Below are 60,948 nucleotides of genomic sequence, written 5' to 3' on the forward strand. Positions count from 1 at the left end.
AATGTAGGAGTTCTAAAGAAACACGTCAGGTAGTTATGGTGGTTATCTTGAAAGTAATCCTTTATTTCCAATAGCCTACTCTGGTATTCTAGATATTGGTAGCCTACTACACTTAGCTTCCGTGATCACTGCAACCGAGCCTGCAGTGATTGTGCATCCAGAATCAACATCATTAAAAGCATATCGAATAGAAGATCCAGAAACGACCGCCCAGCGCGACTCCGAGTTGCAAAGGCAATCAACAGCAGCTGACTCCTTTATAGTATCGAGCTGTGAAGCCTCAACGTCGACAACCTCATCGGCCTACTAGGAGCAACCCAAGGAGCTAGACTTTACTAAGGTGGCGCAGATCAGCGCTGCGTGCCACTAGTTTTCTCTTTTACACTCCCACTGATCTCATGCAACGCAAATAGTGACGTCACTCTCTGCGTTGCATAAGAACAGCGGTAGAGTGAAAGAGATAACTAGTGGCACGCAACGCTGATCTGCGCCACCTTTGTAAAGTCTAGCTCATTGGGAGCAACCTACAATAGAACCATCCGGATAGTCTCCGGTATACTCTCGTCGACCCCGGCGGAAATAGCCTGTGCCGAGACCGGTGTGCTACCTTTCCGGTTCCTAGCCACCGCCGCCCTCTACATTAGAGCTATTGGTTACTCCGAACGCACAAAAGCCAGCCAAAACCCCGGACACCTCAACGACAACGGCCTTCCACAACCTTTGTGAAAACCACATCCCCAAGATTGCCGGTCTCCTACGTCTTGGTCCGAGAAACTGGCAAACCACACCTCCCTGTCATAAGACGAGTTTAGCACAATTCCATTTAATTTCACCACCTCGTAATACTTTTACATATACGTATTTCGACCTCAACTGTAAGGTCGTCTTCAGTGTCTCGTACTTGACTCGACTTTACGAGACACTGAAGTCGACCTAACATTCCACTAAAAAAGAGCTAAATAATTTTTCACCTCCCACCTCCCAAAGTAGACCTCAAGCTAAAAAGACACCTGAAAATAAACCCGAACTCAACCGAAGCCCAGAAAAGCTTCAAGAGCAACACCTGGGAAGAGTACCCGAATCATGACATCCGGTCCACGGATGGTTCCAAGGCCGCCAGCAAAGTCGGCATCGGAATCTATTCCTCTACCATCGACGAATGGTTTGCATGGTTGCATGGTTTTTCAGCCGAAGCAGCTGCCATCTTCAGGGCCATGGCCATACCCAGCACCCTACCAATCCTGATCGTATCGGACTCGGCTAGTGTCTTAGCGGCCCACAGTGCTTCGAACGTATGGAGCTACGGGACAAAAATCATAACTTACATTCTACACGTTCTAACTCAATAGTGTCTTTGGGAAAATTTTTGTAAACTAGTTTTTCTACTAGTTGCATTACTGACCTATGTTCAATTGATAATTGCATAAGTGGCGCAAACGCCAAATTTCATAACAAATAATACGCTTCGTATAATCGATATCCATTTGGGAAAATTGTCACTTATAATAAAAACTAATATGTATTTGCCAGATTTTACGATATGCAAAGAATCAGGATCTTTTTACGAAAAATATGAGGTATGATAACAGTTTCTATTACAATAATTGACCAATTTCCAATTGATCATCTCATAAGTGACGTAAACGCCAGCTCTAATGTTTTATACTATAGAATCAGGATATCGTTAGAAATGATTTGAGGAATTGTATCGGTATCAGAAATCATTGGAATTTGTTAAAAAAAATTTCCAAGTTCGTTTATTTTGTAGGCTCAGGCGTGTATAACACTTTACGGAGCCATGGTTATTGATACGTACAATCAGTATCATCTTATAAAGTTAGTAACAGAGGGGTAGAAGCCAGCGTATTCGTGGTGACTCGAGGTTAAGATTACAATGTTTAAGAATGGATGGGGATTAGGATTCGGGAATCATGGAATCATCATAATCAAGGAATTTCTGCTGCTCATCCGGTCATTTGGCATCAGGGACGATGTGGCGTGTCGTCCTTCTCGAGGAATGGTTCGACTGGGAACATCTTCCGGATGACCAGAAAATGAAGGATGTCGGACATGGTCGCGGATTTGACCAGAGGATAGTGTTGTTTTTAATGTAGATAATTTTTGATGGAACTAGAGCCACGACAAGTAAGCTCCCATTTGAGCTCCCAGCCTTTGGCAATTTTTGTATGTAGGTGCTATGTCCTGAGCTTCCATAAAAAGCCCATTTGCATACAAGTTTTACCGTCCTACCGAAAGTTGCTGCATAATGCTTAGCGAGGTACAAATCATACCCGAGTAGCACACATGTTGTATAGATCAGTTTCTGTAAATCCTATGCGACCGAATTGGGTTGCATATGGGTTGCTGCAACTACATCAGCTCGAACTGTGCTACTAGGGTAAGGTCTTGCAAGTCAACCTCAGCGTACGTTTCAACGCGTAAAGACTAGGAAGCAGATTTGCATGTACCTCGTTTAAAGTACTTCGAAGCAGATTGTCTTTTCTCTCGGATAAATCCAAGTTAATGTACAACGCCAGTGCTTGTGCCGCTGTCATAACCTTATCCTGATTTGCGCTTGAACTACTTGATATATTGGCCGCAAATGCTAGCTCCTCAGGTTCATTATTATTGATGAGGTCTTCAACACGTTGTTTCTTTGTTATATTTGGACATTCCTGAAACGGTTTTTGAGGTCTTCCCTACGCGATGTTGAATGAAGACTCGGCAATTCCTTCAATAATTATATTCGGATAGCGAGGAAGATTTACCAACGAAGACAACCAGCGAGAGTTTTGCTTCTCAAATTTCTCGGATGATCGAAAACTCTGTGATCATTTTTGATCAATTCTCAAACATAAGAATTTACAAAACTGCTTTAATTCTTTTTCAAGTTCCTCGGAGAAATTATCTGGGTTATAAAAATCCGACAGAAACTTCAACACATGACCTTATTGTTGGGATGGATCAATGGAAGCTATTGTTTGTATATATTAGAGTGCGGCGCAGTTGTATGGAAAAACGCAAACTTCGTCCGATCAAGTGAGATCAAGGTTTTTCTGAATCGTTTTGGGACCCCAATCAACTGTGCAAAATATGGGTTCGATTCGTTGCAACCTCGCATGCCGCATCGCGTTTTAAATTTACATGAAGATTAGTATGGGAAAACACACTTTTTTACATTTGTGCTTTTAGCGGCTTCAATTTATCAATTATCACGTGACTCAATACGTTAGCATATAGTCTGAAAGATGCCGAAAGACTTTGCCGAAGAAAGTACGTAGCTGGAAGGTCTACAAAAAATGTTATTACGTTTCGAAAATTGATTGTTCAAACCATTTGCAAGAAATCAATGTTTCTGCCAGCACTAGCGGACAACCTATGGTTATCGAAGGGCAAAACCCATCTTCCTTCTTGTCGGATTTTTTTCTTTGTGAAATAATTCCGAATAGCTGCCATTAGCTCTACAGCACTATAAGATCAATTATTTTGAACTAACACTCAGTTAAATTATTGGTCTATGTAGTACGGCAGTGCTGGCAGAATAAATGATTTTTTGCATATGGTTTGAACACTCAATGTTCGAAGCGTAATAACTTTTTTCGTGGGCGTTCCAGCAACGTGCCTTCTTCAGCAAAGTTTTTCGGAATCCTTTGGGTTATACTTTAACGCAATGTGCCACTTGGTTTACGATGAACTGAAACATCTAGTAGTAGAAATGCAAAAATATACGTTCTCCCATACTAATTTCCATACAAACTTCAAACGCGATGCGGAAAGCGAGGAAGCAACCAACTGGTCCCAAATTCTGCACAGTTGTTCAGGACCCAGAATGGCTTCGAAAAACCATTGATTTGGAAAAATGACCATGACGCCCCGCTCTAGTATATATCTATGTTATTGAGCGCAAGAGTATCACCTAGAACATCGTTAACATGATCGAAATATGTCCAACTGAAACACATTAAATTGGATCTTACTTACTTGATTTTACGCTTTCCATATCGATTTTCACAGTAAAAGGTACCGTTCGAAAACTTAGGCAATGCAAAATATGCTTTTCACTAACAGGTGATGAATCATTCACTTCCAGCGATGGAAATTATTACAAATATGAATTGTTTTGATCGTCCCAGTGACCTCAAAAAGATACTAATGCTCATACAGCATAATTGAAACATATGTTAATATCATGGCCTACTTGATTCGACTAAATACGAGAGTCGATTTTTCCATTTTTGTCCAAGGGACAAAGCACTGTGGGTCCTGGCGTCTCCAGCTATCAGGCATCCATGGATTCAAGCGATGGAGTCCGTAGGCAACTGCAACATAACGCTCCTCTGGGTACATGGCCATGCAGGAATATCAGGCAACGAATACGCATACGCACTAGCTAAATTCGGAAAGAACGACGGTTTTCTGAGCAGAGAAGTCCCGGCAGCGGACGACAAACTATGGGTAAAGGCAGAGATCGCCACGGCATGGGCAAACGACTGGCGACGGCAGAGAAATGCCTGTTTGTAAGGTAGAACGAATTTCAAGTTGTAGGCTGTCTTCTTTTGTCTGTTATTGTGTCTTGTCCGATTGCTCACCTGTTCAATGTCATACCTGTCTATATCAACCGTCCCGTTTGAGCTAAATCGTTATAAATTTGATACTTTCTCAACTAGATTTTATTGCTTGTTTTAAATTAGAAGTATGACATGTATACCACATTCAAATAATGAAAATTACTCTGTTTATTGATGATTTCTCGCTCTACTTTTCAAAAAGACCTAAGTAACATTTTTTCATAGATTAATTTGAGTATGGAAGTACCGTAGACCCCCGATAATTTGAACGATACCTCATTCAATTTAACGGGGTTCATTTTTAATTTGAACTTCTGGATTTGCATCAGAAAAACTGGTTTCTGGCTGCTCTCTTTGCTAGTTTGTTTTGATTCTGCGTCCCCCTTTTCACGATGTTCCATTTTTCTTTTCTCGATTCCACGTGCTAAATGGCGTTTGAACCATTTTTAAGTTGAACGATGTTCAAACGAACGGGGCTCAATTTAAAATGTGTTCAGATTAAAAGCAGTCATATTACCGGGGGTCCACGGTATTGGCGGCCGTTGATTTAGAGTATATGAACCTTATCTTACCTATAACCTATTCTTTGTGTGCCCCACGTCTATAGCATTTGCCCTTAAAAATGTGCTCTTCTTTTCGTTGTCTCCCGTGTTTTTTGTATGCCAAAATTCACCATCAAACCAAGTCATCGCAATCAATAATTTGAAACCCCTCCTTTTCCTATTGTATATTCATGATCCCTATCCTCGGGTCAGGAGGAGGAGGCGAATGAACCACGAATTGCATCAGCTGTTGGGAGAACCATCCATCGTACACACCGCGAAAATCGGACGACTGCGATGGGCCGGGCACGTAGCCAGAATGTCGGACAGTAACCCGGTGAAAATGGTTCTCGACAACGATCCGACGGGCACAAGAAGGCGAGGTGCGCAGCGGGCAAGGTGGATCGATCAGGTGGAAGATGACTTGCGGACCCTCCGTAGACTGCGTGGTTGGCGACGTGTAGCCATGGACCGAGCCGAATGGAGAAGACTCTTATATACCGCACAGGCCACTTCGGCCTTAGTCTGAATAAATAAATAATCCTCGGGTCAGTCGCGTGTACGTCGGCAACCCAAACTAGCTCTAGTTGTAGGAATAATCACAAAAATTGTGAAATGAATAATTGTACAAAAAATACATATATCCGGTTCCATAACGCCAAATGGCAAATGACCCTTCTAATAAAAGCAAGATTTAAAAAAAAAATTTGAGTACTGCTCTTAAAAACATTCATGTTGGTCTGATGCATTACCGCCATCGGGGGTGACAATGGGTCTGAGGGTGAGAATGGGTTATCGCTCTCACCGGCAGTTTGGAGGTCGTAGAGCACAATCGTTCAAAAAGGTCTCTTATATTTTAGCCTTCTTGCCCTCAGATACATCCAATCTGTTCTACAGGCATTCTAAGTAGTTGAAACAGTGACCCATTCTCACTCCCATCCGACCCATTGTCACCCCCAGTGACGGTATTCAAATTCATTAAAAAAAAATGTTACTTAGGAAAAATTACGCGAGATTCATTGCAATACATGGCCGAAATGCCATGATGATCTAATTTTTGATGTTTGATTTTTAATGAAGCTTTTATAACAGAAATCCCCATGATCCTCAGAGATCTTCTAAGTGTATTCAAAGATTATGCATGGGTGGAATTGGTGATTTATATCAAAATTCTATTTTTTAGAATTTTCCAAGAAATATGATCATGGTGGGGTAAAACGGACATGTTCTGGTGGGAATAATATGGACTGTCTAAAGAACATACTTTTTTCATCAATATTATTTTTTTTATAGATTTGTAAACAGTCGAAAGCTCCCAGCCATACGCTTTAAAACAGCAAATATGCTTCATGGGGCAAGTGAGAGTTCAAAAGTAAGAAGTGAGAAGTGAGATGCTCGATTTTTATATTGAAAATTCTGAATTGAATAATAAGATTGAAGTAGTGAGATGTGAGAAATGAAATGTTCGAAAAAGAAATGGGTCGAAACATCATTTAGAACAGTAATATTTTTCACTTATCTTATTAGATTCTTCAGTTCAATTTCTTACATCCCATTTAAAATTCCTCTATTCTCAATGACATCTTCAATTTTGGTTCCTGCTTATTTCTGTGGCTTTCATCAGTGGCAAAAAACAATTGAATTGAATTAAGTTTAACAAAAGAGGTGCACAAAATGGCTATTTGATCAAATGAAAAAACTCATTGTCCGGACCCGGGGGACAGCTACCGGATACGGAAATTGATTTTTCACTTTAGATACATTACACATATATTTATTTATTTATTATTTGATTATTATAGAGTTTTGGCACTTCCAAGCTTCACGAAACTATTTTCCAGAACCGGGACAGGCACATATTTGTAGTAGGCGACAAACTGGTTAACCAAGTTGTGCTTTAAAGCAAGCTGTTGGTGCACAATCTTGGCTACTTCGTTATGACGACCGAGATAAGCTGAATCAGCTCAGGCTGAACACCCGGACACGATATGTTCGATCGTCTCTCCTACTGAATTGTACCTCCTGCAGCGGTCCTCCACGTTTTCGTGCAATATATAGTACCGATAGTTCTTCGTCGCAATTACCCGGTCCTGGATGGCTACCATGAATCCTTCTGTTTCCGAGAAGAGTTCACCCCGCACCAGCCACGTATTCGCCGCCGCTTTGTCGATATATTCCAGCTCCAGTTGATGGGGGTGCGTCCCATGCAACTCCTTCTGCTTCCACGATACGATCATCTCGTCGACAGATTTGATGTCGCAATTCAGCTGATAGTCCTCCTGCGCCAGGTGCAAGGCACTGAATCCGTGGTCAGCTTCACACACAGCGCGATAGATTTCGTGGCGGTTCTGGCTTTCCATTAAGTATCTTCGCAACTGCTGGATCTGGGAAACACATAGTGTTTGTATATCGGTGACACCTCTTCCTCCTACTGTACGTGGCAGGGTGACTCTCTCAATGGACGATTTTGGATGGCGCATGCGATGCTTAGTGAACGCCACTCGTACTGCTCGTTCTAACGCCTCCAAGTCAGTCTTGGTCCACTTCACCACCCCGAAACTGTATGTCAGCAAGGGCACAGCAAACGTGTTTTCACCTTGTTGCCGGCCGACAAGAGGCTCTTCAAAATACCGTTGACACGATGCAAGAACTTTTCCTGCAGCTCTTTCTTGATCGTCGTATGGCGAATTCCTTTCAGTTGCAGGAAACCTAGGAACTTGTACGTTTCGCCTTCAGCCATGTTTCGAATCTCCTCCTGTTCGTTGACGCGGAAACTGTCGGCATCCACCAGGTGACCCCGATGTAGATGTATGGATCGACATTTATCGATACCAAACTCCATCCGGATGTCGTTGCTGAATACCGTTACAAGCCGCAGAAATCGGTGCAGCTTCTCCACAGATTCCGTAAACAGCTTCAAGTCGTCCATAAAGAAGGTGTGGGTAATGTTTGTACTCCTTTCCCCACTCTTCAAATGATAGCCATAGTTGTGTTGGTTGAGTGCTCTGCTAAGACGGTTCATGGCAAGACAAAACCATAGCGGACTAAAGGTATCGCCTTGGAATATGCCCCTCCTGATGCTTAGAGTCCTGGACCGAAACACCTTTTCTCCATCGGTAATGTGTAGGGATGTGCTCCACATCCCCATAGCGTGCTGCATTAGCCTGATGACGTTACCGTCTATCTTATACAACTGCAGTACCTTAAGAAGGTACGAGTGAGGTACTGAGTCGTATGCCTTTTTATAGTCGATATACGCCATGCTCAGGTTTCTTTGCTTGTGTGTAAGTGTTCGTAGTTCAGTGTTGAGTGTTTTTGATACTTTGTGAACTTTAAGTCGTGAAATGTTTAACAGAACAAGTAGTGCCCGCATATGTAGTCCAGTTTTCTCCGTATTATGGTGTTTTGTCCCCCCACTGTGCAGTACGCAGCCAACGCCACCTGAAGGGTTTAAAACCCCACCACCAGAGTTCGCTCCCGACTTCAGCTTGGTAGCAAAGAGGACGCCATGATTATCGTTTCTTGAAAGAGAAAAAAAAGAGAGGAAAAAACGAAGAGTAACACGGTGATGGCGAAAGGTAGAGGATCGTCCTCCTGAATCTACCGAACGAAATAGTAAATTCCGGAACTGTAGAGTGCGCCGCCCCCTTCGGTGGTACAAAACCAAGTTGATGACCCGCCACCACTCTTTCCATTGGGGACAGTTCCGGAGATACAGGCCCGCGACCGAGTCCGTCAACATACTCGGAGAGGCTTCAGGATGGTGTATGAGTCTGCAGAGGACGCCATTGCATCCCATCACCAAGTCATTACGGGAAGAAGTGTCAACCGCTAAGTGGCGGGAAGAAATCCCCTTTCTTATTGCACCGTAGTCACACCAAGCCGTAGCGTGGAGGAAAGCCAGCCGCTGATTGGCGGGAAAGAAGCGATTACCGGAAAATAAGGTTAGCGTAGGCTAAGAAGGTGGGACGGTGTGGAAGTGAGTCGGAAAAGTCCGAATAAATGTTGTCAGCAATACCATAAATGTGAGTTTTTCTGTGCTTCCGTGCGGTCATTCCTTGCGTCTCGAAATAGTCCTTTAAGCATGCCGACCCTGTGGTGTATTGTAGTCAGGGAGTTTCAGGAAGGCTCCCCGCTGAGCAACCGGCAGTTACATGTGGGTGGCCTGCCCAACAACGACTGCATCAATGATGACCTGATCCTTGCAGCCTCGTGTGTTGCGTCGACAACCTTTTTGTTCCTCGGTCATCAGGTTGTTGACGTCGCAATGGTTCTGCACCCTCCTCGCTACTATCCGATGACAGCACTTTGTACAGACTCGAAAGGCACGTTATTGGTCTATACTTGGCTGGGTTCAAAGTGTTCCGATTCTTCGTCAGAAGATAAGTGACACCCCTAGCGATGAATTCCGGTAGCTGCCCGGGGTTATCTAGTACCGTGTTGAAGCATTCCGCCATCCGCCCGTGGACCGTTGAGAGTTTTTTATACCAGAAATTATGCACAAAATCGGGTCCTGGTGCAGCCCAATTCCTGGTATACCGGGAAGCCTCACGTATGTCTTGGGCGGTCACGTTGATAGCGGTCATGTCTCCAATTCCACCACAATATTGCTCTTCTTCTGCCATCCACACCCCATCGCCGTTGTGTATGACGGGGTTCTCCCATAGATTGGACCAAAACTGCGTGACTTCTCCAATCTCCGGAAGGCCCTCGCCAAAATCGGCTTTGTCGTTTCGGATGTGGTTGTAGAACTCCCGTTCGTTGATGTTGAACATTCGATTTTGCTCCTTTCTCTTCGAACATTCTCCATAACGTCGCAATCGTTTAGCAAGAGCACTCAATCGCTGTACATGGGTGTCAAGGATCTCAGTTATGTTCGCCTCGGTGAGATCACGGAGTTCTGTGGGTTTCACAATTTCAGCAACATTCCGCACTAGCCTGGTTGATCGATTCCCCTGCTTGTACTGTGTTAATCGACCAACCTTTGACCGCAGTGAGGCGATGCGGATCTCCAGACGTCGCATCCACGCGGGTTTTCGTGCTTTGGGGCGTGCGCGTCCATCACTCTCACCTTGTGGACTCGTTCGCAATCCCAACGTTCTTACAACAGCCACTGCAGCCGAATACACGATAAATTGCAGCTCCTCAAGGTTCTCCACGGTTTCCAAGTACTGTGGCAAAATATCCTGGTTAAGGATGCTTACTATACTCGTCAACCGATAGGAGTACTGCAACTTGGGTATCCGGTGTCGGGACATGGGGTCTGTCCCACGGAACTGTGTAACTGCTGTGCCCATATGATTAGCTAGTTCGTCCTTCAATTGCTGTCGTTGCAATTCCACTGTTGGTCCTGGAGCGGCGAGTGCAATCGAATCGCGACGGTTACTTGCGATTGATGCATCCAACCCAACAGAGCTCCTTCTCGACGTATCGCTCGATCTTGCCTCCTCCTCCTCTCCTAGTTCCCTCTGCATTTCCCGCTTGATGTACTCTACGTCTTCTGGAGTCAGCATATTATGTGACATAATAGCTCTCTGGCGTGTGTACAACTTGTTCTGGTCAAGCTGGGGTGCAAACCGAGGGAACCTCTCATTGAACATCTCCAGCATCGCCGGTCTGCTGGACATATCCGTCTCCATCCTGGTGCAAACGTAGTAGCAACGGATCACGTACTGATTCATCTCCCTTGTCCACATGATCCGTTGCCGTCGGCGGCCCGCTAACGTGAGTGATTGACGTCGATCAACCACAGCGACATCAGCAGGTGCAGCATTGCCTTGGTGATTTCTTCTGCTGCCGTTTCTGTTTTGCCTTGTCGGCACGGGCTAAGCCCGATGACTAGAGGGTCGCTGTTGCACCTCTCCTTCCTCTAGCCGCTGGCCGCTCGCTCTGTCCCCCGTTCCAGGACCAGCTCCAGTAGGGGCTCCCTCCTCGGGCAATCGCATGGGTGGTATTCTTCTTGAGCGTAACTCCATATCTGGGTGTGCTTTCATTCCCGGAAGCTACGGGTTCTGTAAAGTTATTTAATTCTTTACAGTGCTAATTAGCTAGGGTCAAGCGCCAGTGCGCGCCCGAGGGTGGTTTTTCATTGGTGCTTAGGAATTGGGCCTTCAGCTCCCACCTACTCGAAATGGTGGTTTTTCATGGACGCCCAGGGTATTTCACCTGAGCTCCCACCTACTTATTTGATTTATTATTATTATTATTATTTATTATTTGATTTATGACTAATATTGACCATCTCGACATAATCAGAATTCATTCGTTTGATTTTAATATTTAATATTCAAAACTTCTAAAATAAGGCGAAACATTTTTGTTCAATTTCAAATTCTGTACAAAGTTTACAACATGAGGATCTGATATTCCATGCAGGCAAAGAACTTTTCAATAGCTTTCTTTTGTACTACATAAGACGATGGAGGGATCTTTTTTTTCCTTGTTGGGTATTTTAATCACTGCGACCATTTGATAGATCTATTGTGATATATGTCCCATTTGATCTAGCTTAGTCAAGTTGACGCATCATTACTATTTAGAGCAATTGCATTACCTTGACTACCAGCATTATCCCAATGCGGTATTATGGTTCTGATGAATCGTACTACCATATTGGGACTTGTTCTCCAAACTTCTGAGGGTTCTATCAGCCCCTTGTTGAAGAACTGTAATCTCTTTCTAAAAATTGCCGGACAATTGCATAACAGATGTTCCGAGTCTTCTACATGTATGTCGCAGAAACGACATACATCATCTTGAAGTTTTCCTAACAGCTTCAAGTGATATCGGCTCGGGCAATGGCCTGTTATAAGGCTTGTGTATGTGTTAAGATCTTTTTTTGAAAGATCAAAAATTTTGCGAGTGATAGATACGTTTGGTGTGATGAAACGTTTAGACTGCCTCGCAATCAATGTGTTTTGCCAAATGTCCTCTATTTTAGTTCCCAAGATTTGAGTTCCATTCGAAGAGAACACGCAGATACACCACAAAATGGTTCGGGACCTATGAATTGTCGAGATGAACCAAGTCTGGCCAGCATATCAGCTTGTTCATTGCCTTCAATGCCACAATGACCAGGAACCAATACAGGTTCACTTTGTTACGACTACCCAAGGTTTGGGGTGACTGAACACATTCCCAAACGAGTTTAGATCTACATATTGCTGATTTCAAAGCATTCAATGCTGCTTGACTGTCAGACATTATGCAAATATTTGAATGCCTATAATTTCTGCGCAAGCATAATTTAGAGCATTCAAGAGTGCGTGCTGGCTCTTGTTTCGGACGGCAGAACGATCGCGCGATTTGCCGAAATTTTGTGTTCTGCATTGCGCGGCCGGTAATAAAGTTAATTAGTTCAGTGCGTGCTGGCTCTTGTTTCGGACGGCCGAACGATCGCGCGATTTGCCGAAATTTTGTGTTCTGCATTGCGCGGCCGGTAATAAAGTTAATTAGTTCAGTGCGTGCTGGCTCTTGATTCGGATGGCAGAACGATCGCGCGATTTGCCGAAATTTTGTGTTTTGCATTGTGCGGCCGGTAATAAAGTTAATTAGTTCAGTGCGTGCTGGCTCTTGTTTCGGATGGCAGAACGATCGCGCGATTTGCCGAAATTTTGTGTTTTGCATTGCGCGGCCGGTAATAAAGTTAATTAGTTCAGTGCGTGCTGGCTCTTGTTTCGGATGGCAGAACGATCGCGCGATTTGCCGAAATTTTGTGTATTGCATTGCGCGGCAGGGAATGGAGTTAATTAGTTCAGTGCGTGCTGGCTCTTGTTTCGGACGGCAGAACGATCGCGCGATTTGCCGAAATTTTGTGTTTTGTTATGTTTTTCCCTTAGGACGGTTCGTAAGTAAATTGATGAATATATTTTATTATTTTTACAGCATATACTGTTATTGACAAACGCTCTATATTGTCGAATAGAGCTCTCTATTATTCACCTTTCCCACTAACACAAATTTTCCTTCCCGAGACATCTATGAAGGTAGTATGGGTTCCCTGCATCTTCACTAGTAGATGTTGAACTAACATTCCTTCCCTTCCTTCCGTGATTGTAAGGACGTGGCCAGGTGTACAACTGCTACTGTATAGGAAAAGGTACTAATCCCAAGTACCAATTTGCGACAATATACAGTAGATTGCTCAATTCAAGCTCTGTCTGGTAAGGGGGCGGGTGTCGCGGGAGGGGGTTCTCTTCGTCGACTTCCCCTCATTTGAATGGAGGTGACAGGCGAGGGGTTTCTTTGCGGTTTATCGCCTCAGAATGCAAGTTCGCATTGTTTTCTTTCGTTCTGAAGTGATGAACCGCAGAGAGATCAGCTGCTTGTCACTTTTGTTTAGGGGAGGGGGGGTCGACGGCGAGAGTCCTCTCTTGCGACATTCGCCCTTATTCCAGATGAAGCTTGAATTGAGCATTGTATAGCCACCCACGATTTGTACAATCACATATGCTATGCTATGCTATGCTATAAGCATAATTTAGAGCATTCAAGAATAGCCTGAACTTCAGCTTGGAAAACAGTTGGCCATTTGCCCATGGGAATCGAAATATTTATCCCTGGGCCAGTCATGCCTGCCCCAACCTGATTGTTCAGCTTTGAACCATCGGTGTAAAATACAATTGATCCTGAGCGAAGATTTGGTTCACCGTTTGCCCATGTATTTCGCTCAAGATTAATTACATCAAAACAACGACAAAAGTTGTATCTTCTCCTCATCCAGTCATCATTGTTTGTGATAAGTGAGTTGATATTTATTTTGTTTAGAATACTAAGATGTCCTTTTTGGTCAGGTTTGAATCTCTTTTGATCTCCAAAGTACTCTTCTCTGCTTCTAACTGAATAAATTGATCCAATGGTAGCACGTGGAGCAAAGCGTCTAGCGCTTTATTGGGCGTGCTTCTCATTGCACCCGTTATTGAAAGAGTAGCCAATCTTTGAAGTTTTTTCAACTTTTTCTGAACCATCCTTTCTTTTGTTTTTGGCCACCATATTAATGCGGCATATGAGATTCTGGGTTTCACAATCGCCGTATAAATCCATTGAATCATTTTTGGCTTCAGTCCCCACTTTTTACCGAATGTCGCCTTACTTATCCATAAAGCATTTGTAGTCTTACTCGAACAAAAAAGAAGAAGGATGAAGGATAAAGAAGAAGAAAGAAGAAAGGAAGAAGAAGAACCAAACAAGAAGGAAGAAGGAAGACAGAATACAAAAAGAAAAAGGAAAGAAAGAAAAAAATGAAGTATGAATAAGAAAGAAACAAAATAGAAAGAAGAAGGTATAAGAATGAAGAAGTGAGAAAAGATAAGTAAGAAAAAAAGAAAAACAGAAGGAATAAAAAAGAAAGTAGAAGGAAGAATACAGAAGGAAGAAAAATAAAGAAGAAGAAAATAGAAGAAAGAAGAAATAAGTAGGAAGAACGTAGAAGGTGAAAGGAAGAAATAAGAAGAAAGAAGGAAGAAACAAAACGCAAAGGGAAGAGGGAAGAGAGAAAAGCAAAAGGAAAGGAAGAAAAAGAAGAGATAATGTAGAAAAAGAAAAAAATGTGGAATAAATAAAAATGTAAGAAGAAAAAAAGGAAAGATTAAAGGTCAATTTTATACTTTTAATTCTCTTCTCACATTTGTCACTACTCATTCCTTACCACTACTAACTACTCACACCTCATTCTTAATTCAGCATTTCGCACTTCACACTTCTAAGTTTCCTTTTCTTTTAAGCTCTCGATTCTAACTTCTCATTAATCATTTCTCTCATCTCGCTTCTTGCTTCTTACATCTCACTACCCACTTCTCATGTCTCACTTCACACTTCTCCATTCACACTTCTACGCTACCAAATTTGGTCACCTGTCAGTCGCGCTACTGTCATAGCAGCGCGTTTAGTAGCGACCGGTAAAGTGTCAAGTAATGATACTGCGCTGCCAAACGGCTTAAACTCACCACCGGTAATCTTGCTCTAACTCATGCTTTCGTGCGCCTTTTGACGAATTGCTTTGAATATTTTTATTGTTCAGAATTGAAAAAAGGTTTCTTTTTGATGAATAATATAATTTCAATGCATTTCAATGAAGTTTTGAGTGCATTTTCAAAATTTTACAAATTTATAAAATAATATTGAAGATTGGGTATTTTTGTTCCTTGCACTTTTGTTTTGGATACATTTGAAGTGTGAAATATATGCTTGGTATGTTTCCACAGCAGCCTAATATTTGAAATATTTGCAAACATGTAGCACTGGAAGCACTTGAAAATAAAAAAGATGATGAATTGAAGAAATTATTGAGCGAAAACAAAAGTTTAGGTCTTAGAGAATTAAAATATTTCGAATCTGTGTATGTCAAAATTTAATACGGAATTGGCAAGGTTTTTATACAGAACTGTATTAAAATCGGACATCCACTGGTTTCGGTTTATGGTTTCCGAATGGGGATAGCTTTCGCAGATTCCCAGGTCGATGGCAAGTAGCTAAATCGGAGGCACTGATTAAAAATCAGCGATAGGTGCTCAAAAATTCAACATTTATGTGAAGAGTTACAAATTCTAAATGTTATTGGAGACTGGGTCGATCATATAGAAGTATATGTTTTGTTAAAATAAAAAAAATGATGATTTAATTCCAAATCATTTTGCTTTTAGTTATTTTTTTGCAGTGTGCATAGAAGATAAAAGTTCCGCGAAAATATGAATGTATGTACTATGAACATGGTGCAACAACAGTGTTTATTGATCAGCAGATACAATATCTAGGCAGTTCCAGCAAAAGAATTTGCTGTAATACAAAATTGAACATCTACAGACCGGTAGAGTGCGGAGGACTTTCTCGGGAAAAAATGTTACATACTTGGTTTCTAGGCCAAGGTATTGCAATGAACAGTATTGTAGTCAAAGCAAATCTTTGAAAATATGTCCACAAACTCTCTACGACCATAGTCTTGTATTCTAAATTGACTCAGTATTCAATGCATGTGAAATGGCATTCACATCCATCACTTTCCGGTGCAGCATCTTCACGCTCTAGAAATGCCAACTTGCTTGAAGAAGCTTATACAAGCGGTAGCCAAAACGCTCGGAATAAATCATAAATATAGCTCTCTAAATTAATTACATTAAATTTTTGCAATCCATATTTCTGACTCTCATCCTCATCGGTGCCGAAGGCACCGTATGACGGATGCTGTCCGGGTCTGGTACTATGCCAGCAGATTCGCCAAACCACTCATAAAGTGCATGAAGAAGTACAAGCCATGAATGCAGTGTACTTCTTCTCGCACATATGCGACTAATCTAATTTTATAAATTATTTTGCACAATTCTGTGCTGATTCTCGGTCTCGGAGAGCACATTCTTGGCCACTGGATTCGAGCACATTGATGCCCCACCAAACATCCGACGAGGGGGATCGAAGGACGAACACTGAAGGGGTATATCGTATTTATATTTATACGAGAAAAAAAATGGAACATATTTTCCGACACAATTTTAAGCGCTGCTAATAGTGATTGTCTCGCTTGGAGTGGAAAATCGTACCCAAGAGCCGGGACATCGTTGTCGTCGTCGTCGTCGTCGTCATCGCAGTGGAGAAAAGCCGAAATGCGCAATCAAATAACAATAACAACAAATAAGAGCGGAGACAAACATGCCATGAAATACGATAAGTAGCTGCGCTCGAAGTTTTTTGGAGCGTTACCAACCTGGCAAAAGATGCCCTTTTGTTAGATTGCACGTGATTGGATGAGAACATAGTCCTGCTGGGTACTATTATTGATATTATGTTTTCAATTAGATTCATCCGGAAATCTAGCATGTTTCAGAACTTGTATTGCGTTTACTTTGAATTTGCTTTGAATTCTATTTTTACTTGCTTGGAATATGCATTGTATTTGCATTGCATTTGTATTGCTTTGCATTGTATTTTCCCTTTTTCCTTCCGTTTTTCTTCTTTCTTCTTCCTTTTTCCTTTCCTTTCCATCCTTTTCTTCCTTCTCCCTTCTTCCTCGTACCTTCATCCTTCTTCCTTCTTCCTTCTTCCTTCTTCCTTCTTCCTTCTTCCTTCTTCCTTCTTCCTTCTTCCTTCTTCCTTCTTCCTTCTTCCTTCTTCCTTCTTCCTTCTTCCTTCTTCCTTCTTCCTTCTTCCTTCTTCCTTCTTCCTTCTTCCTTCTTCCTTCTTCCTTCTTCCTTCTTCCTTCTTCCTTCTTCCTTTTCCCTTCTTCCTTCTTCCTTCTTCCTCCTTCCTCCTTCCTTCTTCCTTCTTCCTTCTTCTTTCTTCTTTCTTCCTTCTTCATTTTTCCTTCTTCCTTATTCCTCTTTCCTTCCCTTCTCCCTACATCTCTCTATCTACATATCCTTTTACTCATCCAAATCGAAGGAGTTACTGTCGACTATAAAAGATTGGAAGAATTTATTCATATGTACATATTTATATTCACATCTGTGATTCAGAATGGTCATAAGGAAACCATTATTAATCTGCAGAATGTGTGAAAGATAAAAGGAACAGAATAACTAATTAGAAATTTATTGGCGCATGTTCACCTACATTTCTTTCAATAAGCGTTTACTAATGCCTTATCAACAAGCTTCGCCGTTAGAAGTCGAGTGGAAGCATTCTGATGCTTCTAACGTTTCGATTATCATCGTCACTATCATTCTCTATTGTAGCCAGTCCAGCTTTCCATTGTGCGTGGATGTTCCGAACAAGTGGTTCGCTTTATTTCCTTCAGTTGCGATATCTATCTTCATCTTCACACATAAAGCGGCAATTCATTATGAGGTCCTGGAGCTAGCGACAAAGACGACGACGATGATGGAGAATCATCTCCTTGATTCTGCTGACCTCTCCTCATTCACTAGTTAGTTCGAAGAAATGCTATGCTCCCTATCAGCGCTGTTTGGGAAGATGGGTCGAAATACACCCGTAATAGGTCTAGATAGAGTTCATAAATATTTTTTACTGAATAATATACTTTTAACCTTCTTGTTACTGAGTTTTATTCGCATATTAGTTAAATGTGATGCATATTTTGAAATTATGAAAAATATCGACAGAATTTACTTAACAGATCACAGCAACTCGAAATTAATTAAAATTCCATTGTTTGTCTGCTTATTGAAATAGTAACTCAGTTTTGGGAGTCTCCTTTCATAACTTCCAAATTTGACACAATTTCGAATATATTATACTTAGAGAGAGCACGATTTATACATTTGTGGCGGTATGATTTGTACCGTCTTCCCCAATAAGAATTCCGGCGAAAGTGTACAAATATTACGTCGAAAGAGTCACCCAAATTTATGGCTTCCCGTGCAAAAGGTCGCTTCCTATACTTCCTCCATCAGCCTTTACCGAAAATTCGGAGGAAGTCGTGTGTACGAAAATTAGATCCGAAATTTGTCACTTCATTTGGGAAGGCTCATTCCAACATTCGGCGCGACGATGTTGAATAAAGAGTATGTAGGCACCACAAAGAATGGCTGCTGGTGGAAGTCAGAAATCACCAGCTCAGGCTCAGGAAAAATAGAAACACGCGACGGCAGTGTGTATTTTGTGCGTGTGATCGGAATTGATTAACGTCGGGAATGTGATGAAGCGTTTTCATTTGCGGAATAGTAGAAGGCAATTTCCGCCGCACTTTCATTAGTGGCTTCTGTTGGGCGAATATCAGAAGCGAGAGCTACGATCAAACGTGTGCTAATTGTATAGATATGACCGAATAATGTGTGAACGACTTTTTTATTCCTTCTTTGGCCTTCCATCTTCCACGTTTTCATTTTTTCTTTCTTCTCTTTTCATCCTTATTTTTTATTTCTTCGTTCTTCTTCCTCATGCTTTTACATTTTTTTTCCTATTTCTTTATTTCTTCACTGCATATATGTTGATCCTATTTCTAAGAATCACCCAACAAATCGCCCCACCACAGTTTTCGCCCACCTATTTTAAAATATTTATTTCTCGAAAACTAGTTGTTGGAAAAAGTTAAAGCTCAAGCTTTTCCATACAATTATCAACCAATTTATTATAGAAAACTTGAACTTCAACTGTATCCAACAACTATTTTTTGAGAAACTTAATTTAAAATAGGTGGGCGAAAACTGTGGTGGGGACAACGAAAAATTGAGGTGTTTGTAATCAAAATTATCCTATAAGTTTTTCATTATCAGCATTGAGTGAGCATCAAAATACTTCTAATTCCAATTAGAATGGATAATTCCATTGTGCTCCGCCTACTGAGACGCACCAAAAGATTCGTTCCGTGTATCACTTGAAGCATACCCACCAGGCGCAACTAATCTTCTTTTAATAGGGTATTTGCATGCATTTAATTTCTGTCGAGCAGCATCCAGTCTAGCCCTTCCGTTCGCAAGAAACATCTATGAAATCAAAAGTACAATACCGAAACGTGCTTCCCCATGCGTAATTTAGCACTCGAAGATTAAAATATACAACATCCTGCTGCATATTGTACATGAAATAAAAGCTGAAACTCACTCCGAATCTTGGTTGATGTTGTGCTGACAATGGAGCATTCTGAGAAGCAGTGTGGTATGTGAACTCACCACTCTCCTCGCCCAACGAATGCATAGAATCGTCTTCACCCGTCGAAGCGAGCAGTGGAAATCAAAATTTTGTATTCAACCTACAACATGAGTACGCATATCGCCGATGATTTCTTGCAATTAGAAAATTCAAATATCCCTCTATTGCACTTACTTAGTTAAGACTATAAAATCGTTCAGATGGAGTAAAATCAAATAACAGAATTTTTGCACTGAGTATGTAGTTTGACGAATTGACTGTTGTTCTGAAGGTCGAGTTTGTTCTTGATCGTGTACGTTCCATAATGGAACGTACACACGGTCAAGCAGTTTGACCAACATTGACTCCACATCTCGTTTATTCAAACATCCATCATGTTTTACCAACAGCGGTACGAACAATCAATTTATTCGACCAACAATATCACACACGAACGACCAATGTGACAACTTGAGCACCAACCATCAAAAAATATATTGGGGGTTTGTGCAACTTCACTACAAATGCTCAAACATGTTCGGCGAACCTTGGCTCCGCCCCCGACAACTCAAACCAAAATCAAACTGTTTTATTTTTTTCCAACCGATCCGCCAACTGTCAAATGGTTGTTCGAACAACTTCACACACGTTCAAACAAAGCAGCAACCGAAGCGTTTTCGTGGGGGCGGAGTCAATGTTCGTCAAACTGCTTGACTGGTGTGTACGTAGCATAAGACAACACTACACACACTTAACTCATTTCACCGTATTCGGTAAATTTTACCGAAATCTCAACAGCAGAACTGTCCGGTAATTTATTTTACAGATTTTTTGTAATTTTTTCCATTGCTCAACTGTCAAAATCACCGAAAATCAGTTAAATTATTTACCGAACAGTTCTGCTGTTGAGATTTCGGTAAAATTTTACCGAATTCGGTGATTTATTTTAAGTGTGCATATTTCAAACGCTCAAAATCCGCAATCATTTGCCGGTCGAGCAATTCATACCCACCACAAACAACGAACAAATTTTGCTCCTACCTCTCATCGAGTAACGAGCAAGCATCGCTGCAGGCAGGTAAAATTACATTTCTGAAAATTTACCGAAGGTTTTCATACCAATTCTCCAACGGGAAATAGCGTTCGTTCTGACGACTCATGTATCATGTCTGCTTCCGACTTTGATTTTCTAAATGAACAATTGCATCACATGATCGATGCAATGTTCAAAGCAAATACCAAAACTGAAGCTGTTCAGGTTTGTATCGAATTTACTCAAAAAATTGTTATTGGACTTCGTTTTAATGAATCCATATATTTTTTTGAAAATTTTAAATTGGAATGCCCGCTCTTTAATGGAACGTACACACGGTCAAGCAGTTTGACCAACATTGACTCCACCTCTCGTTTATTCAAACATCCATCAAGTTTTACCAACAGCGGCACGAACAATCAATTTATTCGACCAACAATATCACACACGAACGATCGAAGCGCCAACTTGAGCACCAACCATCAAAAAATATATGGGGGTTTGTGCAACTTCACTACAAATGCTCAAACATGTTCGGCGAACCTTGACTCCACCCCCGACAACTTAAACCAAAATCAAACCGTTTTAATTTTTTCCAACCGAGCTGCCAACTTTCAAATGGTTGTTCGAACAACTTCACACACGTTCAAACAAAACAGCAACCGAAGCGTTTTCTTGGGGCGGAGTCAATGTTCGTCAAACTGCTTGACTGGTGTGTACGTTGCATAAAGGGTAATGGAACGTACACACGGTCAAGCAGTTCGACCAACATTGACTCCACCTCTCGTTTATTCAAACATCCATCAAGTTTTACCAACAGCGACACGAACAATCAATTTATTCGACCAACAATATCACACACGAACGACCGAAGCACCAACTCGAGCACCAACCATCAAAAAATATATGGGGGTTTGTGCAACTTCACTACAAATGCTCAAACATGTTCGGCGAACCTTGACTCCACCCCCGCCAACTCAAACCAAAATCAAACCGTTTTAATTTTTTCCAACCGAGCCGCCAACTGTCAAATGGTTGTTCGAACAACTTCACACACGTTCAAACAAAGCAGCAACCGAAGCGATTTCTTGGGGGCGGAGTCAATGTTCGTCAAACTGCTTGACTGGTGTGTACGTTGCATAAGGAAGATGAATTATTCAACTTCCTTTCAGTTCATAATGTGCACATTGCCATTATAACTGAAACATATTTAAAACCTGGTCTTTTCATCAAACGAGATCCAAATTATTTTATTTACCGAAATGATCGTCTTGACAGCGCCTGTGGTGGAGTCGCCATTGTCATTAATAGACGTATCAAACCGTTTGAAACCAAAGTTTTCGAACCCTTGGGAGTTTCTGTTTAAACACATTTTGGACAATTCTTTTTTATTGCTGCTTACTTGCCTTTCCGTTTACTTGGCAGCAAACGAATTTGTTGAGAGCTGATCTTCAAATTCTAACTAGCAACAAATCAAAAATTTTCATAATTGGTGACTTCAATACCAAAGGGGTCGTACACATATTACGTAAGCAATTTTTCCGGATTTTTCGATTCCCCCACCCTCCATGTAAGATTTTTTTCATACAGTCATCCTACAGATATGAATAGGCTAAGGTATACTGCACAACCAATCAACTCATGAAATAAGTGATAGTCACGTCATCACAGGTTTTGTGGCCGAAACAATAATAAAACAATATTGATTTTCAAGAAAATGTATTGTTTTTCCCAAATAATGAAGGTGAATTTTTTTTTTTCAAGTGTTCTCTCTTTGACCAATCCACAATTATGGATCAGCTCGATATATCGTCACAGTTATGAATCAAGTAGGCACAAATTATGAATCAACGTAAATGATCTTTGAAATTATCAATAAAATTGTTTGAAATGAAAAAAAAAGTTATTAACAAACAATCAATTCCGAAGCGTAACTTGAGAATCAGTTTTGCGATTGCTCTTTTTCTTATTTTTTTTCCTTTGGCATGAGTAGTTTTTGCTCTTTCAGTAGACGACATTTTTCCATTCGGGCAAGTTTTGCATTTTCTTTCTCTTTCTTATCATTTTCCTTTTTGTTGTGCCACTCTAGCCATTTGCTACTTGTAGCCACAGAGGGAATGTGCTCCACCTTCTTCCTCGGGCCTTTTCCTGCAGCATCGTTGATTTTTGGCCAAATTAGCACATCAACAAATGGATCGTCCTCGTTTGCTGTATTTGTAACTTGGCCATTCAAAGGAAGTTGCACTGAATCACAGTCAGGAGGCACATTTTCTGTATAAGCTTCGTCTGTAGAACAAAAATTAAAAGTTAAGTACCGTCCTTATGTGATAATGGGCCCATTGTCACCACCGTGACAATGTGATAATGGACCCATTGTCACCAACGATGACGGTAGTGAAAATCATTATAGTACTTACCGTTAATTACAATTGCATCTCCGGAAAACGACAGTACAGGTTCTGACGGCTCAGATGAAGTGAAGTTACAGGTAATTAAAGTGTATTGCTCCAAACGTCTTGTGAACATAAGTCCTTCGGATTTATCTTTAATGCTTTTCCAGAAGTTGAATAAAGCCAGTTCCTCATATGGACCGTAGCAGAAATCCTTGTCACGATTTTCGGCAAATACCTGGAGCTGAGTTTGATTTAGGCCCATTCCAACGTATTCAAGTTGTCGTACATAATCAATTACAGGTTCCTCAGTAACAGATGTATCAGTGCTGCGTTGTGAGTCATCGGCGTTTGCTGGCAGGGTACTAAAGTCGATGGCATCAACATTCCACGGAAAGAGACCACAAAGTTGGAAAGCTTTTTTGAGGCACTCCTTAGAATTTGTAAAATTTTGTAGTGCCGTATGCAGTAGACTACCAAAATTAGCCTTGTTCACACGTGCACTGCTGTTTCCCAACAAACGTTGCCGGAGCACCGGCTCCAAACGGGCCGAAAAAGTTTCTGTCCAGTGGCTGCAAAATTCGTGTCGCGTTCGGGTACAAAGAGATCAGAATCAATCCTTGATGTGCGCAGAACTCAACCCACTCAACGCTTACATGGCTCTTGTGCCCATCGACGAAAATCAGAACCGGAAATACAGTTCCTTTATCCTTCAACCATGCATACAAGTCATTGACAATGTATTCGTAAAAGGGTTTCGAAGTTTGTTATCCCTCGTCGGAGACTCCAACTTACCAACCTTTGGGTATGTTCTCAACCATTTCCTTGCTTATCCGTTTTCCCGGATAAAGGATCATTGGAGGTGTCAAATCACCAGCTGCTGTACTTCCAAACAAAGCAGTATAACTCTCCTTTTCCGAATTATTGGTCACAAGATACGAGTTCTCTACATCCGAACACAACGCCTTGTAGCGCTTTGGTACAAGTTGAAATCCAGATTCATCGAAATTCAAAACACGATCTGGATTATCAAAAATAGCCATATCGATGCCGTCCTCCAACAGTAATGTCTCTATCTCTGCGAACCAATTACGCAACTGAGGCTCAGTAACCTTTGCTGCCGCTTTCGACAGATTGTTGACCAGCTTTTTTTAATATCCGGATGTCGTGCCAAAAAACGACTGCTCCAGTTCTTGCCTGAAATTTAGTACAAAAATAAAAGAATCATTCATAATTTTTACTTGGGAAAGTATCTGGAATGGAACGGTGTTTCCTTATTTTGTCTGCGTAATCTTTAACCGTATGCTTCAGATCAACTTCACAAACAGGAAATCCAGCCTTCGCCATGTAAATCACCCAGTTTTTGATACGGTTTTCTTCCTCCGGCAGCAAGGTGGGGTCGAGACCAGGTAGCAGCTTTCTTTTCCCGTTTTTTACTCGTCGGAAAAGCGTCGTAAAGGGGATGTTGTATTTCTTCGATGTAGCTCTGATGTTGCTGATCCTCCTGGCTTCGCAAATTGCATCGAAAAGAGTCTGCGCGTCGTATTGCTTTCGGATCTTGACGATACGTCCCATTGTTCTGGTATGAAACGAAAGAGTTAGTCCACTTTTTACTTCGGATTCCCAGTACGACCACAGGTACGACCAAGCTAGTTTGCTTGATTCATAATTGTGGATCTTGGCTATTTTTCCCACAAATATGGATCAAATCAAATTCACTTTAAAAATATCTTTTTGTTCAAACAATTCGTGTTAGTACATCTGTTTTTGGTTTATATTACCTGTAGTTGATGATATGTGCAGATATTTTGAATAAGTTTCACAAATTGAAGCAGAAAATAACTTCTAATAGAAGAGCAGCACCTTTATCCAAGCTCAGCAAAATCAACAAAACAGTAAGCGCATCACTTCGCTTAACAAGTTTGACGTTTCGTGCAGCATTAACTGCAGTAATCATGAATAAAATTGATTTTTACTGATGTGTAGATAGTACATCTACACGGGGAAAATAATTCGGTTTATATTTTAACTAATTTCTCTTTAAAAAATGTTTTTTTATCAATGTTGATTCATAACTGTGGGCTATCCATAACTGTGGAGTGACTGTACAAATGATTTTTTATTTATATGGTGAGTAAGAAAATGACAGACTCTCCCTCCCTCCATAAGTGCTTACGTAATATGTGTACGGCCCCAAACGCCATTCATGAAATAATGCTCAAAGCAATTCCAATGGTAAAATTTTATTTGAAGATTGTTCTACGGGATATTATTCTATTCAATATCCTAATGGATCAACTTGTTTTTCTTCCAGTCGAAATCCTTCTACTATTGATTTAGTTTTAACGGATTCAAGTCAGCTGTGTGGCCAATTGGTAACTCATGATGACTTTGACTCTGATCACCTTCCTGTGACGTTTGAAATCTCACAAGAAGCCATTTATAATCCAATCAGCTCTACTTTTAATTATCATAGAGCTGACTGGGATTTATATAAAACGTATATCGATAGGAATTTTGATGTTAGTATTCCTCTCGATACCAAAAGTGATATTGATAATGCTCTCGTATCTTTGACAAATTTAATTGTCGAAGCCAGAGGCATTGCAATTCCTAAATGTGAAATTAAATTCAACTCCGTCAACAACATTATCATTGACGACGATCTTCAGCTACTGATCCATCTTAAAAATGTGAGGCGAAGGCAATACCAAAGAACTCGCGATCCCGCGTTGAAAGTTATTTGGCGAGATTTGCAAAATGAAATTAAAAAACATTTCGCTATTCTGAGAGATACCAACTTTGAGAATAATGTCTCGAAGTTGGATCCCAGTTCGAAACCCTTTTGGAAATTAACGAAAATTCTTTAAAAAAAACCTTAAAAGTGAATTCCAGCGCTTAAAGAGGAAAATAAAATGTTATTGACAAATGGCGAAAAGGCTCAAAAACTTGCTCAGCAGTTCGAGAGTGGCCATAATTTTAGTCTAGGTCTCACTAGTCCAATTGAGGATCAGGTTACGGAGCTTCGAAGACTTCGTTGGGAACTAATTTGGAAGAAGTGAGATCTATTACTAGAAAATATAAAAGTATGAAAGCACCGGGTGATGATGGTATTTTCTACATACTTATCAAAAAACTTCCTGAGAGCTCTTTATCCTTTCAGGGTAATTTATTTACCAAATGTTTTCAATTGGCATACTTTCCAGATAAATGGAAAAACGCCAAAATTGTTCCAATTTTGAAGCTGGACAAAAATCCAGCTGAGGCTTCTAGTTATCGCCCAATCAGTTTGCTTTCTTCAATAAGCAAACTGTTTGAAAATATTATTTTAAATAGAATGATGATTCATATTAATGACAATTCTATTTTTGCTGATGAGCAATTTGGTTTTCGCCATGGGCATTCAACCACTCATCAGTTATTAAGAGTTACGAACTTAATTCGGCTCAACAAATCTGAAAGATATTCGACTGGAGTTGCTCTTCTTGATATAACGAGGTGAACCGAGGTGACAGTGTTTGGTATGAAAGTTTGATTGTAAAATTGATGAATTTTAATTTTCCTCTGTACATTATTAAACTGATCCAAAATTATTTATCAGATCGCTCACCGCAGGGAAACCATTAAAATTCTAAATCTGATAGATTACCTGTAAGGGCTGGTGTCCCACAAGGCAGCATTCTGGGGCCCATATTGTATAACATTTTTTCTTCTGACTTGCCGCTTTTACCACCAGGGTGTCAAAAATCTTTGTTTGCAGATGACACGGGCCTTTCAGCCAAAGGGCGAAGCCTTCGTGTCATTTGTAGTAGATTGCAAAAAAAGTTTGGATATTTTCTCCACTTACTTGCAAATATGGAAAATTTCCCCGAATGCCTCCAAAACTCCAAATTTTCCCACATAAGCCGAGAGCTTCTTATTTGAAATCTTCTAGCAGACATATTGTCACTATGAATGGGGTTTCAATTAATTGGTATAGCGCAGCCAAATATTTAGGACTTCTGCTGGAGCAAAAATTAACTTTTAAAAATCACATTGAAGGCCATCAAGCCAAATGTAACAAATATATTAAGTGTCTATATCCACTTATAAACAGAAAATCAAAACTTTGTCTTTTTTATTGAGAAACAAATTTTTAGACCTGCCATGTTGTATGCTGTGCTAATATGGACTAGTTGCTGCAATACCAGAAAGAAGGCACTTCAGAGGATTCAAAATAAAATTTTGAAAATGATTCTGAAGTTGCCTCCGTGGTATAGTTATAGTACCAATGAACTTCATAGAGTTTTTAATATTGAGACATTGCAACAAATGTTCAACAAAATAATTTCCAATTTTAGACAAAAATCGTTGCAAACTTCTATTGCAACGATTAGCTCCTTGCACAATTAGTATAAATTAGGTTAAGTTGAAAACATTGTAATTCCCACATGGTTCAATTCAACCATAGGAAAAATCCTAACTGCCAGAGGCAATTGAAATGTATTAATAATAACTAAAAGTGTAACATAGCAAATAAAGATGATAGTGTTAAGAAAACACGGAACACCTAGTCTAAGAGATGAATGCATGTATTAGATAATTAGCAAATAAAATTAGTTCAAAAAAATAAAAAAATATAAAATAATGTGCTTGCCACATAAGATACATAACTCATGCAATGGCGGGCATAGAAAAGCTTTCAATTGATAACTGTGAAAGTGCTAATAGAATACTAAGTTGAAAAGCAGGCCAAGTTCCAGTTGGAATGTCGAGCCACAGAAGAAGAAGAAGAATGTATGCAGTCATGACTAAGTATTCAAGTTACACTCGGCGGCCATTGACACTAAAGAGTTGGGCGGTAACGTTAGACATGCCTTCCCAACAATCCTTTTTAATAGCACCATTTCACATCATTCATGCTATTGTCGTCATTTCAATATGGCACCCAGGATACCTCACGACAGCAGAACCCCTCAAGCAGAGCTCTGCATTTTTTCCGCTTTGCCGATGTGCACCACCAGGGGCATTCGTACATACATACCTACATAAGATTATGTATAATTCCGAGTGAATGCAACAAACGAGCCTATACATTTGTATACCAACCAGAAGCAGCGCAAAAACAGTGCATATGCACAAGGGCCAAATGTGCATCCCTTCAACCAACAGAAGAAGAACATCATCATCGTCAATATGTTCTACTCCGCGCACATCCTTTTTACAGCTCTCGAGAAGAATCACTGTACTACCTCTACTTCAATCCATCATTTGCAACGAATTCTCGCTTAGCTTTTCAAAAGGTCCTAAGTAACATTTTTTTCATGAATTAATTTGAGTAGCGCAATCAACAGACCAATATGAAAGCTTTTGATTGCACTACTCAAATTAATTCATGAAAAAAATGTTACTTAGGTCCTTTTGAAAAGTTAAGCGAGAATTTTTCTACTTTGTCAGACGTTTCCAAATATTTTTTCAAACCGGGTTTTACTTGAACTCATAAATTGCAAACCAAAAAGACTTATTCGCGTGATGTGCTGTTAGCGTTTAAGAGCTTGTGAAGCTCAGTGAAGCATGAGCAGCGAATATTGTCAGATTTTCTGGATATGATACACTGCGCGGCGTTTGTAATGTTCCCAAATGGGTACTTGCACAAAACTTCACGCGGCGAATGACTGTCGAAAGGCACGGCCGCGCCAAACGATACACCACAATGCTATTCACCCATAAGAATCAAGTAAACGGGGTGCAGAAAGCGCGGCGGTACCTTTCATGAAGGGATCGCCGCGTGCAATTTTGAGAAAATCAGGCAATATAATACCGTTTTGATTCAAATTCCAAACTCGTAACATAAAGATTTAGCTGAAACATTTCGTTATTATTGCATTAAACAAATTTTCTCGGCAGCCGTACATCTCATGGACACTATAAATTGTCTAACAATGAGAAAACGTTTTCGGTTAAGGAATTTTAGACAATTTTTGGAGTTATGCTATGTTCGCACTAGGGCCTTGTAACATGTTATTCGGCTATCTTGATGAGCTTTCTTTTGTCGATAATTTGAATAACATGTTATTCAGGCTGTAGTGCGAGCATAGTATTAGAAGCAGAGGGGTGTAAGTGAAATTTTGTCAAAATTGAGTTGACTACAGCAAAAAATGCTTTGATTCTCGAGCGTTGCGGCAATATATTGATATAGTTTGTACGATGTTCATAAAAAATGTGAAAATTCCTAGAAAATTATAAATTTTTTGAACTTCTACTAACTTAAACCTGGGAGCTGCGGATAGAGTCAAAACGATTGTCAAAAAATCTCCAAAGCAAGCTGTCAAAAAGTATCCATCGCATCGAGAGAGTTTGTGTGCCTTCTGAGCGCATCCAAGAGAGTACACGTGTAAATAAACTCATACTAATATTGTACTTTATTTCTAACAAAACTCAATTATTTGGTGTAATTCCAAACCTACCGAGGAATTTTTATAAGTAAACAGCATGATTTAATTTTACGATCGGCACAATAATTTATGCAATGCAGTAAATCGACGAAATCTTTGAAATTAATTTTTAAAAGATAAACATAATGATAATTCAATGTGAAAAAATCGTAGTGTGTACATTGAACACTGGGAGGAAATTTGTGGGTTTCAAGCAAAATATCTTGAAAATTAGAATCGATCGAGTCCGCAGCTCCCAGACTTATGCTACGTTTAGACGAGGCAAGTGAATTGAGCAAGTCGCTTGAATCGAACGCGAACTGAACGTGTAAACACCTTAATTCAATTCACTTGAACGAAAAGAAAGTTGAACATGTTCAACTTTTGGCAAGTCAATTGAATTCAACTGAGTTGTTCAATTCACTTGCCCTGTCAAAACGTAGCATTAAACTATCTTTTTGTCACTTACACCCCTTTGCTTTTAACCCCCTCAATTTTTACTTTGCGCATTATGCTACGTACACACAAGTCAAGCAGTTCGACGAACATTGACTCCACCCCCAAGAAAACGCTTCGGTTGCTGCTTTGTTGGAACGTGTGTGAAGTTGTTCGAACAACCATTTGACAGTTGGCGGCTCGGTTGGGAAAAATTAAAACGGTTTGATTTTGGTTTGAGTTGTCGGGGGTGGAGTCAAGGTTCGCCGAACATGTTTGAGCATTTGTAGTGAAGTTGCACAAACCCCCATATATTTTTTGATGGTTGGTGCTCGAGTTGGTGCTTCGGTCGTTCGTGTGTGATATTGTTGGTCGAATAAATTGATTGTTCGTGTCGGTGTTGATATAAATTGATGAATGTTTGAATAAACGGGAGGTGGAGTCAATGTTGGTCGAACTGCTTGACCGTGTGTACGTTCCATTAGGCATTTGAAGGTTCTATTCTTTCGCTACCCAATGAGAACAATAGATATATAAATATTTTTTTTTTTCTATATAGGCCTCCGAAGTGAAAAATTTAGCTTGAGGGTTCGTAATATAAATCAAAACGGTATAAGTAATATTACTCAGACGTGCGACATGCCAAGTAATCAACACGAGACGTGATGAGACAATGTTTGCTGAACAATTTACGAAGCATGCATGGTTGGGTAACACTGTCAAACGCAATTGCAAAAAAACTGCAAATTTCAGGTGTAAAAGAAACCCATGCCCGTGGTGGGAAGTAAAACAGAAGGCATTTTACATGGGTGCTCTTGCGCGGATCAAACGGGCAGGAGAAAATGGAGCGCGGATTGTACATTGTTTTCAGTTTCAGTCACCCAACCGGGGTCCGTAAAATCTTCCCAATGAAGTACTCGCTTCAAATTCTATACAGTGTGCTTTGATGAGGCTTTTCGAGAGTTTGATGTTTTACGCCATACATTACTCGCTTACAAATGGAAACTCATGCAGGATTCCTGTGTCAGGAAGGTATTGTATTGTTCTCGCGAAATGGAGTCTTAGCTGCTGAAGAGTCCTGTGAAGGGAGATCTAGGCAATGAAAAATCACGCTAATTATGATGCTAATGGAAGACAGCAACAATCTCAAAAGTGGAGGAGTGGCTAACATGAATCTTTCTTGTTATCATAAATATGTTGGTATATGATAAGTTGAAATGGTTAGTTTTGCAATAAGCTGCAAGAAGATGTTATAGCCTTTCGTGTACAAGTTATACCGAAAAGCTATTATCCTATTCAAATACAAACAATCTGTTTATGAAGACCCATAGACGAGTTTGAATAATGTTCACGATCACTTCGACATCTAGAGCTCGCAACAACAACCACAAAAGGTGTCGTTGGTAAAAAAAAAGTGCTTGTGTAACATAAGAAGCGCGTATTATTTTCGCGTTTTCTGGTTGAATCAATAACTTAAAAAGGTAAAAATAAACGCAGGCAGTTGTTTCACTCTTCTGACTGAACGTTGATTCTGCATTCAGCATGGTTCGAATAATGTGATCATAGAAACATTTGGGACGATCGCATAGAAGCAGCTTCGCTTGTCAGTCGAAAAATGGTAAAAAGGTCGAAGAAAGTCGTTTGAAATTCGCTCAGAAGAAACTGCCGTAAGAAGCAATAATGAATGGCATTGTTCATGGCGGAATTTTGCTTTGATCTGTTATGTTTCCCCCTTGTTGTACTTACTGGCTATCATGAAAAGGGGGCGACAAACGATCGTTATAATTGGTGCTCGATGGGTGTAATGTGATCCGTTTATAGTGCAAAACACAAATCCTTGCTGTGATATTGAAAATGAAATGCTTTAGCAACGACAAAAAAATTCAATGGGGTTCTAAAATTTGTAGTATAGATAAGGAAGCGAGATTAATTCACAAAAATGTATGAATGCCGTTCGCTAATTGGCAGGGGGAGAAGGCGGAGCACTGAATCCCTACCCCAACATGTGCGACATCTGGATTTGGTTCTAAACTGTAAACAACAGTGTTAATTCTCTACCACCTTTTTGTTATGGCGAGGCAATTTTTATGCACACTTTTGTTTTCGATATTTTATCAAAATTCAACACTCAATCATGCAGCAATTTAACGATGTGATATGCTTGAGATACCTGCTTGATTATAGGGACTCGAAAAAGAATTTATTTGCAGTAACTAACCGAACATAAAAATGTTCACATTAACGATTGCGCCCTAACACCGGTTCTAAGCTTCGATGCAGAGTACACGAGCTTTGTTCGCCAGTGACAGGCGTATGAGGCCCTTGCTAATTGGGGCTGTTTGACAGGCGTCAATGTTGTTTACTTTTAGCGTTGAACAAAAGAAAATGAAAAGTGCCCCAACTAGAAAAATCCCAATTAGCGAACGTTCACTGTACCACACACAGAAGCCTGTTCCAGTAACCCTCAATCTACAACCTAGATGTTTATAAAGAAGGTGTTCTAGATGGTGTAGTTTCGATACTACAAGAAGTAGTTCTCTTTATTTTTCTATTTCTGGTTTCTTTCCATTTCTTCCATATTCATTATGATTTGCTTCTTCTAATCTTTAAAAACTCTAAGGGGCCCCACAGACGCTCCGACATATTTTACAACTTTGACTCCGCCCCCAGCAAATTTGATTCGATCGGATATTAGATATTAGCAAACGTCACTTCCCTAGTAACTTTGTGCTTGCGCTGATGGTTTTGTTGCTTCCCAACGGAATTTCCGACCATCGACGACATGAACGAATGGACCATGGACCATTGTGGTCCCCTGAAAGATCCGGAACATCCGCAAACATGGTCATTTCGTAAATTTCATCGTAGAGCGGCGGGATTTTTTGTTTTAAACTTATTGTTATCGAACCCTGAGTATGAAATTGATGTTTTGACCACACAGGAACCATTGTGTCACCGGGGTGTCCCCTGGAAGATCCGGAACTTCGGTAAAAATGGTCAATTCGAAAATTTCATTGTAGAGCGACGGATTTTTTTTTATTCATTTATTGTCCTCCAGGAATTCTTTCGGAATTTCCTCCAGGAATTGCTTCGAAAGTTCCTCCAGTAATTCCTTTGGAAGTTCCTCCATGATTTCCTTCGGAAGAACTTCCAAGAAATCCTCCGGAATTCCCTCGCAAGTTCATCCAGGAATTCCTTCGGAAGTTCCACCGAATTTTTTTCGGAAGTTCCTCCAAGAATACCTCCAGGAGTTTCTCCAGGAATTCCTCCGGAAGTTCCTCCAGCAATAATTGCGGGGGTTCCTCAATGATTTCCTTCTAAAGTTCCTACAGTAATTCCTCCAAGAATTCGATTCGATTTGATTCGTAAATATTGGATTTGTATTTAAATTGGTTTTGGAATGTATTTAATTTTTTAGGGACCCCACACACGATCCGACATGTTGTACAACAATAGAGGTAATAAACTATAGAGGACGATTGTCGCTGCGGTTCCCTTTGTTATCGTTCCCAAACATGTTGGGTACCTATCTGTCAAAACGTTCTGATTTTTCCTTCGTTGACATTTAGTGCCCTATCTTCGCCAGCAAAAAATGTTACGCAAGTGACGACAGCGACAATCTTCCTCTATAGTTTATTACCTCTATTTGTACAACTGACGAACAGTTGTTCCAACCAAAACAACAACGAACAATAATATTAGCAAACGTCACTTCCCTAGTAACTTTGTGCTTGCGCTGATGGTTTTATTGGTTCCCAACGGAGTTTCCGACCATCGACGACATGAACGACCATTGTGGTCCTCTGAAAGATCCGGAACATCCGTAATCATGATCAATTCGTAAATTTCATCGTAGAGCGGCGGGATTTTTTTTAAACTTGTTGTTATCGAACCCTGCGTATGAAATTGATGCTCTGACCACACAGGAACCATTGTGTCACCATGGTGTCCCCTGGAAGATCCGGAACTTCGGTAAAAATGGTCAATTCGAAAACAGGAATTCTTTCGGAAGTTCCTCCAGGAATTCCTTCAAAAGTTCCTCCTGGAATTCCTTCGGAAGTTCCTCCAGTAATTCCTTCGGAAGTTCCTCCAGGAATTCCTTCGGGAGTTCCTCCAGGATTTCCCTCGGAAAAAATTCCAAGAACTTCTTCGGAAGTTCCTCAAGGAACTCCTTCGGAAGTTCCTCCAGGAATTCCTTCGGAAGTTCCTACTGGAATTCCTTCGGAAGTTCTTCCAGGAATTCCTTCGGGAGTTCCTCCAGGATTTCATTCGGAAGAACTTCCAAGAATTCCTTCGGAAGTTCCTCCAGGAATTCCGCAGGAAGTTCCCCCCGGAATTCTTTCGGAAATTCCTTCAATAATACCTCCGGAAGTTTCTCCAGAAATTCCTGCGAAAGTTCCTTCAGGAATAATTCCGGGAGTTCCTCCAGAAATTCTTCCGAAGGTTCTTCCAAGAATAATTCTGGGAGTTCCTCAACGATTTCCTTCTAAAGTTCCTCCAGGTATTCCTCCAGAAGTTCCTCCAGGATTTTTTTCGGAAGCTCCTCCAGGAATTCCTCCAGAAGCTCCTCCAACAATTCCTCCAGAAGTTCCTCCAGGAATTCTTGCACAAGTTCCTCCAGGAATTCTTGCACAAGTTTCTCCAGGATTAATTCCGGGAGTTCTTCAATGATTTCCTTCCAGGAACTTTCGAAGGAAATTCTGGAGGAACATTGGAAAAAAAATCTTGGAGGAATTTACGAAAGAATTTCTAAAGGAGCTCCTGATAGAATTCTTGGAGGAACTTGTGCAAGGAATTGTGGAGGAACTTCCGGAGGATTCTAGGAGGAAATTCTGGAGGAGTTCCTGGAGAAACCTGCAGAGGAATGCTAAGAAGAGCTTCTGGAGTAATTTTTAGAGCAGCTTCCGGAGGAACTTTCCAAAGAATTGCTGGTGTAACTTCCAACAGAATCTGGAGAAACTTCCTAGAGATTTTCTGGAGGAATTTCCGGAGGACTCTTATTTGTGTTTTTTATTGGAATTATGTAGAACATAACGGATAGCGACGAACTTCCGGAGGAATATGTAAAGAAACTATCGAATCGTTCCCCCTTAACTTCTCTTGGGGGAGGTGGGGGTTTGCAATAAAAAGAAATTTACGAATCGACCATTTTCACGAATGTTCCGGATCTTCCATGCATCCACCTAGTGGCTACGATGTCTGGGCCGTGTCTGGTCCTGGACAACAAATTGTTCTAAAAAATCTCGGCACTTAACGATGACGCATGTTCCGGATCTTCCTGCAGCCCACTTGGTGTATGGATCACAACATCACCACACTCAGGGTTCGACACGATATTATTCTAAAAAATCCTGGCGTTTCACGATGAAATTTACGAATTGTTAATTTTTACATCAATAAAGACTATTTTTACGGATATTCCGGATCTTCCAGGGGACCACCCAGTGGCCAAAATGGTCCGCATGTGGTCAAAACACCAATGTCATACGCAAGGTTCGACAACAAATAATTCGACGAACTTTCCAACTTCGAAACCGTGTGTCCAACAGTCGCACAACTTGCCCACAGACGGTCCGACATTACTCCGACCGTGCCAATTTTGCTAGGGGCAGAGTCACAGTTGTACAACATGTCGGAGCGTGTGTGGGGTCCCTAGAGTTCGTCGGATGAAATCAAAACTGTTTGATTTTGCTAAGACTTCTGGTAGAGGGAGTCAAGTGTTGTACAACCAAGTTGCATTGTGTGTAGTGTTGTTGTGGTAAATTCCTTCGTATTTCGAATCCTATTGTTCTCGTATGGAATTGATATTGTGACCCACACACCGACCTTTTTGTATACGCAGTTTAGTCAGCGCTCGGCCAGCATCTCTTCAGTCGGACAATACAGATAATAATTGATGGCTACATATCTGCTTCATATTCTTGACAAATGTAATTTGTCACAATATGTCTGGTCCGATGGCTGAGCTTCTCCAAATCCAGCATTTTGATGCAGCTTTGATTTTCTTCATGCATAGTAACGGTCGGTTATTCTTCTCCAAGGTTTTTCAGTAACCGCTGCAGCCAGAGTGCTTCCTGCGAAGCTTCCGGAAGCGCGACAAACTCTGCTTTGGCTGTGCAGAATGAGACACACGTCTGCTTACGGCACGCCCAGGAAATTGTTTCGCCGTTGTACTTGAACACGAATCCGCTGTTCGATTTGCGATCTTCACGGTCTTCCGCCCAATTTGCGTTCGCAAAACCGATTTATCCTAATTCTTTATCACGGTGGCTCAGTCGCAGCTTCAGATGGTGATGTAATATACAGTAGAGTTGTACTACCGTCTACCACTTTCTGATACTGCTTGTTGTCCGGAAAAGAAATGTAATTTCCGGTTTTGCTTACCGTATCTAGCGCGCGTCCAAAGGAATGTTCGACGGCTTAGCATCTTCCGGTCCAACAGATTTCACCACTTCGATGTTGTACTCGCGTTGACTTCTCCAGCTTCATCTCGCACCACTTCAATGTCCAGGTAATGTTGAACATCCCCAAGGCAACTGATTTCAGAGTTTCGCTTGACCGTTGCTTCCAAGGTTTTGATGATTCGGCCATGCTCGTTTACTACAATCAGGTCATTAACGTAAACGAGAACGTAATACCACCTTGCTCTAAACTACTTTCGATACAAGCAAGGATTTGCATCACATTATTAGAAACTAGCTAATTTGAGGACCTCTTGAAGAAGATGATTCCACGAGCTACAAACCATAAAGGCTTTTCTTAAATCGGCAGACCTTCCACTCAATACAGCAACTGCAAAGGCTGTCTTCACATTGTACAGACATCAGGATCCAGAACGTAATTTGACGGACCACCAGCGTGAACACCTCGTTGTAGGCTAAAACGTTGGCTAAAACCTTGAGCTATCAACCGCGCCTTAAACCGGAATACTTCCGTTCTCTTTCATCTTGAAAACCTACTTACTGCAGGAAGGTAAATCAGGTCCCAAATGTCGTTGGAGTTGATTAAGTCTATCTCCTCTAACATCGCTTTCTTCCACTGTACTGGTTGCTTTCGAAACTGGACATTGCTTCTTTGAAACTCTCCGGCTCCTCCTGAACCAGTAGCATACCTGTCCGGTGGCTCACCTCGATTTATCCTTTCAGACCTTCGGATTGGCAGATCATACTAACATGTCCCTTCGGGATAAAATTCATAAACATCCACTACTAAGAGCACCATTGAGAGATTCGAGTACATTTTCTGGAATTAAAACAGGCATGTTTGCAGTGATTGGTCCCATCTATTCGAACAAATTCAAATTACATTTTTGTTTTATTCGGGAATAAAGTGTAAATCATTACGAACTACTATTACTTCCTTCTGACGTTACTTAATATGCCGACCTGAATGTCCTCGATTAAACAATCGAACGTAGTTATTCACACAAAGTACGTTTATTTATTTTTCAGACTTAAGGCTCATTTCTTATCAAGCACTAAGAGCAATCACGTGTGACGCGAAACTTCTCTACCTGATTGTTATGTCTGAATAGGGTAAGGTTAACTTTGTACGTTTGATTGAAAACCAATGGAGGCACCATTTTTTTAGCTGTTACCTCACCGAACTGTGACACGGCGAAATGATTTGCACCATAATGACGCTTTTGCTCATTAGAAGAAAATACCTAACGTAAGCCTACCTGAACACCTCCCTCATCAACCATCAGCATTCCTTCTTTCATTAGTGGTATTGAAGAAAGAAGAAACGCTCTTCACTATAACTATATATGCGAGAAGTCTTACGGGTAGTAGGGCAGGAGTAGGGACAAGAGAAGCAATTAATTTCACTGGCACTGGTGTAAATACTCCAAAAAGTTGGAGCACCAAACACTTAAAGTGCGCGAAGGAATGCATCTTCTAAATTTCGAATGTTTAAGAACTGGAGAAACTGGAATAGGTGCACCAGATTTTGGAGATGCACATGAAATTTTCCAGAGCAATGAGGACACAGCGAGTAAAAATAAAAAACCTTCAACAATAATTGACAACAATGAATACAAACTACCAAGATGAAATTGTCAGAGAAAGAAAGGCTCGTTAATTAAAAACAATAATTTTAGATTTTTCGCATAGGTATTTAATTAATTTATTACATGAACATTGTTGATATGAAAATTATGTTTCAAGAATCGTTTACCGTTTGATATTTTGTTTAATTTTAAAACTATTTTTCTATTATTTCTAGATTTTTATATTAACGCTCATCTCCATTTCCAAAAGGTGATGGATGGAATTCTTATGTTGATGACGAAAATGAAAAGAACGTTCATTATTCTTAAGGTGAGTTACGGCGGCGTCCAAAAATGGCAGCCACAATGGCCGTGCTATCCCTCACCTCGCGTTTTTGCTCGCACAAATGTGAATATTTAGGCGGTTAGCACATCTGGAAACCATTTTTTCGTGTATGCTGCAAGTGAGCAAAGGTGAAAAACTACTTTCCGTTTATGTCTGTCGTTTACTTTTCGAGTTATGTGCCCTTCAAAGCGCTATGTAGAATTTTAATTGGACTCCAACGCGATTCACCTTAATACGGAGTAACCCCTCCTCGAAAACGGAAACGCCTCATCTCGTTCATATTCTCCTTCCTTAGTACGCCAGCCCTTTCCAGTATTCAACAAGCGAGCTAGTGGTACGGCAACCTGAAGTAGAGATTCTGCTTTGGGTTCTTTTGAATTTCAAAACCGTCTGCCATTAACTGTGGCAGAAAGGTGAGTCGCATTCCGCCATTACGCGAAAATGATATGCTTCCATATAGCTAACAGGGGGATGACTTCAGGACAAGCCTTCCGGAGCCTAAACTGAACCGACTCGCCTTTTCACAGGAGGAACAAACCTTTTTTTTAATGCGAAATAATAAAAATGATAGTTGTGCGTTGCATACCTTTTGAATAGTGTGCCCTTTAAAACGCGAGTCGATTTAGTTTTTGGATTGCGGGAGGCTTGTCCTTAAGGGTACAATACAGAAAGCAGCGTAAGAACAATAACAATTCTTAGTTGACTCGAAAGATGGAGGCTGTCTTAAGTTATGGAGCTTTGAGAATGATGAGGAATGGATTACAACAATATGAAAGCATTGTTTTAACTCCAGCAAAAATTGTAATTCCAAATCAACTTGCAAAATTCGTACAAATAAAAAGGTACACCACATTTTTTAAGGTAAACTTTACATTATATAAAAATTTCAAAATATTATAACATTTTTTATTTTAATATATCATGAACCAAGTTTATAACAAGGCCTCTGTTGAACTCAGCAATATCTCATGATTACGTTTCAACGTTAGGAATATTTGGAGATGTTCATAAGAGGGAACAATAACATCCCAAAACAGAACATTGGTCGACTACGGGAAAGTAATGTTCTTAGTACCCCAGGTGATCTATTATAGGCCGAATCCAGGCAAATTTTTCGATCTATGTTTCATGAACGAATTATACAAAAGAGATGTAGAGCTTTAGCTTAGCTTAGCTTTAGCTTAGCTTTAGCTTAGCTTTAGCTTAGCTTTAGCTTAGCTTTAGCTTAGCTTTAGCTTAGCTTTAGCTTAGCTTTAGCTTAGCTTTAAACAGCTTAAACAGCTTAACAGCTTTGAGCAGCTGAGCAGGCTGAGCAACAGGCAGCTTTAGCAGCTTTAGCTTAGCTGAGCAGCTAGCACAGCTTTAGCAGGCTTAGGCTGAGCAGGCTGGCAGGCTTTAAGCAGGCTGAGGCAGGCTGAGCAGCAGCTGAGCCCAGGCACAGGCAGGCTGAGCAGGCTGAGGCGGGCTGAGCTGGGCGGAGGCAGGCGGCTGAGCCCAGGCTGGGCAGGCTGAGCAGGCTGAGCCCAGGCTGAGGCGGGCTGAGCGGGGCTGAGCCCAGGCTGGGCAGGCTGGGCCAGGCTGAGGGGGCAGGCTGGGCGGGCTGAGCCCAGGGCTGGGCGGAGGCGGGCTGAGGGCTGGGGCCAGGGCTGGGGCAGGCTGAGGCCAGGCTGAGCGGGCTGAGAGGCTGGGGCAGGGCTGGGGCAGGCTGGGCAGGGCTGGGGCCAGGCTGGGCAGGCGGGGCTGAGCGGGCGGGCTGAGGCGGGCTGAGCCCAGGGCACAGACGGGGCTGGGGCCAGGCAGGGGCGGGCTGGGGCTGAGCTGAGCAGGCTGGGGGCTGGGCAGGCGGGCTGAGCCAGGCTGGGGGCCCAGGGCTGGGGCTGGCGGGGCTGGGGCAGGGCTGAGCCAGGCTGGGCGGGGCTGAGGGCCAGGGGCTGAGCAGGCGGGGGCTGAGCGGGCTGGGCGGGCTGAGGGGCTGGGGCCAGGCTGGGCAGGCTGGGCCAGGCTGGGCTGGGGGGCTGGGCAGGCTGGAGCGGGCTGGGGGGCAGGCAGGGCTGGCGGGGCAGCAACTCCAGGGCTGGGGCTTTAGCTAGCTTTAGCTTAGCTTTAACAGCTTTAGCTTAGCTTTAGCAACTTTAGCTTAACAGCTTTAGCTGGCTAGCTTTAGCTTAGCTTTAGCAACTGGCTTAGCTAGGCTTAGCTTTAGCTTAGCTTTAACAAGCTTTAGCTTAGCTTTAACAGCTTTAGCTTAGCTTTAGCTTAACAACTTTAGCTTAGCTTAGCTTTAGCTTAGCTTTAGCTTAGCTTTAGCTTAGCTTTAGCTTAGCTTTAGCTTAGCTTTAGCTTAGCTTTAGCTTAGCTTTAGCTTAGCTTTAGCTTAGCTTTAGCTTAGCTTTAGCTTAGCTTTAGCTTTTCGTTTGACAGTCGCATTTGGGCTGCGTTTTTCACAACAATGATCTCCAAATGATTGCATCCAATTTTAAATACACTTGAATTAACGGTTGTGAATTTTTACATACGTATCGGATCCCAGACTTAATATCTGTGATCTGTGGTATTACTTAAAGTTCAAACTAAAAGTAATAGTTGCATTTATTCACAAAAATGTTGATATTTCCTTAGAGAATCATGTTTTGTGACCTTAGAATTAATTTCATTGAGTTTGTCCAAAGGTCATGAATTACGCAATAGTTTATTCATCCCTAACGAACTGGAAAAGTAAATTTGCATTTCGAAAACACACAACTCCGAATAGAACTCAAACATCAAACATCTACTACTCATTTTGCCATTCGTACATAATGCTGATGATTATGATGGTAATCACCACCCGCTAGAGCCATATCTCAAGGATGTTGGATACTGTTGGTTGTTCGTTTCAACCTCGGTACTGTGCCGACTATATGAAGGCCGCGTACATACAACTGTCGATGGAAAAATCCTCTAAACTTATGCTTGCCTGCAATAATCACACTGGCTAGTTGGTTAGCTGCAATCACCGGGTCGCTCACTGTGCATATGAAATTAATCTACCCGCTCTGCTTCCGGAGCTGCATCAGACTGGCCGCTTTTTCATTTTCCGTCGAAAAGTTTCACTTACCCTGCATGCAGACATAAAGCCTCTATCCTCCAGCTTCCAAAACATGATCCGTCGTCGCGCCGTCGTTTGCTTATTACACAGGAGGGATATGCAACAGTCCCAACATGCAGTGCCCAGTTCGGAGCCGTCGGAAACTAAAAACCAACTTACCAAACTTTCAAACAGTAGCATACGAAAAATTGGAATTTTATTGCAGAGCGGATTTTTTTCCTTTTGCTTAACTTTGGAAAGCCGCGCGTTCGGTATACGTTTGCTAATGATTTTCCCCCTCATTAAGAACTATTTCAATATTGATGTTGAGTGGACTATCGCTAAAGTAAACAACGCATCGCCTTCCAAATTACAGGAAAACTGTGACCATCTCATATAAATTACTGGTTGTCTGTTTGTACTCTTGTTCTCTTATTCCCTCGTTTACTTAATAAGAAAATTATTTTGGACTATTAGTTAAGTCGAATCAAGTACAAGACAATGAAGACGGCCTGATGTCGACATACGTAGCTGTCAATGGTACAATCAAGTGAGGTAATTAAATGGGTACAAACTCGTTTTATGACTTCGTTTACTTGTTCTGTTAATCACCTGTTCTATTGCTTTCTTCCCTTCTTGTCTTTTATGTCTTAAACTAAAGAAACTTTCGGATCACGAATTTCTTCCTCTATATTCAACTTTGGCCGCAACCAAACATTTAAAGTTTAATAGAATCCCAAATCAGTAAAATTACGACCACATTGCAGGAACCTCTCATCAATTTACAAATGATTTTCCCCCTCATTTAGAACTTGTCTAATATTGATGTTGATACGGCTATTACTAATGTAATCAGCGAAACCGTTGCCGGTGCTTCGCCAATACCGGTTTCGATGGTATTCGCTTCGAATAGAAGCATTCGCCACCGGAGGAACCTCTTCCGTTGCCAGCCCTGCCGCATCCTCACCTTCCGGTTCCGCCCATCGCTGCAGGCTCGATTCACGACAAGGGAAAACTTTTGGCACCGCATGATAGCACAGCCGACTTTCCCGGGTCATAACGATAACGTCGCCGCTCCGCAGCAACAGTGCATCCGGTTTCTCGTCCCGACTAGGGCCACCGATCAGGAAAATTGCCGGTTGGCCAAAGCTGATGAAAAGAGTTTTTTTGTAAATGTGTTGTCCAGATCAAGATAACGTAAACATCCAACCTGAATGAAAACAATGGTGCCTCCAAGTTTTTCTCCGAGTGATCCGTATGACCTGCAAGGGTACTTCCGGTGGGATAGTAATTAACGATGGCCGCTTCCGGCCGAAAGCAGTGGAATCCCAATGATTCAGCAAAATGTCGACAAAGTTCTGCCAAATCCGGAGGAAACTCACTCCTCGCGGCTTCGTCGTAGACTTTGTTCGTCCAATCGTAATGATATCCTAGGGTGGTCCAGCGCAAAGCTTTCCATAGTTTGGCACGTTCTGCCGAATCTTCGATTGATTGAGCCACGGACCACCAATCGAAATGCTCCCGATCATCGTTGGAGTATGAGCCGTACTTGTCAATAATGGTTTCGGGAAGATTGGTTCTATTAGGATGTTTCGGATAGTCAAGAATACTTCGAGCCATCCAATGTCGTTGGGCACATTTGGTGAACGGATTTGCGATAAGAATAAGACCTGGACGATCAACCAATTCATAAATGTGCCATTGTTTCGTGGGAATTAAGCCAGCATATTGGTCATCTCGTGTAGTGTTAGGAGATATGATCTGAAAACGATAAAAGCACCCATTCCTGGATTGTTAATTAATTGAAGCGAAAAAAGGCAAGATGACAATGTTCAAATAATAATGAACTAATTTTTCAGCTTTCAGCTTTGTCAGTTGTGCGAGTAGCCAACCGCAAGCAGCTCAACTTGCTGGTCATCAAGATGACGGCTCATCCGATGAGCCATCTTAATAGTATAAGGCCGCCGACTCGTACGGGAAAACGCTGGTAGAAAGAAGACATTGTTTTAACCTTCCTAGTGCATTGGGGTCCATTTCTACCCCAGCATACCTAACACAACCCTGACTCTTTGTAACGCAACGAAATAAAAATCTGAAAATTATGACTTTTCCTAACTATTAAAAACTGAGATTCCCTGAGAAAATCAGCTCTCAGTGACATCTAGAAGAGGCGCCACAAAAAAGCGACACATTGTGCATTGGAATCCATTTTATCACGATCATAAAAAGTCAAATTTCAACCGATTTTTGATCTTTAGGTACCAAACAAAAGCTGTAGGTTCCTAGAGTAAGGTCCTGTGGTGATTCATCAAAATTGACCTCTCTTGTCCCCGGGAAACCTGTACTAAAGAGGTACTGTTTGAGCTACTTCATATGGCACCTGTATTTCAAGTCACGTGCTGAGAAACATAAAATTGCTTGCAAATATGTGCTTTGATGATTCCAACTGCATTTGCTATCTAGTATATGCGCAATTTCATCCATTGTGTGATCATCGGAAAGCCCTCTGGAAGACCCGGAAAATTCCTAAAAGTGGCCAATTCTAAAAGTTCATCATAGAGCCAATAGTGAAAGTTTTCTATGGCCTCCAAATTCCCTAGAAACGGTCCTTCGAAAGATCCGGAACATCCGTAAAAGTGGTCAATTGACCTTTCCCGTCAAAAATTGTATCTCATTTTATTGTCTCAGTCAATTTTTTGGCTTATTTAAGGTCAACTTTCACAAAAAAAAACCCATATTTTTGAAGCATCTAACTATTTTTAAAATCGGAAAAGTGTTGTTTTTTTAAGATTGGCCCGAATTTGAACGAACATCGGGTGAATTTTTCAGGCCGGTTCACACGTGCAGCATTTTTTCGGTTTTTGTTATCAATTTTAAAAATAGTTAGAGGCTTCAAAAAATATGGGTTCTTTCGAAAAGTTGACTTTAAATAAGCTAAAGAATCGATTGCGCGAAATTTTTTTTCGACGGGAAAGGTCAATTTTAAAAGTTCATCTCCGAACTTTGCGATTTTTTCCTAACCATACATTTGGCGAATTGTGGGTGTAATCAATAGTGAAAGTCTTCTGTGACCTTCAAATGCTTTTTTTGCTTGTTTTGACCCTTGGTCTTCTTGGAAAAGAAAAGGATCGTGCTTAGCGCATAGGCACGGCAAATGCTGGGTAAAGCGTACCATTGGTACTTCGCGTACCTGAAGGAATAAAATAGACCCCATCTCGTGGTCCTTAGCCTCTTACCCAGCAACTCCTATCCCTACCTCCCCGCGGTGCTGGCCGGGATACGAGCAACCTTAGGGAAGATCGGGTAACCAACCCCGGTGGGAACTATGGTCGCTGACAGGGAAGGGGGGGTTTGCTCCTCGCCGGAGGTGCAAATCAGTCTTCAAGGTGCAGCCTCGCACAGATGTTTATCCATGCTGCCGCACTTGAATGAACATTCGCTTCGGGCTCGAACGCGCACTCGTAGAAATGAACATGATCCCGAGCGCAGGCTGGATGCTCATGTTTAGCACCGCGCTCACAGCGGCGCTCGAACATTGATGTTTACAGCGCGGCTGTGAGCGCCGTTTTGAGCACGGTACAAAACATCGGTTCCAATCAAAAGACGTTAGTTTGAGCTTGGCTTAGTATTTTGGTATTCAATCGTTCAAAACGCGCTATCCTGGTACGCTCATGCAGGCTCGCTCTTGCTGTGTACTGCGAGCGATGATTTTTCGTTAGTGTTGTACAAAATACAACAGCGCGCTTGCTCGAGTGTTAAACTCTGGTTTAATACTAATAGAATTGAATTTCATTGGGTCTAGGTATGGTAATTTGTTCGCAAAAGTAAAAAGGAACTATGTCTTATCTTATTATGCGTATAGATATTTTGGTATATGTATCCTTACAGACAGAGTAGAGGAACATTACAATATTATTTATAATTATTTGGAACTTCTGCGAAAAACTAAACATTGCACGGTTTGGTTTGTCAAAACTTCAACGTCTTGTGTAGCATAAAGGAAAGCTATTTAAGGCTGTGAACCATTCCACCGATTCGTTTAACTTTTAGTTAAAATTTGACAGTTCGATGGTTATTTCGCCGTGGTTAAAAATAACCCTGCTCCGGAGCATGGTTAGATTTGACAGTTCGATAGTTAAACTTTGTTCGCGAGAAAATTGGCGCCAAATCCATTAGGCTTTCAGCGATCGTGTACGTACACGCACGTTTCACTCACACTTTTACTCGGTTTGTTTGCAACCACGAGCAGCTGTCACGGCAAAATCAAATGGGATTGTTTGCAACCACGAGCTTGCGTTCGTGTTGGTGATAAATGTCGGCGAGACCCTAATTTCGTTCTAAATAACTATCAATCTGTCAAAACTCAAATGAGTCGGCTTCGGAGTAAAATTTTAACCACGATGGGAAAATAACCATCGGAATGTCAAATTTTAACTAAAAGTTAAACGAATCGGTGGAATGGTTCACAGCCTAAATGTACTTTATCTTTACATAAGATAGTGTATTTTAGTCAAGTTTTAAATAACAATCTTTTCTTTTGTCTTCATTTAAGGGACTTAGCTGGCTCATCTTTATAACATTCATTGTTCGTGGCATTTCTTATATATTTTTGGTTAGAAATATATTTTGGTATCTGAGCATTAGTCGCCTAGTGCCGGACAGAAAGAGTTTGCAAATAATCGTTTTTTCGCATTCAAATATTTTTAAGCTCGCTCTTTTACTTTTACTCTAAGAGTAAAATCAGCAGTGATTCAAATCGTTCGGGGCTGTCAGTTTGAATATGAATCTGAAACATTAATTTTCCCAGCAGCTGTTCTAGATTCAGTTTTTATACCAGTCAACTGTCAAAAAAATAAAACTGGTATAACGCTCCGTTCTATTTTCTGCAGATTTGAACCACGATTGAATCACGAGATTCAAATATTTTTCAATTGTTTTGGTGTATGGATACGTCATTTTATCTACGGATCAATCCACTTTGCAATTCCGGCGCCTTTCTTGGCAGTAACATAATGATTTAAATTAATTGAAAATTTGAAAAACATGAATAGAACACTGCTGGGGAAACCAGCGAGTTTGTTCTATTTTGCTCCAGATTCAAACTAGAATAGTGGTCGAAAATTTAGAATGAAACTGAATCACTCCTGATTTCACCCTTATTCAATTGTTTCATATTGCTGAAGCATTGGCGTTTAAATGTTGCATGAAGAAGAAGAAGAAGAAGAAGCAGAAAGATGATCTCGACCTACTCCTGTCCTATAACGGTTACACTGTGGAGAATGTTGTACAGTTGAAAACCTCTACTGTCGTATTTAGAAACTATGTAAACGAAACCCTTTAACTCATCGGTTTTGAGTTGATTTAACGTTTCTATTGACAGAGATAATATGGTTAAAATAGTGAAATTTCAAATTAGCCTCAACTTAGCGATGGAAAATAAACTCAACATGAATGAGTTTCGCTGACACATATTCCAAAAAACGGAGTTTTAGGTTGTACATTTGAATAGATCACAAGTTGACAGTTGAAGAAGAACTTAAACTTTTTTTCATAGAAATTCCTTTATCCCATCCTAAATCCTAAATCACCATCAAATTGCCCGAAATTTTGCCATGAATCCTAAATTACCAAAAATAAGCTGATAAATATATGGGAGTTAGAATGAACTGCCAGTCGTACAATTATGAGTTTTTCACCCCCTCTCATCGTGATTTTTTTTTCATACAAATGATTTTTAATTAATATGGTGCATAAGAAAACGACAGACCCCCGATAGTGCTAACGTGGTATGTGTACGGTCCCTAATGTGTATCTTATGTGGCAAGTACATTGAATACACTATGCCCAGAATGTCGTTAATGTTTTCCAACCGAAAACATCCTAGACTAGACCGAAACATGTTGGTGGCTTTAGTGGGCTACAATCAATGACCGAATCCGTTTATTGAACATTTTTTACGCTTTTGTTTTTCTGGATAGATTGTATGTACATGTTTAAAACATTTTTCAATTGATTTTAATTGTTCAAGTTAAACGGAAAAAAATATTATGTGTATCTTTGCTGACACACTTAATTCTCATTTTAAAGTGAGTTTGCATAAAGCTTTGGTTTATTTTCTACAATCCTTAATAAGTAGAACGTAACACGCTTTCTTTTCACATACTAAAGGATTCACATCCAAGAAAAGAGTCAAAAAGAAAAACACAACCAATGGTTCCATATAGAACAGTTTTCGGAAGGTAATTTTCAAATTCTTCTGATAAATCTTTGGGAAAGTTAATTAAAATGCATGAAATGAATAATAAATCATAAATATTCGCGAAATTCTATACAGAATAAAAAATGGGATTTAGGGGATCTGTTCCATTATTAATAACATGCTCCTATATCAATAACATTTGCAAAACAGGCAATTTAAGCTTAATTTGTGTCGTGTTTTGTTGTTTTCCGACGTGCTCACTGCTGAAAAAATCACAAAAATGAGAAATAAAACAATTAGCGCACCATTTCTTTGTTTTCGAATGGTATTCGCGAAGTCGAAGCAAATTCTGCTATTCCCTCCTATGGGAAACCCCATTGCTATCTGTCAGATTTTGATTGCTTCGACTTCGCGAATTGATTTGGGTACATGGTATGAATTCAAGGAGCAGTTCCCCTATATTTGCGCAAATATTCCTATCACTTCTATCAAGGTCACATGCACACAGTTGAAAAATATTCACGTAATAAAATCTTGCATGTCTCTGCAAATACAAAACCCATAACTTGTTTTCATCTACAAACTCGGATTCGTTTTGCCCTCAACCTCAACTCTACCGAATATGAAACGTGCCGCATAATCATAAAGTTTCAGCACACAGCATGATGGATGAGCACACAGCCTGCACACACAGTCCAATGTTTTGAATTTGAGCTCGAGCCTGAGCTGAACCGCACCGCGTTCATTCTTCGCACCCATGTTCAATGTTGATGGTGAACACGAGCTTGAAGGAGAGCGCGAGCTCGGGATGAACATGCACTAGTAAAAACTGCACTCGAGCTCAGCGCCGCTCATGTTTTCGTGAAGACTGGTGCAAATCTTATTGAGCGTCTGTTCTCCATGTCAGGATCGGCTCACAACAGCGTCTGTTCTCCATGTTAGGGGCAGCTGATCATCGTCCGAGTGCCAGCGAGGGACTCTAAGTGAAACTGTGCACCATGGTCCACCGGAGATAAGGAGGAATGGTCCTCCGGAAATTTAGGGTGTTTGGTGTCAGGCCCTGCAAGTCAGCCAAAAAAAAACTCACGCAACGAACAATCAACAAGAGAGTACGGACCGGAACCATCGGCGAAGACCTCTGCGACGAAAAGGGTCTAGCGATTGGAAACTCGGTTCGTGGAACCGCAAATCTCTCAACTTCATCGGGAGCACACGCATACTCGCCGATGTGCTCAAGGACCGTGGATTCGGCATCGTAGCGCTGCAGGAGGTTTGTTGGAAGGGATCAATGGTGCGAACGTTTAGAGGTAATCATATCATCCACCAGAGCTGCGGTAACACACACGAACAGGGGACAGCTTTCATAGTGATGGGCGATATGTAAAGGCGCGTGATCGGGTGGTGGCCGATTAACGAGAGAATGTACAGGTCGAGAATCAAAGGCCGGTTCTTCAACGTCCATAGCCCACACTCCGGAAGCACTGATGATGATAAGGACGCATTCTACGCGCAGCTGGAACGTGAGTACGACAGCTGCCCAAGCCACGACGTCAAAATCATCATAGGAGATTTGAACGCTCAGGTTGGCCAAGAGGAGGAGTTTAGACCGACTATTGGAAAGTTCAGCGCTCACCGGCTGACGAACGAAAACGGCCTACGGCTAATTGATTTCGCCGCCTCCAAGAATATGGCCATTCGCAGCACCTACTTCCAACACAGCCTCCCGTATCGGTACACCTGGAGATCACCACTGCAGACAGAATCACAAATCGACCACATTCTGATTGATGGACGGCACTTCTCCGACATTATCGACGTCAGGACATATCGTGGCGCTAACATCGACTCTGACCACTATCTGGTGATGGTTTAACTGCGCCCAAAACTATCCGTCATCAACAATGTTCGGTACCGACGACCGCCGCGGTACGACCTAGAGCGACTGAAGCAACCTAATGTCGCCACTGCATACGCGCAGCATCTCGAGGCAGCGTTGCCGGAAGAGGGTGAGCTTGATGGGACCCCTCTTGAGGACTGCTGGAATACAGTAAAAGCAGCCATTAACGACGCAGCGGAGAACAACGTCGGGTATATGGGTCGAAATCGACGGAACGATTGGTTCGACGAAGAGTGCAGACAGATTCTGGAGGAGAAGGACGCAGCGCGGGCGGTCACGCTGCAGCAAGGTACCCGGCAGAGCGTGGAACGTTATAGACGGAAGCGGAGACAGCAGACCCGCCTTTTTCAGGAGAAGAAACGCCGCCTGGAAGAAGCGGAGTGCGAGGAGATGGAACAGCTGTGCCGTTCTCAAGATACACGCAAGTTCTATCAGAAGCTCAACGCATCCCGCAAAGGCTTCGTGCCGCGAGCCGAAATGTGCCGGGATAAGGATGGGAGCATCTTGACGGACGAACGTGTGGTGATCGAAAGGTGGAAGCAGCACTACGAGGAACATCTGAATGGCGCTGAAAGTACAGGCAGTGAAAGTCAAGGCAGCGGAGGAGATGACTACGTCAGTTCAGCGGACGATGGAAGCCAACCAGCCCCCACCTTGAGGGAAGTTAAGGATGCCATTCAACGGCTAAAGACTAATAAAGCAGCTGGTAAGGATGGTATCGGAGCTGAGCTCATCAAGATGGGCCCGGAAAAGCTGGCCACTTGCCTGCACAAACTGATAGTCAGAATCTGGGAAACCGAACAGCTACCGGAGGAGTGGAAGGAAGGGGTTATATGCCTCATCTACAAGAAAGGCGACAAACTGGAGTGTGAGAACTTTCGAGCGATCACCATCCTTAATGCCGCCTACAAAGTGATATCCCAGATCATCTTCCGTCGTCTGTCACCATTAGTGAACGAGTTCGTGGGAAGTTATCAAGCCGGCTTCGTTGACGGCCGCTCGATAACGGACCAGATCTTTACTGTACGGCAAATCCTTCAAAAATGCCGTGAATACAAGGTCCCAACGCACCATCTGTTCGTTGATTTCAAGGCGGCATACGACAGTATATACCGCGTAGAGCTATGGAAAATTATGGACGAGAACAGCTTCCCTGGGAAGCTTACCAGACTGATCAAAGCAACGGTGGATGGTGTGCAAAACTGTGTGAAGATTTCGGGCGAACACTCCAGTTCGCTCGAATCGCGCCGGGGACTAAGACAAGGTGATGGACTTTCGTGCCTGTTGTTCAACATTGCACTAGAAGGTATCATGCGGAGATCCGGGTGTAACAGCCGGGGTACGATTTTCAACAGATCCAGTCAATTTATTTGCTTCGCGGATGACATGGACATTGTCGGCCGAACATTTGCAAAGGTGGCAGAACTGTACACCCGCCTGAAACGTGAAGCAACAAAAGTTGGACTGGTGGTGAATGCGTCAAAGACAAAGTACATACTTGTGGGCGGAACCGAGCGCGACAGGGCCCGCCTGGGAAGCAGTGTTACGATAGACGGGGCTACCTTCGAGGTGGTCGAGGAATTCGTCTACCTCGGATCCTTGCTAACGGCTGACAACAACGTTAGTCGTGAAATACGAAGGCGCATCATCTGTGGAAGTCGGGCCTGCTACGGGCTCCAGAAGAAACTGCGGTCGAAAAAGATTCGCCACCGCACCAAATGTGTCATGTACAAGACGCTTATAAGACCGGTTGTCCTCTACGGACATGAAACATGGACAATGCTCGAGGAGGACTTGCAAGCACTCGGAGTATTCGAGAGACGGGTGCTTAGGACCATCTTTGGCGGTGTGCAAGAAGACGGTGTACGTCCAAGGGCTTTACGACCCCTCCCAACGGCCTCTACAAGTTAGGGGGTCTGCCTAGGACGTGGTGAGTATAGATAGTATAGTAGTGGAATATATAGATGAGCGAAGATAAATCCTCTGTCTCCAAACGAACTCTCAAACGTGTCTCCAAACGAACATGACGATTTCAATGGAAACGTTAAGGGCTGTGACGTCATATGCGCGTGTGTACGGACAAAAAAAACGACTCAGCCATGCTTTCGCTCATCTATAGATTCTACTATCTTTAGAAGTGAGGTATGGCAGTGGGTTCTGTCAAACCTCTACAAAAAGCTACATGTGTCTTCAAGCAGGCCCTATCAAAGTGAACGTGTGCCGCTCAAAGCACACATGAGCCCAGTGATTGCCAATCGGCAAGGGGAGTGTCCCTACTACGGTAGGGTAGTGCGTGTGCTGCTTCATCAGAGAGCGAGTGATCTGTCTGTATTGAGGCAGGAGTGTCATAGTTCGTCACCACTATTGTCACCTCGAAGCACGACAGAAGCTTAGTAAGATTTTGGTTTTATGCTGGTTTTATAACACTGCTGAGACAGGAGTGTCGAAGTGTAATATCGTCGATTGGTCCCTACATATCGCTAATGACACCTCGAGGCATGCCAGTTGAGTGTTGGGGTGAGCACCCAAATAAGACTCATTTTTGGAGAAGCTGCTTCGGCGGCAGGGTGGTAGTGGGATGAATCCACATACCCAAAGTGAGGAACACGTGGTGCACGAGGAGTGCCCCTACTTCGGTAGGGTAGCGCGTGGTCTGCTCCGGCAGAAGAGTGAGTGATCGGCCTGTGCTGAGGAAGGTGTGTTGTAGCGGGTAACCGCTATGGTCACCTCGAGCCATGGTGGAAATTTGTGTATAGACTACACACACATGCTGAGGTAGGAGTGCCTTATCGTAATATCTGTAGGCCCAGCCAGTTACCGCTAGACTCATTGAGGCATGGCAGTGGAGTTTTAGAGTGAACATGCAAGTAAGTCTCAAATGGTGTGAGTGCCTGTGTGAATGTGTACATTAAGTACAGCCTATCCTATAGAAGTAATGCTGAAAAGCTTTCCTGTGCTGAAACTGTGCACCAAGGTCCATCAGAAATAAGGAGCAGTGGTCCTCCGGAAATTTCAGAGGTTTTATGTCAGGCCCTGCAACCCAGCCTTTAAAAAAAACTCACGCAACGAATAATCAACAAGAGAGTACGGACCGGAACAATCGATTGGAAACTAGCGATTGGAAACTTGGATCGTGGAACTGTAAATCTCTCAACTTCATCGGGAGCACACGCATACTCGCCGATGTGCTCAAGGACCGTGGATTCGGCATCGTAGCCCTGCACTGCCGTAATCTGAAAAAGTGACGTATACGCCATTTTTCAAAAATGGTGTTAACGAGTACTACTCATCGAGCTCTTTAACAGAAAAATGGAAAACATGCATGTTGTAAAATTACGGTTACGTCACTTTGCCAGATTACGGCAGTGCAGTAGGTTTGTTGGAAGGGATCAATTACGCGAACGTTTAGAGGTAATCATACCATCTACCAGAGCTGCGGGAACACACACGAGCTGGGAACAGCTTTCATTATGATGGGTGATATGCAAAGGCGCGTGATCGGGTGGTGCCCGATCAATGGAAGAATGTACATGTTGAGGATCAAATGCCAGTTCTTCAACTTCAGCATAATCACCGCCCATAGTCCACACTCCGGAAGCACTGATGATGATAAAGACGTATTCTACGCGCAGCTTGAACCTGAGTACGACAGCTGCCCAAGCCACGACGTCAAAATCATCATAGGAGATTTGAACGCTCAGGTTGACCAAGACGAAAAGTTTAGACCTACTATTGGGAAGTTCAGCGCTCACCGGCTGACGCACGAAAACGGCCTACGATTAATTGATTTCGCCGCCTGCAAGAATATGACCATTCGCTGCACCTACTTCCAACACAGCCTCCCGTATCGGTGCACCTGGAGATCACCACTGCAGACAGAATCACAAATCGACCATGTTCTGATTGATGAACGGCACTTCTACCACATTATCGACGTCAGGACATATCGTGGCGTTAACATCGACTCTGACCACTAATTTGTGATGGTTTAACTGCGCCCAAAACTATCCGTCATCAACAATGTTCGGTAACGACGACCGCCGCGGTACGACCTAGAGTGACTGAAGCCATTGCATACGCGCAGTATCTCGAGGCAGCGTTGCCGGAAGAGGGTGAGCTCGATGGAGCCCCTCCGGAGGACTTCTGGAATACAGTTTAAGAAGCCATTAACTACGCAGCGGAGTATGTGGGACGAAGTCGACGGAACGATTGGTTCGACAGTATAGACCGCGTAGAGCTATGGAAAATTATGGACAAGCTTAGCAAACTGATAAAAACAACGGTGGATGGTGTGCAAAACTGTGTGAAGACTTCGGGCGAACACTCCAGTTCGTTCGAATCTCACCTGTGACTAAGACAAAGGTGATGGACTTTCGTGCCTGTTGTTCAACATTGCGCTGGAAGGTGTCATGCGGAGAGCCGGGTGTAACAGCCGGGGTACGATTTTCAACAGATCCAGTCAATTTATTTGTTTCGCGGATGACTTGGACATTGTCGACCGAACATTTGCAAAGGTGGCAGCACTGTACGCCCGCCTGAAACGTGAAGCAAGAAAAGTTGGACTGGTGGTGAATGCATCGAAGACAAAGTTAATGCTTGTGGGCAGAACATAGCGCGACAGAGCCTGCCTGGGAATCAGTGTTACGACAGACGGGTACTCAAGGTGGTCGAAGAATTCTTCTACCTTGGATCCATGCTGATAACAATGTTAGTCGAGAAATACGAAGGCGCATTATCTATGGAAGTCGAGCCTACTACCATGTACAAACCGCTGATAAGACCGGTAGTCCTCTACGGACATGAAACTTGGACCATGATCGAGGAGGACTTGCAAGCACTCGAAGTATTCGAGAGACGGGTGCTTAGGACCATCTTTGGCGGTATGCAGGAAGACGGTGTGTGGCGGCAAATAATGAACCACGAGCTCACCCAACTCTATGGCGAACCCAGTATCCAGAAGGTAGCTAAAGCCGGAAGGGTACGATGGGCAGGGCATGTTGCAATAATGCCGGTCAGCAATCCTGCAAAAATGGTGTTCGCTTTGGATCTGGTAGGTACGACGGCGTGGAGCGCAGCGAGCGAGGTGCGCTGACCAGGTAAAGAATGGCGAGCGTGGATCGCATTCGAGGATAGAGAGATGCGGCATCGAACCGTGTATTATGGCGTCAAATTGTTGCTTCAGTGTTATCTGTGTAGATGTAAGCCAAATAAATAATAATAATGAAAAACAATAAGTTTAACTATCATCTATGACACACACATACCACAGACTGTGTCTGTGCACACTATTAAATAAATTTAAACTCAGTTTCATTCAAGTTTCAAATCAAATAAAATCAAAACCAGTCGAGCAGTTGCAAATCAGTTCCAAAAAGTGCTTGAAAAATAAAACTACAACTCTGCGTTGCGAACTGATAGTTTCAGTTTTAAGGTTGGTATCGTGTTCAAAAGAAATTTCTTTTTCTATCTCAATTACATGTTAAATTCCGTCCACTGAATCGGAAAAGTAAAGAATCGAAACATAATTCTTACAACAGTATCCACATGAAAAGAACAAAAAACAAAATTGACATTTGTAAGGTTCCCACGCAAAGTAATGGGAGCTGTCACTTTACTTTCGGAAAAATATTCTGCTCGATTATTCCGTAAGTAAAATTGACAATTTGCTCCATGCAGATCAGTTGTCAAAATTCCTCTTGGTAATATTGAACAAAATTCTGTAACCTCTCTACTTTTTAAGTCGATACTGGCCTTTAGTTTGATTTCCAAACACGCCAAACACACTCAACAGCCTTGCTACCGGCGTATATTATAGATCAAGCTCTATCTGACGAAAAAGCAAATGTTGCAAGAGAAAATTCTCTTCGTCGACTTTCGATATTTTTAATGAAAGTGACAAGTTCAGTGTTACTTCACAATTCAAGCTCTATCTGGTAAAAGGGCGAATGTCGCAAGAGAGAATTCTCTTCGTCGATTTCCCCTCTTTTAAATAAAAGTGACAAGCAGCAGATTTCTTTGCAGTTTATCACCTCAGAATGCAAGTTCGCATTTTTTACTATCGTACTGAGGTGATAAAACACAAAGAAATTATTTATCACCTCAGAATGCAAGTTCGTATTGTTTTCAATCGTTCTGAGGTACTAAACCACAAAAAATCCGCTGCTTGTTACTTTTATTTAAAAGAGGGAAAAGCGACGAAGAGAATCCTCTTTGCCGACATTCGTTCATATTCCAGATAGAGCTTGAGATTGCTCAGTGGGGCATCCCCGCATAAATCCAAACGATAACCGAACCATTATTGGAACGGTTTACATTCCACGTTGTAGCATATTCGTACTGTAGTCTGACAACGTTTTAACCATAGTGACAACGGTTTTCGAAGATCGAACTGTATGAACAAGGAGTTGTTAAGAATGTTGACCGTACGAAAAAACGATTTTCTTCATACATTTTTTTAAGGAAACATTACCCGCAGTGGATATTTTCTACTTTTAATTTTTTTTCAAGCGTCAGTGGACGTGTGGTCTACATACCGGCCTCTCAATCCCCTTTTTAAAAACTCTCGAGGTAAATTAAATAAAAACGGTTATTAGCGAGGGGTTGGAATTTTTAATTTACATCCCGTAAAAGACTTATAATTTAAATTCCAAAATTTTATTTTACATGTGTACACCCCGTACACGGTTAGAAAGAAGTACCTAAAATTGAGTACTTTTCACTCAAATCGAGGGTTCAGTTTGGGAAGCCAAAATTAAGCATTTTTTTTAATTAAGTAAAATTTACTTAATATTAAGTCAAATATACCTCATTTCGAATAGAAACTGTCCAAAAGTTAGGTAAATTTTACTCAACTTTTGTAAACATGAGATTACTTAAAATTTGGTTCCCACACTTTACTGCCTTTGTTGGGTGGTTTAGCTCTTCATTGTATGACAACAAAGGGAAGAGGGAGGGTTATGCGAGAGAAAAAAATACCTTAAATTAAATAAGTACTTTTTTCTAACCGTGTACTGATAACCGTTTTTTAATAAATGACAAATGTTTTAAAATTTTCTTCCTATCATTTCCCGTGCTTATTATTTGAATGCGTAACATTCTGATTCTTTTCCTTGCAACGCCAAATCGCCAATCGGTCGATGGGAGAACTAAACGCAGTGGGGTGCGCCAAGGGGTGTGCAATCTATGTTAGATGGGGGGTATATCCTGGATTTTACTCACTATTCTGTTACCTTTAATCGATGATCTAGTCCGCTCGAACACAAATCTATTACGTTATCTAAACTAGGTGGTGGGTTTCGCGCTTTGTAATATTTGAATGCCTCTTGAAACATCCTTTGATATCCATGTGAATCAATGCTTTACCATGTTAATGTATTGACTAAACATATTTATTACACAATAATAATGTATTAAACTATTAAAACAAAATTTTCAAATCTTTTGAACACCGCACACGATTTTGTTTTTGTCTATTACTGCATTCATCATTCATCGATTTAGGTTCTGTCTCAATTGGATAATTAAACTGAAATTAAACTTAAAAGTGACATTTCAATAATTATCAAATAACCCTGCTCGCAGAGCAAGATTACTTTTGACAGAATCATTTTCCATGGATGTCCTATTGGAATTGCTGGGTAGCGCCAGCCATTCTTATAACGGGGTGATTTTTTAATTTTCGAACTGTCACTTTTAAGTTTAATTCTCCAAATGAGACAGATCCTTAGTTGTCATTCATGTCTCAATGCAGTACTAGATCGATAGCGAAACGAAGGCCAAACCAAAACAAACATCTGTCACCTTTTGTTGTGATTTTGCGAAAAAACTGCTGGTAAGTAATGTGTTCTCCGCAGAATTATACAAAATCATTCAAAATTCAAACAAATATTTCTGTAATTTTTATGCGGATCAGTGTTCGCACTATCACACAACAATGGACACTCTCGAAGTGGAGGATTTTGACTACGGAGAGTTGAAAAACGACACTGCTTTCATCAACAAGAATGAAACCCTGTCGCAATGTATCGAAAGGATCCGGCAAAATCTAGTCATTGCCCGAGAGGACTACAAAAACTATGAAAGTTTCACGCTGGAAGAAAAGGTCAAATATGATCTGCACATTTCGTACAGCATCAATTCGCTGTACTGGATGTACTACAAAATCATTGGATTGGATCCAAACAAGGTGGGTGTGAAGGTGGGCGTATTGTTCCAATAGATGAAATACAATTCGGGTTTCGTTTCAGCACGGAATCAAAGATGAACTGACACGCATCAAGGCGGCCATGGTGCGCGAGAAGGAAATATACGACCACCGATACAATCGGCCAACGCTGGACCAGGGAGCCGCCAAGCGGTTCGTTCGGGCCGGTCTGTACGACCACAAGAACCGGGATAAACCGATGGACAAGGCGGACCCTCCGCCGAACAAGAAGATCCGCTTCGAAGACTAGTGGGGCATGCAATGATATTGCTAAAAAAACACGCTTCCTGGGGGGTACAAATTTTCTATTTCTTGTAAATGTAAATGTAGCGTCTCTACACATATACGGTAGAGCGGATATACTGTTGTTAGATGTAGTTTATCCATTTTTGGCGTCAAAAATGGTTCCAATTATGCGTTTCTGCTATTTTGCTGAAATTTGATTTAAGGAGGTCTTAATAGTAAAACGAACCAGCCTTGGGCTGAGAGTTTCCTTAATGAAGCAAATAAATAAATGATCTTAATAGTAAATATATTATCTAAAAACATTGCGAGTTTGTTTTTAAGTCGATAATTGGTCAACAGTCGAAAAATCACAATCTATGCGATCTGAAAAGTTTATTTGATGGTAAACAAATCTTCATAACGGTTTAATCTCCGTCGCAAAAATCTGATAACTTGCGCATTTGATGATTACCATTTACTTTATACAATAACGAGTATCGCAAAATTCCAGACGAATCAATCATTGGTTGCCTCGAATTCTAGTCACAGTCATATATTGCCTTATACAGTTTACCTCTCTAATAGTCCAATAAAATGTCACTTTTACTCAACGTGTTTACAAAAAAAAACTTTCAATCTAAAAATGACCACTGTTTAAACGATAATTCGAACACCAACAATGAACATATTTCGACAGCTGCAAAACATTTGACTGCAATACTAACTTTGAACGATAAGGGAATTAGAATTAAAATCGACGAGCCGAAAATAGAAATTCATAACTTTCGTTAAAAATTATTTTCATTCCAATATTCCAGTGATATGCTTTGATTCCTTCCATAAATCAATATTCTTAATAAATCGCAAAACAGTTTTATCGACACCTGCTCCATAGACTAAGTCCCTGTAAACAAGCTCTGTGAACTATCAAACTACGTCATCATGCAGTACTTTATTCCACAGCATCAGAAAGATATGAAGTTCAATTACAGCTGCATCGCACTGCACAATTAGATATGTTTCAACATATAACCATTAGACTCTAGAATTCACACGGAATTCACCAATAAATGTAAACATTTTGCAATTATCAAACGACCAAAGTAGTGTCTTCTTGTCTGTGGTTCAACCAGCCTCAAATAATTTTCTAACTTTTCACTCATTACATATGTTTCGCATTATAAAACTCAATCGCAATATCGCGACACGTTCGTCGCAGAATCTTTCCCGAAGGAGTCATCGGAAACGAAGTCACAAAATAAACTCCTCCTCTCAAATGCTTAAAGTTCAACATATTTTTGGCAACTGTTTGTATGATCTTCTCTTCCGTCACTTCGGAGTTCAAAGCCTTTATCACCAATGCAACCGGGAGATCATTCCCCGGAACTGGAATGCCCGTGACACAAACCGCAACTACTCCGGGAATCTTCATAATAACGGTTTCAATCTCCGTCGGAGAAATCTGGTAACCTGCGTATTTGATGATATCTTTTTTGCGGTCTACTATGTAGAAAAAGCCATCCTCGTCCACTCGAGCAACGTCGCCAGTTCGCAGCCACCCATCTTCGGACAATATTTCCGCAGTTGACTCCGCATTTCCGTAATATCCCTGAAATCAATCTAGCAATAATCGAAATGATATCTTTTGGATCATTGTACACCAAACCATGAAAATGTGCTTCGCCTTGACGTACAGCTCTCCGTCTTGGTTGGAGGGAACCACATTTCCTTCATCATCAACCACCTTCGCCATGACTCCATTCGATAAAACTCCAACTGATCCATTTTTGTATGCCATTTCGCTAATGCAGCCTGCTCCACCCAACTCTGACAACCCATAGACCACGTGAAACCTACCCTTTGATAAATACATTTCAAATGAACGCTTCAAATCCGCCGAAACCGGTCCTCCTCCACAAAGCACCATTCGCAGGCTCGAAAAATCCACCATTCCTATGGTTGGATTTTTCAAAATCGCCAACGCATGCGAAGGAGGAAAAAAAATCACACTCACTCTGTGCTGTTCAATCAGATCTATAATCATTCCCGAACTAAACGGTTCTGTCGTGATAATTCTAGTTGCGCCTGCTGCTGTCGCCGCCACAAGCGTTCCAATTCCAGATATCCAATATAACGAACTCAAACATAGCACGCGATCCGACTCATAACATGTCCAAGTACCGGACATATTCGCCACGCAAAGACCATGCGAAAGACAGACGCCCTTCGATCTGCCCGTCGTTCCCGATGAACAAAGCACGATCGCTAGCGCATTGACTGGATCATCAATTTCCGCCGGCAGAAAGTGCTTCTCGGTGCCGGTCTCCACCAGCAAGTCATCGACCTTGCCGTATCCATTGATTCGCGTCCCGAAAACGATCAATTCCGGTGCAATACCAACCATTTCGCATCCTGCCACCACCTCATGCACCAGATCTCCTTCGCATATCACACACTTCGGTTTGGTAGTTTCAAACATGTGCGCAAAGTCATCTCGACGAAATCCCGGATCCAGCGTATTGATCGGAGTTCCCAACATGAAACATCCGAACACCACAGGTGCCACTTTCTCATTATTTCTTGACACGATGGTCACCATATCGCCCTTCTCGAGCCCCACAATCATTGCCAAGTTTTGCGCTGCCCGGATGGACCTCAGCCGCATCTCGCTGTACGTCACCCGAACTCCACTTTCTGCACTGATTTGGGCGATCTTCCAGGGAGCCCGATTCAATAGGCTCCATATAAGTTGTCCGATGCTTTGATTCGGATTGTAAATTTCCGGAATATCCCGTCCGCGCCACAATTGTTCGTCCTCGTCGTAGAAGGTGTAGACATCTCGGGGAAACATACTGTTGCTGCTTGCCCTGTTGACTGTCTCCGAGCGAATAATGGAATTCCTTTCGAAGGAAAGCCTAAAGATATCTTGACCAATCGATACGATGTCATTTAAATCGGGGAGACATAATTTGGCTCGTGTAGACGGTCAACCGTTAATTTTACCCCAGAATAATAAATGAGCGATTTTTCACCGGTGATTATTTTGATATCCACGTGCTACACGTGACCTATTATATATAGGCATTCTTTTTATTTATGTCCATAATCTAACGGTAGTGTAAA

General features: G+C 41.7%; 3 protein-coding genes and 1 pseudogene across 3 annotated transcripts; 1 reads left to right on the forward strand and 3 right to left on the reverse strand.

The window, feature by feature from the left end:
- Positions 1-23,532: 23,532 nt before the first annotated feature.
- On the reverse strand, positions 23,533-24,625 carry LOC134207059 (uncharacterized; annotated as a pseudogene).
- Positions 24,626-41,992: 17,367 nt separating this feature from the next.
- On the reverse strand, positions 41,993-56,885 carry LOC134205834 (nucleic acid dioxygenase ALKBH1). Its single transcript, XM_062681453.1, has 3 exons — positions 56,627-56,885; positions 42,512-43,062; positions 41,993-42,450 (listed from the first exon to the last, which is right to left on the reverse strand). The coding sequence occupies exons 1-3, from the start codon at positions 56,726-56,728 to the stop codon at positions 42,084-42,086; spliced, it is 1,020 nt and encodes a 339-aa protein (XP_062537437.1). The 5' UTR covers positions 56,729-56,885; the 3' UTR covers positions 41,993-42,083.
- A 239-nt stretch (positions 56,886-57,124) lies between these two features.
- LOC134205835 (nuclear nucleic acid-binding protein C1D-like) lies at positions 57,125-58,146 on the forward strand. The gene is made up of 3 exons (XM_062681454.1): positions 57,125-57,228; positions 57,310-57,582; positions 57,644-58,146. Exons 2-3 carry the CDS (start codon positions 57,331-57,333, stop codon positions 57,848-57,850), a joined length of 459 nt encoding a protein of 152 aa, XP_062537438.1. The 5' UTR covers positions 57,125-57,228; positions 57,310-57,330; the 3' UTR covers positions 57,851-58,146.
- A 776-nt stretch (positions 58,147-58,922) lies between these two features.
- Positions 58,923-60,676, reverse strand: LOC134205833 (uncharacterized). Its single transcript, XM_062681452.1, has 2 exons — positions 59,492-60,676; positions 58,923-59,434 (listed from the first exon to the last, which is right to left on the reverse strand). The coding sequence occupies exons 1-2, from the start codon at positions 60,674-60,676 to the stop codon at positions 58,988-58,990; spliced, it is 1,632 nt and encodes a 543-aa protein (XP_062537436.1). The 3' UTR covers positions 58,923-58,987.
- Between the last annotated feature and the right edge of the window lie 272 nt (positions 60,677-60,948).

Source organism: Armigeres subalbatus, chromosome 1 (genome assembly GCF_024139115.2).
Source record: "Armigeres subalbatus isolate Guangzhou_Male chromosome 1, GZ_Asu_2, whole genome shotgun sequence".
Lineage (NCBI taxonomy): Eukaryota > Metazoa > Arthropoda > Insecta > Diptera > Culicidae > Armigeres > Armigeres subalbatus.

Coding starts and splice junctions, on each gene's coding strand:
- LOC134205835 (XM_062681454.1), top strand. CDS start 57,331: ATGGACACTCTCGAAGTGGAGGATTTTGACTACGGAGAGTTGAAAAAC. Junction 57,583..57,643: donor TTGGATTGGATCCAAACAAG/GTGGGTGTGAAG, acceptor GTTTCGTTTCAG/CACGGAATCAAAGATGAACT.
- LOC134205834 (XM_062681453.1), bottom strand. CDS start 56,728: ATGTTTCAAGAGGCATTCAAATATTACAAAGCGCGAAACCCACCACCT. Junction 43,063..56,626: donor GACTAGATCATCGATTAAAG/GTAACAGAATAG, acceptor TATCGTTTTCAG/ATCATATCTCCTAACACTAC. Junction 42,451..42,511: donor GCACCATTGTTTTCATTCAG/GTTGGATGTTTA, acceptor TCTTTTCATCAG/CTTTGGCCAACCGGCAATTT.
- LOC134205833 (XM_062681452.1), bottom strand. CDS start 60,676: ATGTTTCCCCGAGATGTCTACACCTTCTACGACGAGGACGAACAATTG. Junction 59,435..59,491: donor AGGCGAAGCACATTTTCATG/GTTTGGTGTACA, acceptor GATTGATTTCAG/GGATATTACGGAAATGCGGA.